Source organism: Entelurus aequoreus, linkage group LG17 (genome assembly GCF_033978785.1).
Source record: "Entelurus aequoreus isolate RoL-2023_Sb linkage group LG17, RoL_Eaeq_v1.1, whole genome shotgun sequence".
In the NCBI taxonomy this organism is placed as follows: domain Eukaryota; kingdom Metazoa; phylum Chordata; class Actinopteri; order Syngnathiformes; family Syngnathidae; genus Entelurus; species Entelurus aequoreus.
This window is the reverse complement of record NC_084747.1, coordinates 33,662,025-33,734,113: the sequence shown is the minus strand read 5'-3', so window position 1 is coordinate 33,734,113 and position 72,089 is coordinate 33,662,025. Positions and strand designations below refer to the sequence as shown.

The following is a 72,089-nucleotide window of genomic DNA, read 5'->3' as shown; positions in this document are numbered from 1 at the left end:
ATGTTTTATATCATGTCTTACACTGCAACAAAACCTTATCACCAAATGACGATAAGACCTTCTAGAACGGTGGTTTGTCATTTTATTGTTACATAACAATGTAGTTAGTACAAGCCATGCCTTCTTTTTTTCACCTTTTATCTGTAGCTGAAGGTAAATTACGTTTTAAAGGCCTACTGAAATGATTTTTTTAAACTTAAACGGGAATAGCAGATCCATTCTATGTGTCATACTTGATCATTTCGCGATATTGCCATATTTTTGCTGAAAGTATTTAGTAGAGAAAATCGACGATAAAGTTTGCAACTTTTGCTCGCTGATAAAAAAAGCCTTGCCTGTACCGGAAGTAGCGTGACGTCACAGGAGCTAGTATTCCTCACAATTCCCCGTTGTTTACAATGGAGCGAGAGAGATTCGGAGCGACAAAGCGACGATTACCCCATTAATTTGAGCGAGGATGAAAGATTCGTGGATGAGGAACATTAGAGTGAATGACTAGAGAGGCAGTGAAGGACGTATCTTTTTTCGCTCTGACCGTAACTTAGGTACAAGCTGGCTCATTGGATTCCACACTCTCTCCTTTTTCTATTGTGGACCACGGATTTGTATTTTAAACCACCTCGGATACTATATCCTCTTGAAAATGAGAGTCGAGAACGCAAAATGGACATTCACAGTGACTTTTATCTTCACGACAATACATCGGTGAAACACTTAGCTACGGAGCTAACGTGATAGCATCGTTCTCAAATGCAGATAGAAACAAAATACATAAATCCCTGACTGGAAGGATAGACAGAAGATCAACAATACTATTAAACCATGGACATGTAACTACACGGTTAATAATTCTCAGCCTGGCAAAGCTTAACAATGCTGTTGCTAACGACGCTGAAGCTAACTTAGCAACTTAGCAACCGGACTTCACAGAGCTATGATAAAAACATTAGCGCTCCACCTACGCCAGCCAGCCCTCATCTGCTCATCAACACCCGTGCTCACCTGCGTTCCAGCGATCGACGGCGCGACGAAGGACTTCACCCGATCATCCGTGCGGTTGGCGGCTAGCATCGGCTAGGCGTCTGCTATCCAAGTAAGTAGTCCTTGTTGTGTTGCTACAGCCAGCCGCTAATACACCGATCCCACCTACAACGTTCTTCTTTGCAGCCTCCATTGTTCATTAAACAAATTGCAAAAGATTCACCAACACAGATGTCCAGAATACAGTGGAATTATGAGATGAAAACAGAGCTGTTTTGTATTGGATTCAACGGGCTCTGAATACTTCCGTTGCCGTCGTGACGTCACACGCATACGTCATATCCAAAGGAGTTTTTCAACCGGAAATTTAGCGGGAAATTTAAAATTGCACTTTATAAGTTAACCCGGCCGTATTGGCATGTGTTGCAATGTTAAGATTTCATCATTGATGTATAAACTATCAGACTGCGTGGTCGGTAGTAGTGGGTTTCAGTAGGCCTTTAATAATCAATTTAAAATTGACTATTAAATATACAAACATGTGGAAACTGTACAACTTAAGGATATGATTAGATGCCTGATAGTAAATGAGAAACCGCAACGCCATAAATGAGACCATTGTGTCATACTTTTTAGTATTGCACATTTGATTGCATGGAAATGCATCGTTGTGATTAGTTTACACTCAAATATTCAGTGTAGAACACATTCTGTTTCACATTTGATTATGACATTCCTCAGGGATCAATCTTGGATCTATTGAAAATTATATGTTGACATAGCAGACTCAACCATCCTTGCCAACCCTCCCGATTTTTCCGGGAGACTCCCGAATTTCAGTGCCCCTCCTGAAAATCTCCCGGGGCAACCATTCTCCCGAATTTCTCCCGATTTTCACCCGGACAACAATATTAAGGGCGTGCCGTGATGGCACTGCCTTTAGCGTCCTCTACAACCTGTCGACGCGTCCGCTTTTTCACCATACAAACAGCGTGCCGGCCCAGTCACATGTTGTATGCGGCTTCTGCATACACACGAAAGTGACTGCAAGACCTACTTGATCAACGGCCATACAGGTCACACTGAGTGTTGCCGTATAAACAACTTTAACAGTGTTACAAATATGCGCCACACTGTGAACCCACACCAAACAAGAATGACAAACACATTTCGGGAGAACATCCGCACCGTAACACAACATAAACACAACAGAACAAATACCCAGAATCCCTTGCATCCCTAACTCTTCCGGGCTACAATATACACCCCCGCAACCACCAAACCCCCCCCCCCCCCCCCCCCCCCCCCCCAATCTCCCGAATTCGAAGGTCTCAAGGTTGGCAAGTATGGACTCAACACTAAGGGCCAGATTTACTAAGGTCCAAATACAACGCGGTTGACAAAAATAGCGTGTACGGTTAGTGGACATGTTGCGTGCGATCTACTAAGACTGCGTGTGCAATTGAAAAGGGGTGCAGAAAGCATTATTTAAATAACAATTTTTTTGGGGTTCCCAACCTTTTTTGCACCACGGGCCGGTTTAATAAAGGCATTAGTTTCATGGACCAGCTTTCCACTTGTGCCAGATAAATGCAGCAAAAATAAGTGAGTGAAAAATACAACTCACAGTAACGCTGAATTAGTGGGAGCCCTGTGGACTTGTTTCTTTGCAATGAGATGCAGAAGGAAAATCAGCCTTTGGCTACAATCTGTGACATTTATATTTTCTGTGTTCATTAATGTGCACAAAGTTATAACAAATGGCAACTTAAAGGAGGAGGAGTTGTATTGTACATCTATAAACAAGATTATTGGTGTGTCTAGTGGGACAGGCGAAAGTTAAGTCGAAGAAAATGCAGTCGTTTATAAATTATGGGGAACATATTCACCATTAATTAGTTGCTTATTAACATGCAAATTAGTAACATATTGGCTCTTAATTAGTCATTATTAAGTACTTAATAATGCCTTATTCTGCATGGCCTTATTATACAACCAGTAACCCTAACCCTAACCCTCTAACCCTAACCCTAACCAAATAACTCTAAATGAAGTCTTTGTTACTTAAAATATGTTCCCATAGTGTCCAAATAACTCTTAGATAAGTCTTTGTTACAAAGAATATGTTCCCCATACTAAAGTGTTACCAAATTATTTTATGTTTCTCTGCGGCCCTGTAGCAAAAGCGTCACGAACCGGTACCGGTCCCCGGACCGGTGGTTGGAGACCACTGTTATACAGGGCATCATCACATAGACAATCCTTTACTGCACATTCATGTTATCATGCTCCTATTTCTGGCATTTTATAATATAATATGCTATTTTTTATGGGCATTTTAAAAGCAGTCGTGCAGTGCATCTACATCAGTGGTGTCAAACTCATTTTAGCTCGGGGGCCACATGGAGAAACTTCCACCAATAAAGACAACTTCAGATTGTTTTTCTTTGTTTAAAACTAGAACAAGCACATTCTGGAAATGTACAAATCATAATGTTGTTTTTATTTTTACAATTACGTGTTGCGGTTAATAGTCTTCTATCTTCATTTCTCGTTATTTGTACTTTCTGAATAAATTATGTGATAATGTTCATCAGTCAAATAGGTGGAATTGAGTCGGGCAGAGTTTTAAAATGCTCTAATTGGTGTTGATTTCTAAATAATATCCAAATCCAATTAAGGATGTTTTTTTTAATGTAGTTTACTCCTTTTACTTAACTGATGTACTAACATCATGTGGTTTATTCTGTACATATTTAGCATCATCTACAAAGATACAAAGAATTGCTATTGCGACATCCAGTGGACACATCTAGAACAGCAGTTTCTTTCATTCAAGAATTTCAGCTCATTTTTATACTTGGCAAACATCCCACAGGTCGGATAAAACCTGGATCTGGCCCACGGGACACCCCTAATCTACATTTACTACGTTTCTATGCACTAAATTAGTCTGATTTCTCAATTAGTTTTTTTTTTTTTGCATTTCCACACCTATGTGTGAAGTCCAGGTGTCCATGCACACTCTCAAATGCGACTATTGGTCATACTCCATGTGCCTCCCGTATACTGAGGGGCACCTATTTAATTTTAGAATGCATACTGAATTTTATCCCCTCAACTCCCCCCAAAATGGATTAACTCGCTGGAATAAAAAAGACAATATAACATACATCCATAAACGTGCACGCATGTGGAAAAGTGCAATATATTTATCTGTACAGTAATCTATTTATTTATGTATATATATTTATATATATTTATTTAGTTTATATATATATTTATATATTATTTATATATATTTATTTATTTATTTATATATGCACCTTATTGCTTTTTTATCCTGCACTACCATGAGTTTATTTAACGAAATTTTGTTCTTATCTGTGCTGTAAAGTTCAAATTCGAATGACAATAAAAAGGAAGTCTGAGTCTAATTACTTTTCCTGTTGACCTATGACGTCACATTAGGATTTGTGGATCCTTACAACTTGTTTCAGTGATTTCCGCTGTTGTATTGGCACAAAGTACAAATATTACGCCTCTAATGGCTATGTCAATGTTAAATAGCAAACATCATCGAAAAATTATCTTGGACTGTGCTAAGAACATGACACTGCTACCAAGAATGTATCGGGGGCGGATGCAATGAAAAGCGGCGGAAGAGGTTATTTTAAGGAATTTTCGGACGAAAATCACGGAAACAAATCGTTCGAACGTCTCAAAGTTCATTCAAAAGGCTCTGTGGATTGATGGAAGTACCGGATTATAAGGTACATTAAAACTTCTTAAGGCCCAAGCTGTTTGTTTACATGCTTTTTTTTTATTTCTCTTTGCTATTTGGGCTTATAGGACCCTAATTACAAACGTTTGTACATCATGTTGTTTCATTCGCAGCCATATTGTACTGAGCAGCCCAGACAGAGATGCTTTCATGTTCAGTTCAGTTTATTTCGAACATGCATACGATACAATGTAATGCATCACATATTTCCAGTTGTTTCATTACAGAACAACCGAAAAGGAGTATGAAGAAGCACAGCTTATTTAATCCTACCCCTTTTCATGTCAATTTTATCCCATTTCCTTGCTCTCTGTTTATAACAGAACAGTGAATAAATAAATAATATACCATAGTAAGTAAACACATTTTTATACAAAAATAATAATCTTAAAAAAAAAAAAGGTTCAAGATGTTCATCATAATTGTTCTTCTTTGTCCTTTGTGAACACTTGTAGTTTAAACAGTCTCTTAGACTGAATCATATTGGTGCTTTGTTTGATTTATTTGCTTAATCCATTCCATAATTTAATTCCACATACTGATATGCTAAAGGTTTAAGTGTTGTACGCGCATAGAAATGTTTTAAATTAGATTTTCCTCTAAGGTTATATTTCTCCTCTTTAGTTGAGAAGAATTGTTGTACATTCTTGGGTAGCAGGTTATAGTTTGCTTTGTACATCATTTTAACTGTTTGCAAACGCACCAAATCGTTGAATTTCAATAATTGTGATTCAATAAATAAAGGGTTTGTATGTTCTCGATATCCAACATTATGTATAATTCTAATTGATCGTTTTTGTAACATCGTTAGTGAATGAAGCACATATTTGTAGTTGTTTCCCCATATTTCTACACAATAACTCAGACATGGTAACACTAGTGAGCAGTAGAGAATATGAAGTGATTTGTGGTCTAGAACATGTTTTGCTTTATTCATTATTGATGTGTTTCTTGCTATTTTATGTTGTATATTTTTTACACAAGGTTTCCAGTTTGTTTTATCATCTATTATTACACCCAAATATGTGTTTTATTTTACCCTTTCAATATCTACTCCGTCTACTTGTGTTTGACTTTCTCTTCTACTGTTACCAAATAACATTATTTTAGTTTTACTAAGATTGAAAGATAGTCTGTTTTTGTCAAACTATCTTTTTAATTTGTTCATTTCTTGTTATTATTTGTATTACCTTGTGTGTGTTCTCTCCTGAACAAAACACAGTTGTATCATCTGCAAATAATACTAACTTTAAGTCCTTTGTAACTTTACAAATGTCACTTATATAACGATTAAACAATGTTGGTCCAAGTATTGATCCCTGAGGTATGCCACAAAATATTTTCAGCTCTGTGGAAGTGTGTTCGCCTATCTTCACGTATTGCTTCCTGTTGGTTAAGTAGTTTCTTACCCATTTTAAAACCAACCCTCTGAATCCATACCTTTCTAATTAGTTTATTAAGATATTATGATTAATTGTGTCAAATGCTTTTGTTAAATCCATAAACACTGCAGCAGCACATCTTTTGCTATCTATTTTAGCATTTGTGATCCCTTCCGTTATTTCAATTAATGCCTTTAATGTTGAAATGTTGGCTTTGTATCCGTATTGGTTGTCTGTGAGTGTTACATTTTTATTTATGAAATTTGTCCAATCTGTTGTTAAACAGTTTTTCAATCATTTTAGAAAATTGTAGAAGTAGAGAAACAGGTCTGTAGTTTGTAAACTGGTGTTTGTCACCAGTCTTCAATCGGTACGACTTTTGCTATTTTAATTTTATCTGGGAATGTTCCTGTCTGAAATGATAGGTTGCTGATATATGTTAAAGGTTCTGAAATCTCTTCAATAACCTTTTTTATTATTTCCATATCAATTCCGTTACAATTAGTTGAGGTCTTGGTTTTACATTGTTTCACAATATTGATTATTTCCTTTTTTGTCACACCTTCGAGGAACATAGAGCTGGGATTTATGTCTATAGTGCATACTTGCCAACCTTGAGACCTCCGATACCGGGAGGTGGGGGGCGGGGGTTGGGGGGGCGTGGTCGGGGTTGTTGGCGGGGGCGTGGTTGGGGGCGTGGTTAAGAGGGGAATATATTTAAGCTAGAATTCACCAACTCAAGTATTTCATATACATATATATATATATATATATATATATATATATATATATATATATATATATATATATATATGTATGTATGTATGTATGTATGTGTATGAAATACTTGACTTTCAGTGAATTCTAGCTATATATATATATATATATATATATATATATATATATATATATATATATATATATATATATATATATATATATATATATATATATATATATATATATATATTTATTTTATTATACATATAAATAAAAGAAATACTTGAATTTCAGTGTTCTGGAGGCTATCCAGTAGATGGCAGTATTGTCCTGTTTAAGAGTGTCACAACATTGCTGTTTACGGCAGAAGAACTGCTTTACGGTAGACTAAACGTGACTGCTGTTGTTGTGTGTTGTTACCGCGCTGGGAGGACGTTAATGAAACTGCCTAACAATAAACCCACATAAGAAACCAAGAACTCGCCCTCGATCATTCTACAGTTATGACGTCATTGGGCAGGCAAGTTGTTTATATTGTGGGAAAGCGGACGTGAGAACAGGCTGTCCCCACTCAGGTCCGCAATGAGCTGGAGGGGGCGTGGCCTCCAGCTCCGGCTGAATACCGGGAGTTTGTCGGGAGAAAATTTCTGCCGGGAGGTTATCGGGAGAGGCGCTGAATACCGGGAGTCTCCCGCTAAAAACGGGAGGGTTGGCAAGTATGCTATAGTGTCATTCAAGTCCTCAACTGACTTAATTGGGATCTGGAATCTTTTCCTCCAGATTTGGTCCAATGTGCACAAAGTACTGATTGAAGCTTTCAACTACTTTGTTCATATTGTCATTTTTTACATTTCCATCTGAGAAGTATTTAGGATAATCCCTCTAAGCACCATTTTTAATAATGCTATTTAAGATGCCCCATATTGCTCTCATATTGTTTTTGTTCCGGTCCAATAATTGACTGTAATATTATTTCCTACGTGTTTGTAGTATGCTAGTTAGCTTGTTAACCAGCATGAAGCATGAAGAGTACGCCAAGAGAGATCGTTCACTATGGCAGAAACATGCTGAGGCTTCCGTCCAGCAGTGGACTGACAACGGCTGATGATGAGTGAGTTAGCTTGTTCTTATACATTTTGTACTTGTTTTCTGCCTCTGTGTTATAAATGTTCTATATAATGTATTCTTCTTGTTGCAAGCATTTTTCAGTCCTTTGGTCATCCATGTTTGATTGTTTTTATTTTGCTTCTTACTAAATTTCAATGGACAGTGTTTGTCATAAAGCATCTCCAAAAAAATACCATATGCATCATCTACATAATTTTCACTGTATACAAATTGTCCCAACTTTGATTTCTCAGATTATTTTGAAAGCTGTCATACTTTGTTCTGTACATATTCTTTGAAATGTCTTTTTGTCATCAATGTTCCTCTTCTTGTAGTTTCCTTCATAGATTATGAAAACTGTCAGATGATCACTGATGTCAGGTATTAGCAGGCCACTTGTGGTATTATTGTCAAAATCATTAGTAAAATATTATCAATAAGTATGGCACTGTGTCCTGAGATTCTACTTGGCCTTGTGATTGTAGGATATAATCTCAGGCTATAAATTGTGTCTATAAAGTCATCTATAGATTTTTGTTTATTAGGGTTCAAAAGGTCAATGTTGAAGTCTCCGTATAAGAAAGTTATTTTTTGACTGATTTCAGTAAAAGTTACCATAATCCAGTTCTCAAACGTATCAATGTCGGATTTAGGTGATCTATATATACAACTGATCAGTACGTTTTTGCTTTTTTCATGACATATTTCAATGGTTATACATTCTAAGATATTATCAATAGCTAATTACATATTATTTACCACTCTGTAGTTTAAGTTCTTCATCACATACACAGCTACTCCCCCTCCGTTCTTGTTGGTTCTGTTGATATAATTTAGAGCGTATCCTTGCAGTAGCGAAGTTGGTAGAATGGCTGTGCCAGCAATCGGAGTGTTGCTGGTTACTGGGGTTCAATTCCCACCTTCTACCTTCCTAGTCACGTCCGTTGTGTCCTTGGGCAAGACACTTCACCCTTTGCCTCTGATGGCTGCTGGTTAGCGCCTTGCATGGCAGCTCCCGCCATCAGTGTGTGAATGTGTGTGTGAATGGGTAAATGTGGAAATAGTGTCAAAGCGCTTTGAGTACCTTGAAGGTAGAAAAGCGCTATACAAGTATAACCCATTTATCATTTATTTATATTTTCAATGTAATGGTCAGCTGTTCTGCAATTTCCAAAATTGCCATTACATGTATGTTAATTGTAATGTAGTGTAGATTATATTTAACTACTTAAATTGGTTTAATTTCTGAAATATTGTTTTTTAAACAATACAAATTACAACTAATGTAGAGTTTGAAAACAAAATCTGTTTTTGACCCAGATATTATTATTTTAAAAAAGCATTCCAGAGCTTTCAACTTATTGTGTTTTGTGTCACTCATTTGTACAGTCTTCTCAGTCCATAATACAACAATCTATTAGTCCCAGCAGGAGAGATCATAAACCTGGTGTACGGTTTTCTTACTGAAGACTGAAAGTACACAGTAGTAAAAGTCTGGAACTGTACTCGCTCATGATAACATTCAGTCCATTTTCTGATAGTTGTACTGGTCTCTGTACATTGATAGCAACATTAGGATTAACTTCTCACCTTATTTACTACGGGTCTTTCTATCACTTTGGTAGTATTTCAATTGTTTAGTATCCTTCAGTGCAGTCCAAATTAAAACAAATACGCATGCTCGATGGGTAATTTTATGCTGGAATGTCGCAGAGAAGTTATTTTAAATCTCATATGTTGAAATAAAAACTGTTAAAAGGACCTCAACTGGAGTCTTTATTGACAACTTTGTAGTGACACTGACATGAGCACAACACCTTCAACTGTTTTGTGAATAATTAAAAAAAACAACTATGTTGACAGTTGCTTCTAAAGGGGTCATATAATATTTGTTTCTCCTTTAAAACACCTTACTTGTGGTCAGGGCAGTAACCAGGATTTGACAAATACCGAGGTCAAAAAGCGGGAGCAACACAATGGACAATCCATTTTCTGAATTACTATGCAGAAGTTTAGAGTATTAAACAATTTTAACATGTTTAAAAACTTTGAGTCATTTTAACTCCGACATGGATTTGAAACCAAGACCTTCCACTTTGTATCTAAAATCCTAGTCACGTGCGCTGCCAGTGCACATCGGAAGACAGCGGGAGAAATGTGTCTTCACATTGTAATCCGTGACAAGAGCATGACGTGGTCAGGAAAATGTTTGGGGAAAAATTTCATATGAAGTGCTTTGTCATTCAATAATCTAAATTTGACATTCACTTCATCACACAAAACGGCCCTCCCCTGCGTTTGGGGCGGGGCGGCACCTGACTGATATGACAACAGAATAATACCAACAGGTGAAACCAACATTAAGTGACGTCAGCATAAATCAATGTTAACTTGATGTTGACAGCACATATCGGATTAGATAGATTGACCATACGTCCTCTTTTCCCCGGACATGTCCTGTTTTGCGGGGCTGTTCGGGCTGTCCGGGCGGGGTTTCTTAAATGCCTCAAATGTCCGGCATTTTGAGTCAGGCTTGCGTGTATTTTCAATGTAAGTCCAGGGTTAAGAAGGGGTTAACAAACAAAATTTTGAAGGTGTGCGCACGCAGCAGCATTCGTGAGGGAGGGGCAGAGACAGAGAGGGCGAGAGAGCGAGGGAGTGGATTGATTGACATACTTGCCAACCCTCCCGATTTTCCCGATAGACTCACAAATTTCTGTGCCCCTCCCGAAAATCTCCCGGGGCAACCATTCTCCCGAATTTCTCCCGATTTCCATCCAGACAACAATATTGGGGGCGTGCCTTAAAGGCACTGCCTTTGCGTGTCGGCCCAGTCACATAATATTTGCGGCTTTAGACACACACAAGTGAATGCAAGGCATACTTGATCAACAGCCATACAGGTCACACTGAGGGTGACCTTATAAACAACTTTAACACTGTTACAAATATGCTCTACACTGTGAACCCACACCAAACAAGAATGACAAACACATTTCGGGAGAACATCCGCACCGTAACACAACATAAACACAACAGAACAAATACCCAGAACCCCTTGCAGCACTAACTCTTCCTGGACGCTACAATATACACCTCCCGCTACCCCTTTCCCCCCACCTCATATATACAGTATATATATACAATCAGAATCAGAAATACTTTATTAATCCCCGAGGGGAAATTATAATTTAGAGGTTATTTTGAGTATTTCTACCTCTGCACTTTTTTCCAAAACTGTGAATGTTACAGAATATAAGTGTGACTTATTTTGTTATACTGTCAAGCAGTGTTGGCGTTAACGCACTTTTTGTGTCTTTTTAACGCATTGAAATCAGAAAGGATGCAGATTTTTTTTTTTTTTTCCATTTGCGGCTCATAGCTAATGTTTTAAAGGCCCACGGCACATTCTAAAAATACTATTAAAATAAACAAAAACATAACAAAAGTGAAATAAAAAAGCTTAAAGGTGAAATGTAATTTAGAAACAGTTGCAATGTTGACTAATAAAACAAAGCTGTTTTTTTTCCTTTCCTACTGTCTTTGCTCAAAACATAATATTGAATCAAAATCAATGTTATTATAAATTATTGACCTATCAAAGGTTCCGATTATGTCACATCAAATATTCCACTTTGAAAAATATTTTTGGTGGAAGATTTTGCATATTTTGTGTTTTTGCCATTAAAAAAACAGTTTTGTTTGACAAAAAAGGGCAGAAAGCAAACAAACAAAAAAACAACATAAAAAAAAATGTAAACATTTTGAAATGAGGAATAGATCTGAAATTGATGTAGACTCCAGAGATTTAAGCATTAAATATAAAATGTATGTATGCCCTGGCACACCATTATCATCATTTCATGACCGAAGCAAAACACTTTTTACACTTTTATACTGAAATAGATACACCTACAACTTATTAAATAAAAACATAGAAAAAAATACCAGCAGCCGTAAAGTTTAGATCCATGAAGGAAAGAAGAAAGTGAATGAATGTTTATTACGTGAATACATTTACATATGTAAACAAATTTGTCTTCTTTTTTTAATTATTTCTTTTAATGAATTATTAGTTTATGACAACCTTTTTCCAAAACACAATATAGAATGTGAGATACAACAGGATAATGCATACGCTAATCATTTGTATCCAAAACACTTACAAAAAAGTGGGACCCTAAAAATTTACTGTGGGACCCCATTTTTATGACTTGATGGGGTCCATGGGACCCCATTTTGAAAATTCCTAGCGCCAACACTGCTGTCAATAGAAGAGAAAAAATGCTTTATTTAAATAAATATATTATTTATAAAGCAAGTTCAAGTATCATTGGCAAATCTTCACCTAGTCCCGGCCTTGGCGTGCTGCCCGCCTTGGCACGCATATATGTGTCCTCTTTTTGGGATTTCAGAATATGGTCAGCCTAGATTAGATCATGTTTAAAGTAAAAGTGGACTTCATTGCGTTTCGTTGTCTGGAGTTGTAGCATTACACCAAAGATTGTGTATTGAGAGAGAATGATCCACTGTATTCTGATGTACAGCGCACACAATGTCCTGTACAAAGTATCTTTGCAGTCAGTCATATCATCTTCTGTCAATAAAAAAAAAAAATACAGAGGACATGACCCCGGTGTCCTCAATGGTAGTTACGGCCATGCTTGTGGTCTACATCAGTGTTTCCTAATTATAGTGCTGTGGCCCATTGTTGGGCCGCAAGCGTCCCCGAGACGGCCGCCAAAAAATAGCCGTTTCTTAGCCGTGGTCCGTATGGGCCGCAGCAGTGCTCAGTTGTAATACACTTTTCCACCGCTTGGGGCAGTAATGACAATCTCAAACACAGAAGAAGTCTGGAGCTAAAGTCGTAAAGAAGTTTCGTAAGCGCAAACTTATGACTGAAACGGTTATGCTGTATTTTCATTTAACTTTAATTTTATTGTCAGTTTGTGAAATAAACATAAAGTATACATTATTATTAGTTTAGTTCGAATGTACTTATTTTAGCACTGCGTAATTGTATGTACATTTATTTCTCATCAGTTTTTATGATTCCCTTATTTTGCAGTTTATTTGATTAGTATTTATTTTTGTAATCAGCCTGACCTAAGCTTTGATAATAATCTTTGTGATTATTGTGACATTCTTTCATATCATCTGACAAGGTGTATTCTGTTAAACTGTAAGTAGGTTAGGTATAATTATTCAGTATGATTAAAATCAAGTGTAAGAGTACTAAATCATTGTTAATATTTGAGTGGGTCCCAGGCCCCTGTGTAGTGGATGGAGGTTAAGAACCCCGGTCTACATAACAAGTGATTGTAGTTCTTTGGTCAAAATTTTGCATAGCTTGTTTTACAGACTGTCTTTAAATGCTTTCAGACCGTCTCTTAAGGATGCACCGAAGTGTGCCTCCACTTGGACTGTGCAGAGTTGTAGTTTTTAGCTCTTCCATAACGGCTCTACTGACAGGTTAGAACTATACTTAGACTTAGACTTCCTTTTTATTGTCATTCAAATTTGAACTTTACAGCACAGATAAAAACGAAATTTCGTTACATAAGCTCATGGTAGTGCAGGATAAAAAAGCAATAAGGTGCATATCTAAATAAATAAATATATATAAATAATACATAAATATATATATAAAATAAATAAATATATATAAATAAATAAATATATTACTGTACAGATTAATATATTGCACTTTTTCACATGCGTCCACGTTTATGGATTTATGTTATATTGTCTTTTTTATTCCAGTGAGTTAATCCATTTTGGGGGGAGTTGAGGGGATAATTTAATTATGATGCGTTCAAGAGTCTTACGGCCTGAGGGAAGAAGCTATTACAGAACCTGGAGGTTCTGCTTCGGAAGCTGCGGAACCTCTTTCTAGAGTCGTTACTTTGTTTTAAAAAATGAAAACAGCTGAGGATTAATGTGCTTGTACGAGCAAGTCTGCCTCACAACAAGAGGATAGAGAAAAAGAAGGAACTACAACAATTTCCCTTGTGGATCAATAAAGTTTGTCTAAGTCTAAGTCTAACCACAGACTACAATGGCGGACTCGTGCAAAGCTCTTCGGGTAAAACTTTACCATATATGGAGATATCCGCGGACATTACAAATGGGGACAAAACGTCACAAATTCGGAAAATACCCAACGACTCGTTTGGAGGAAGTATGAAGGAAGGCAAGATTGTTTTCTTTCCATCTCCGCCATGTCTTCATGGTTTGATTTCACTTTTTCGGGACTTATGCAGATCCCAAATACACCAATACAGGTACTAAGAAAAGTTGGTTTTGTATAAAACAAAAAGAGACGTATTATGCAAAATCCACTTTTCTTAACTGTGACGTATTTTGCCTTAGGTGCAGCAGCAGATATCTCCATATATGGTAACGTTTTACCCAATATCTCCACATATGGTAAAGTTTTACCCAAAAAGCTTTGCGTGAGTCCGCCATTTTTATTCAGTTGCAGTCCAAAGTGGTTGTCAATAAGTTCCTTTTTTTTTTCTTCTATACTGTTGTTGTGGGACAGACGGTCTCATATATGCACATGACATGACTCAAGGTTTAAAAACCATCCCTGCGACACCACCTATCTCCTACATACAACACTGTCCTTTCAACCATTCCTAAAAGACCCTGCAATTTAACCTCCAACAAATAACAGGAGTTAGAAACATTCTGGTCACAGAAGGTGACACGAATGCCATTTGTTTACAACTGAATGGAATGCTAACGTGGGGGTTTCCAACTATTTTGGATTGGTAGTAGTAGATCCACAGCGATCGTTCTGCCACACAATACCTCAGTGCTAACGAAGGGAAATTACACTTCAACGACTGTAGTTGGCTTTCACAGTAGGATTTCTCCTTGGCATCAAAACATTGTTTTTTCTCACTACAATAGTGAAAAATTATCTTTGCCCAGGCACACCCTCCTGGTTATGGAGTATAAATATTTGGGGTTTTGGTACCAGCCGCTAGTCTAGATCTGACCAATGTGGGTGTAAGACAAGATCTAACCAATCTGAGTCTACGAATAAATCTATATAAGTCTATGAGCATGAACTGACGAAGCCTACTTGGATAAGAGACGAAATGTCTTCAAAGACAATACAAACAGTCCAGTTGCGATTGGTTGAATGCCCTGAGATTACAATGACCTGGTCCTGGATGAATGACAACATTCATAGACATACTTCATTTACGTTCTGTAACCGGTATAACCAAGCTGTAGCGACATTCTTATGGTTAGAGCGAACACTGAAGAACTCTAGCGTAGTAACACATTGGCGTGCTATGGTATTAGCCATAAAAGCTAACCACGGCAAGAGATAAGCTAGCTTCTACGACACCACGAAACGCGTTTGAGTTTGTAATGCAGAACACACAACCATGACAACAATATGTACTGACTGAACAACATTAACAATCAAATTACAGTATCTGTAAAGTGTTAGTCCACATTTCATGTTGTTTGTACACAGCTAGCCAGACAGCATATGTTGTCTGTCATGATACACGCATGAGGTGCTGTGTGTATCATGATCAATATAAAGTGTGACTCACTCGATAAGACAGTTGTCTGTTTGGTCCAGCTGGCGGAGGATGTTTTCTTCTGGTTTATTTGGGTAAGCACTCCATTTATGTCGAAATACCTTGGCTTCAAATTCCACATTTGCAGCTTCGAGTCACTTTCACTTAAAGGCCTGCTGAAACCCACTACTACCGACCACGCAGTCTGATAGTTTATATATCAATGATGAAGTCTTAACATTGCAACACATGCCAATACGGACGGGTTAACTTGTAAAGTGCAATTTTTAATTTCCCGCCACACTTCCGGTTGAAAACGTCTATGTATGATGACGTATGCGCGTGACGTCACGGCGGCAACGGAAGTATTGGTACCCAATGTGTCACCATACAAAAAGCTCTGTTTTCATCGAAAAATTCTACAGTATTCTGGACATCTGTGTTGGTGAATCTTTTGCAATTTGTTTAATGAACAATGGAGACTGCAAAGAAGAAAGCTGTAGGTGTGATCGGTGTATTAGCGGCGGACTACAGCAACACAACCAGGAGGACTTTGAGTTGGATAGCAGACGGGCTACCGTGAGTACAGCTTTGGCTTCCAAACATTTGATCGCTTGCCCGTACGTGCGTGTCGCTATGTGCATGTCACGTACGTAACTTTGGGGAAATATATGTTTCTTGCCGACTCTGATGGCGGCTGGGGTGTCGTCGAAAGCTACAACCCCCGCCGCCGCTCCGTAGCTAAGTTAGCTTCAATGGCGTCGTTAGCAACAGCATTGTTAAGCTTCGCCAAGCTGGAAATTATTAACCGTGTATTTACATGTCCACGGTTTAATAGTATTGTTGATCTTCTGTCTATCCTTCCAGTCAGGGGTTTATTTATTTTGTTTCTATCTGCATTTGAGCCCGATGCTATCACGTTAGCTCCGTAGCTAAAGAGCTTCACCGATGTATTGTTGTGGAGATAAAAGTCACTGTAAATGTACATTTCACGTTCACGACTCTCATTTTCAAGAGGATATAGTATCCGAGGTGGTTTAAAATACAAATCCGTGATCCACAATAGAAAAAAGGAGAAAGTGTGGAATCCAATGAACCCTTGTACCTAAGTTACGGTCAGAGCAAAAAAAGATACGTCCTGCACTGCACTCTAGTCCTTCACTCACACGTTCCTCATCCACGAATCTTTCATCCTCGCTCAAATTAATGGGGTAATCGTCGCTTTCTCGGTCCGAATCTCTCTCGCTGCATTGTAAACAATAGGGAAATGTGAGCAGCCCTTCCTCCTGTGACGTCACGCTACTTCCGGTATAGGCAAGGCTTTTTTTTATCAGCGACCAAAAGTTGCGAACTTTATTGTCGTCGTTCTATACTAAATCCTTTCAGCAAAAATATGGCAATATCGCGAAATGATCAAGTATGACACATAGAATGGATCTGCTATCCCCGTTTAAATAAACACATTTAATTTCAGTAGGCCTTTAACTCTATCGGCTTCTGTCTGCTCCAACGTATCACTCTTCCTTCATGCTTGATTCTAGAAGCAGTAGTTCATCCTTCATATATTTAGCTTCAATAAGATAGGGTGGTTGGTAATCCTCATTTGTCCAAAAATAGTCGTCTTTGTTGTTTGTTACCGAATCTGCCATGATTAGAACACACATTCGCGTTTGTTTCCAGAAGTAGGAGCAGACAGTTGTTAGCTAGAAGTCGGAGGTGCGCTGCTATGGCAAAGCAAATCAATGTGGTGAAAAAAAGTTCCGGCAAAGATTAAAATGATCAAAATACGGGAAATATTTTACATATTACATATTGTTATGAACGTTTTTGCTACTATACTAGATTTCCAGTGTGTATATAAATTGTTAATGAAGTTGTTTTAGAGGGCTTTGAAGGCTACAATGGTGACTCCCATTTGCTGCATCTTCCAATCCTTTTTTATCATCTTGTCTCTCATAATGATTGAGAACGATAGGCAAAATTCCAAAAAAGTGCAGTTCCCCTTTAAGAAATATGGTTTGCTATATGGTTAAACGTATTGGCACACCTTTTCATAACAGGTAAAGATACCCAAAGTGGTCTTATCTAATCTTAGTAAGCATCCTTCCATTGTCTATGCTGCTTGTCCTCATTACAGTCACTGGTAAGTTGAAGCCTATCTGAGCTAACTTTGAGCGAGAGGCAGGAAACACCATGGACTGGTTGACAGCCCAAGCATAGGCAACCATTTACTCAGATTCACACTTATGGAGAATTTAGAGCATGGGTCTTCAATGTTTTCCAGGCCAATGACCCCCCAAACCGATGGAGCAGGGACCCCCTACCTATATATCCTGTAGAATTGTGATTGTGTTTTGAATTTAATTGGTCCTAAAAGGTACCTTGTTATTGTGGTAAGACTAAGCTATTCAAATTACACAGTATAACTGTCATTATCTCTTTCCTGTTGCCCTGTGTTTTGTTCCCCATGTGCTTGTTTTTGTCATTGGTTGTGACAGTACGATCGGACCAAGAAATGGACCCAGCAGGAAGCACATGACACCAGCGCCTTTGCCAGCATCCACCTAAAACGCCATCAGCATGCCCACCACCATTCCAATAATCCGCCAGTAAGGCCGCTGGAAGTTTATTTTCTTTCCTTGAGTTCTCCCTTTTCTAGTTTATTTAGTTCCTATTATGTATCAGACTCATCTTTTGTGACCTGTGTGACCACCAGATCTCATGTCTTCATGGCGACCAGGGGTCCAGTCATTGTGGATTCTAGGCAGTTGTCCAAGGTGGGAGGAACCTAAAACTCTCCTCTAAACACCCCACTACCCATCCCTGGCATGTACTTCCCCTGGTAGGGCTGAGCCAGTCATTCCGAACTCCCATCGGACATTCCTTTCCCCACCTGGGCTCAACAGCGACATGTGGAATTTGTTCTTGAAGAGGAGGGCTACTACTGGCAGCTCCGCGGCAGTCAAGAGGCGGGATGCCTCCAATTCAGACTCCGTGGCAGTCTAGAGGCAGGACGCCTCCTTTTCCCGCTCTGCAGCAGTCAAAAGCCGGGACGCTTCAAATTCAGACTCCACCCCAATCAAGAGGTGGGAAGCCTTCTGTTTTGGCTCCGCAACATTCTAAAGGCAGAACACCTCCTGTTCCTGTTCCGGCTGCGAGCCAGGCCAAAACCTCGTCAACGCCTCCTCCAGTTCCTGTTCCGGCTGTGAGGCAGCCCGAGGCCTTGTCGACATAGATTCCACCAGTTCCTTTTCCAGCTATGCACGTGGCTAGCATTAGCTGCAGCTGCCCTACTCCAGTCTCTCCTTTATCAAGTACTCTTGGCAGTTCCTACACCGCTGGCCCCGCCGTCTTGGGTGGCCCCGCAGGGTTTCTGTCATCTCCACTGATCTTGCTGGCCACCTGACTTCTCCAGAAGATTCCCTCCCGTTTGTGGGAGGCCAAGTAACTTTATGTTCACCATGTCTTGAAATTTTTGACCTTTTTCTTGTGTTTGAACTCTAGCACTTCTGGAATCCATCCTTTGGGGGAGGGTACTGTCATGATGCGTTTCCTGTTGCCCTGCATTTTGTTCCCCATGTGCTTGTTTGTGTCATTGGTTGCACCTGTGTCTTGCCCTAGCTCTGGTTTCCTCCAATTCGCTTACTCCTTCCTTGTGTGTCTAGTCCAGGTGTTTTGAGTTCTGTTTGCTGTCTCTTTGTCCGATCGTCATATGCCCATTGTTGGATAATTTGGATTAAACCTTTTGACAGCAATGCAGTGTTCCTTACACCTTGTCTACCTGCATTTTAATCCACCTCACCTTGCCACTACATCCTAGACCGTGACAGTCATAACAATATTGCTGCTAATAGCTAAATGGCAACTTGCGTGCAAATAGCTAGCTGGCAGCATGTTAATAGCTAGCTATCGAATGAATATAAATGGTTATAAAAATTAAATTATTCATGTTTTTATTTTAAAACCTATTTCAAACTACACTACAGTGTCTTGGATCAATGTTAATGTGTATTTAAAGACAATTTAAAGTTTACCTATGATGATTTTCGTCTTTTCTGACTTGTAAATGTTGCTATAATGTTGGATACTCGTATTACAATCACAAAGTTTCAAATCATAAGGTTCAGACATTTGGGCATGAGCTTGTAAGTAGTTTTGGATGCCTCTGCCTGCTTTGTTTTGCAATTTTTTGCGTTTTTAAGATTGGCTACGTTATGACATCACAAAAAAGGTTGACATTATTTAAAGCCAAAGGGACTGCTTTGTCAACATTGACAAGTACTAAATTGGATGAGCTGTTAAACTCCGACACCAAAAGACTGCGTCATTGTGACATTTTTACTTGATTTGATGGACCATAATTAGGGTAATATGAAGTAATATTTTCATCTAATTGTAGCACGTGCAAAATAACACCAACGTGTGACATACAGTGACATAAATGATCCTAAAAGCAGCTTTATTAATACAGCTCTTGTATTGAACAGTGTGCAGATGTACACTACCGTTCAAAAGTTTGGGGTCACCCAAACAATTTTGTGGAATATCCTTCATTTCTAAGAACAAGAAGAGACTGTCGCGTTTCAGATGAAAGTTCTCTTTTTCTGGCCATTTTGAGCGTTTAATTGACCCCACAAATGTGATGCTCCAGAAACTCAATCTGCTCAAAGGAAGGTCAGTTTTGTAGCTTCTGTAACGAGCTAAACTGTTTTCAGATGTGTGAACGTGATTGCACAAGGGTTTTCTAATCATCAATTAGCCTTCTGAGCCAATGAGCAAACACATTGTACCATTAGAACACTGGACTGATAGTTTCTGGAAATGGGTCTCTATACACCTATGTAGATATTGCACCAAAAACCAGACATTTGCAGCTAGAATAGTCATTTACCACATTAGCAATGTATAGAGTGTACTTCTTTAAAGTTAAGACTAGTTTAAAGTTATCTTCATTGAAAAATAAGGACATTTTAATGTGACCCCAAACTTTTGAACGGTAGTGTACCTAATGCTTTGACCGGGTGAATCTATATATTTTTATTAAGTTTATTTTCAGCAATTTCAAGAAAAAATATAGCAAGAACGTTCATCTTCAAGATATAGTTTTAACAGTGTACATTTTCATAAGATACATAAACAAACTTTTGGAGAGGGTGGAGCATGGTTCCATTCGCAATGGACAACTTGCAGACTGCATACGCATAAATGGGATCCCATAAGAAAAATTTAGACCAAAGCATATCCAACACATTATCCAGAACACATTAATACGCTTTAAATGTAGATTAAAATCTTCATAGGTCCGCTTTAAATCTGTAGAAAAATTGCAGGTGGATATAAAAAACATGTAAAAAAATGTAATTAACCAAAAATTGTACTACCTACTGGCAGTATATTTGCATACCCTGTGGGGGTTGCAGACCATGTGTTGAACACCTCTGATTTAGAGTATTCAATTAACACATGAACAAGAACATGCAAACTCTAGAAAGAGCTGTCCAAACGGAGATATGAACCCCCCCATCTCCTGGCTGTGCAGCTAAAAGTAAACGTTCCAAAAATATTTTATTTGGTCAAATTGGAGATGAAAACATTTAGCATGGACATTCTCATACGATTACTCTTCAAGATTGTCCAAACTAAATTCTCAAATGATTAAAATGAAGAAGTGCTACCAAAAGATATTTTGTGTTATAAATATTCACCATCCGAGCGCCCTTGCAGAGCTCTCTGAGACCTGATCTCCTTCAGAAGGTCCCTCCCAGCACTGGCCTTACCCTCTGACCCGGACCGCGGTATGACCACCAACCTCCGTGAGCCCGGCAAGGACGCTTTGTCACTTACAATGTCTCTCCTGAGGTCGCCTGCACCCCATCGGCCAAGGGATGCGCTGCCATGGGACACGTTACTTTGATGAGAACCGCTATGGCTGCTGTTCGGGCGACTCCCTGGAGTTTCATGGAGGGGTTTCTGGCTAGCGAAGCTGCATTCCGAAACAGAGTCGTACTTGGTTTCGGGTTTAGAAAACCGAGCTGTGTCCCGTTCTCCCATGGCAATAAACTGCACCTGCGCTCCACCAGGTAGTTGGAAAGTCCTGTCGAGAGGGCCATCTCGATGCACGGACCCTATGACTGAGGATGGAGATTTAGGCTTGGTGATGTCAGCGCCCAGGGTCTAAACAGTGGAGGGAAATGTATTTAGACAAACTATGATCTACAGTCAATCACTAACAAGAAGTTGATAGGGCTTAACAAAGTAAAAATATGTTAAAAAGGATTCAATTGTGTCAATCAACATGAAAATTAACACAGGTAGAAAATGACACATGAAATAACACAAATTAATTTAGTTTAATGTTCAACTGTGGTCATTTCCATCCCAGTAAACACCTTTGCACTATTTTTCTAAAGGCTGATTTAACTTTTATTAGATGAAAATCGAGTGGTAAATTATTCTATTAAGCAATGGCTCTAAATCACATTGAAAGACATTCTAGAACCTTTAGAACAAAGCTATTCAATTAAATTGAATTCGGAGCCACAACTCCAAAAAGCTGGGGACCGGGGGACCGGACTTCTTCCTTAACTATTATTCCTATTTTGTATATTCCGGAGAACCAGCATCCTCGACAGTAGACATTTGATTTTGGTCTTTTTATTTTGTCAGTAACAGGAGCGCTTGGCTGTTTTCAGGGACCTTATGCAAAAAAAACAACTAGTCAAAGTTCATTTCTATGACAACTAATGTTTTTAAGAATCTGCTGGCAAAATGTGAGTCTCTCACAGGTTTTTTATTTTAATCCCTTGCGGGCCACCAGTTTAACAGCTAAAATGATGAACAAGAGAGGACCTAAAATAGAATATTGTGGAAGACTACGAGTATAACTAAAGAAGTTGAACAAATGACTACTGACTGCATTTGAAGTAAATAAGTACAGCAACACCTTAGTTACATAAATTAATATAATTTAAAAAAAAATCTTAACTGCCAATAAGGAGGACTTAAAGGGGTGCCCTGAGGAAGGCCTCAGTTATGTACATCACAGGTTTGGAGCCCAGTGTTTGTTAGCAAGGTTGAAATGTCAATGCTGCCAATGTGTTTCCTCTGGAACAACAGGAGCACTCTAATGTTTTTAGGAATTTGTTGCAAAAATGTTTCTCTTACAAGTTTTGAACAGAACTTGCGAGCTGATATGGTGCCGGATTTGGCACCCGGACCGCCAATTGAATAGACTTGCTTTAGAACCACTGTATATTCTATTTTGACTGCTTGTCAAGGACTGGTCTGACTAGATACAGTATATATTACTATATATATTCATGTATATCCTAGACCAGGGGTGTCCAAAGTGCGGCCCGGGGGCCATTTGCGGCCCGCAGCTAATTGTTTACCGGCCCGCCACACGTTCTGGAAATGCTATTGCAAAAATAAAAATAAAACATTAAAAAAAAGTGGAATGAGGTGAAATCCAACTAGAAAAAGTTGCAATGTTGACACAAAGCTGCCATGCAGGCTGTTTTTATTTATTTTGTCTATCTATATTTTTCTTTTTTTGTCATTGCTCAAAAAAAAACAACCTCTATGTTATAATGAATTATTGACCTATTCAAGGCTCCAATTATTTCAAATATTTCACTTTAAAATGTTTTATGTGGAAAATATTGCACATATTGTGTGGTTGCCAGACAAAAACATCCACGTTTTCTTTGACAAAAGAGCATAAAACAAACAAAATAATAGTTCAAACGTAAAATCGACAGATATATCTGAAGTTGATCTCGTAACTTAAGTGTTGAAAGTAAAAAAAAAACTAATAAAAATGTATCACTTTATGAGTGGGGCACCTTTTGGATCCTAAATATATTTAATGGGATTTTATTTATCTTTTCACTGTGATTAAATTATATAAACAAAAGTTGTCTTTGACAGAAAAGGCATAAAATCTTTTTTGTTTTTTTAACTGTAGAGATTTACTGTAAGCGTTAAATTAAAAAAATAAAAGAATAATTTGACTTGTTTTTAACATTTTAATGACTTAGACCCTTTATGGTCCCCGGGAGCCCTAAAGGTAAAAACACTAGCAAAATCCATATATTTTGTTATGGTTTGAAATAGAAAAATATCAAAATGGCCCCCGCATGCTTTAATTTTTCCGTGTGCGGCCCTCAGTGGAAAACGTTTGGACACCCCTGTCCTAGACTAAACTAGACTAAAGCTATGTTTGAATAAAACAATGCAAAACAATGAAAATGCTTACCAAAATAGAACGATGTCCACTGGATGCTGCTCTATCTAGGTGGGTCACGTGTCCAAGCGGGGAAGAGAGCTGCGGTCTCCCCAACATCGGGAAATCTGACGTGTCGATGTCAGCCATTGATGCAAGCTGACCGAGGCTAGGAGAAAAAAATACAAGGTGGGGATATCTTATGTAAACTTTTTTAAACAGCTCCTGCAGTGAATCACCCAATAGGATAAAATTACTTGCATACAGTACACCTGTACTATTAACTAGAGATGCCCGATAATATCGGACTGCCAATATTATCAGCCGATAAATGCTTTAAAATGTAATATCGGAACTTATCGGTATCGGTTTAAAAAACTACAATTTATGACTTTTTAAAACGCCGCTGTACGGAGTGGTACACGGACATAGGGAGAAGTACAGAGCAGTTGCGTCTCCCAGTCATACTTGACAATCCTCCCGATTTTCCCGGGAGACTCCCGAATTTCAGTGCCCCCTCCCGGGGCAACCATTCTCCCGGATTTCTCCCAATTTCCACCCAGACAACAATATTGGGGGCGTGCCGGCCCAATCACATAATATCTACGGCTTTTCACACACACACAAGTGAATGCAAGCATACTTGATCAACAGCCATACAGGTCACACTGAGGGTGAACGTATTAACAACTTTAACACTGTTACAAATATGCGCCACAAAGTGAACCCACACCAAACAAGAATGACAAACACATTTCGGGAGAACATCCGCACCGTAACACAACATAAACATAACAGAACAAATACCCAGAACACCTTGCAGCACTAACTCTTCCGGGACGCTACAATATACACCCCCCGCTATCCCCTAAACCCCGCTCCCCCCAACCCTGCCCACCTCAACCTCCTCATGCTCTCTCAGGGAGAGCATGTCCCAAATTCCAAGCTGCTGTTTTGAGGCATGTTAAAAAAAATAATGCACTTTGTGACTTCAATAATAAATATGGCAGTGCCGTGTTGGCATTTTTTTCCATAACTTGAGTTGATTTATTTTGGAAAACCTTGTTACATTGTTTAATGCATCCAGCGGGGCATCACAACAAAATTAGGCATACTGTGTTAATTCCACGACTGTATATATCGTTATCGGTTGATATCGGAATCGGTAATTAAGAGTTGGACAATATCGGAATATCGGTAAAGCCATTATCGGACATCTCTACTATTAACTAAAGGTACAAGGAAATAGCATAAAGATAATTTATTCAGAATGACACGAATGCACTACTGCAGTGTTTCTTAATCTGTTTCCCAGCTGTGGTCCGTAACTTGTATTCAGTTGTTATATACCTTTCTACCACAAAAATGACAATCTCAAACAAAATAAAGTCATAGAGAAGTTTATTAAGCACAAAAAGTATGACTTAAAAGTGGTGAAACTGTATTTTCATTTGCACTTCAATTTTATTTGAAGTTTAAGAAACAGATATATTATTATTATTATTTAATTAGTTATTAATTACTTGTTGTATATTGCCGAGTCTTCATTTGTTTGGCAACAAAATGAGGCACCAATAGCTACTTCTTTTTTTCGGTCTGGTTACTATCATTAAGTTGGCACATGTGCCATTGTGTGTGTTTGTCTGCTAGTCTACGCCACATTTTTGATCTACACAGTCATTGCAAGCAGAGAGGTACATAAAAAAAGATGGTATTGGGACTAAAAAGCTTAATATTTTTGAGGAAGTATACTTGGTGTCAAAATTAGAGAATTGTTTGTGTCGTAGTTTACTGTCAAAATAAGTATACTGTTTGTGATTCAGCTATGGGAAGCTGAGCGAAGAGCAACATTGTTATTTTCTATGTAAATTAGCGGTGGGGAAAATATCAATATGACAATATACCATGATACTTTTTTGTAACGATGTATCGATTTCTAAAAAGAATACAAAATTAATGTATTCTTATATTTTCTAAGGAATAGTTTGTAACTGAAAAGATGACATATGTACCTTCATAACGCAAAATGTTGTCTCGCTGTACGGGGTTAGTGGTGAGCAAAGCAGTACAGGAAGTCAACAAGAAGCATAGAGATTTAATTTGTGTACATTACATTTGATTCACTTTCTGTACATCTGCAATAAATGGAAATAGATCATTTGAATAACTGTTTTGTTTTTGTTTTTTTACTTAATTTGTCCAAAGAATTGTTACTGTTAGGGTACATGCATACACTTGTATTGTAAGCTGCATTCTAAATGTATCAGTGAACTAAGGAGAATATCACAATACATCGCCATATCACACAATGTATCATATTGTGAAGTCCTTGCCAATACCCAGCCCTATTGATAAAAAATTTAAAAAGGTAATACAGAAACAAAATTGGCCATTATGATTCCTCATCAATTAAATAATACAGTTGATGCAATGTTTCAGAATTTCAAAAATCAAAAGCAAAAGGATGTGTGTGTGAGAGGGTATGTTTTCTAGTTCAGTGTTAAGAGTGTTAAAAATACCAGATAGGTTTGATTGGTATTTCGTTAGACTGAAACAGGTTTAAAGTGGAACTGCACTTTCTTGGGGGATGTTGCCTATCATTCACAATCCTTATGTGAGACAAGCACACCCATTTTTTCTTATGTTTAATGCATTCTTACTCGTAAATAAACACGAGCAAAAGTCAGCTAACAATGGAGCCAAAGGGTGTTGATCTATTCCAGCTATTGCTGGGTTGCATTTACGTGACCTAGAGTGAGTTCCGGGTTGTAGGCGATAGTTTAGAGTCCCATTAGGCTACTGTTTATTTACCTGCATCACTGAAGATTTGGGTGTATTTTGAAAGGTTTAGAAGGAAATAAAATAAGCGATCATGAAAACATATTTAAAATGGGATGGAGTGGATTTATAAACTCTTAGGAAACTTTTTTTTTTAAAGATTTAAACCATTCATCATCACCAAGATGTCACTGCTCGGTACGACCTCACATCCTTTGGCACTAACAAGGATTTAGATAAGAAGAGAGAGGAGGCACATCGTGCTTTTACATCTGGAGAGTTCCACAAATAAAGCATTAATCCGTGAAAGACAATGTTGGATTTATTTGTGTATCAACAACTTATTTGATTGACATAAGTGCCGTGCTGCTGTAATTGTGACGGTAATGAGAAAAAGGATATGTTTGTTTGCATTTGATTTCCTGCTACAAATATTAGTCTCATCCACAATTCATGTCTTCAGTTGTTTTTATGGTGTGAAGTTTATATTTTTAACAGATGTTCCTGTTGTTCAGCAATGTTTGCTTGCGATATCAAGATTCAGTATATGCTGTTGAGCCTACAAGGGATTTATTAATCTAGTTCATCAATACTATGAAGGAAATTTTCTTGATGCTAACAAATAGCACCAAAGATGCTATAGTGTGGTCATCCATGTGCATGTGCACAACAATTACTAAACTTTTAGTTTCTGTTAGGAAAATCGACAATGAAAAGACAGTGGATTGGACCAACAATCACAATATTTATTACAAGGACTTAATATGACATTAGTTTATTTGCACAACGAGGTAGTTATATTTAGGCATAGCAACCACAAAAGAACACAAACTAATGCCCTTTGTCCTTTCCTTACATTTAGTTCTGCTCTCAAAACCTATTACTATAAAAAAGAATAAACTCGATTGCATTACAGAAAGCTTCTCAAACAAATCAAATGTTCAAAAAAACATTTTACAAAGTGATCGCTGCAGAAACGGGCATGGTCCCATTGTATTCCACAAGATGAGGAAAGTGATACTTTTACAAGTAATTTCCTTCGACTTTATTGTCTTTATGAACGACTTATTTCAGGACTCTATAAAAGCTCCTCCTAGCTCTCAATTTGAACAACTGGAACACCCAAGAACAGAACAGCAATACGGCATTTTCTGCTAAAACTCTACACTCACTCTCACTTGTTTTATGCTATGCTCTAGCTGGATGACCATCGTGTATATTAAGCCGCAAACAAACGTACAAACAAACAGACATGACATCATATGCAACCCATCAATAAAGCACTCTGAAAAAAATACAAAAACCTCCATCAACATTTTATGTACACACTGGGCGTATAGATGTAATGTAGTAACATGCACATTCCTAATAATATGTCATATTTTTCCATTTTGAGGCATTTAATTTTCAAAGACGCATCCCAGCGATCAATTTTTCCCTTCAACAACAATACTACTACTCATGGCAGACTTTGTGAGAGCCAACAACAATTACTTCAGGACAATTGATAATCCAGAACTCTAGTTTTTTAAGCCTAAATATACAAAGGATGACCTACACGTATTTGAAACAGTGTGCTAAACAGATTCAGCTTTAGTGAAACACATATAAACATTATGTAGCAGTATTGCTAAATAACAAATAAACTAGGAACATAATAAAACAAGCGCTTACTGTACAATGTCGGCTCTCACTGGGATGCAGACTGATGGGATGATCATATTGTCCCATTTAGATCTTCCCACGTTTAAAAAAAAAAGTGACCACAAACGAGTGTTTTTTCGTGTCTCTATCACCATCTCCGTGTCTAATTTGAATGTCAGAAAGTTGACCCACTTTTCGGTTTATGACAACAACTTACTATACGAGTGAGAGGCATGATTTAAAATCTAGAAATAACTTTCACCAACTCAGAGGCAATGCAGCAGCAGTAGCTCAGTAGGTCAATACAGCAGCTGTATAAGCTAGTTAGCTCCGTGATTACGGCACGGCTAAAACTAGTTTGTCTTTAGCACTTGCGATAACAATATCGCTACTACCTGGTTAATATTTAGGTCTAGAGATGAAAATTGAGTATTGTTGGCAGTTATTCAATGTTTTTTTAGAGGGCTTAATGCCAATAATAGACTCCCATTAGCTGCATGTGTAGCCACCTTGTACTTGCCGTATTTTACGAATGAGACTGCATAAAATAAGAAAAACATATGTTGTTGTCTTACATAGGGATTGTGAATGATAGGCAAAAGTGCAGTTCCCCTTTAAACAGTGCAAATCAATTTCAAATACAAAATAAAAATTGGCAAAATAAAAACCCCACTAAAGAGTGATGCCTTGCTTTACCAGTAAGTCAATGGTGCTTAAATATGAACTATGGTATTTTAAATCGTAAATAAAACAACCAAAATAAACATTTACAAACATAAAAACTATAAGTAATTCCTAATGTGGTCAAAAAAAATAAAAGATAGTCAAAATGAAACTTAAACATTTTACAGGATGCCCAGGACAGGAAGCAAATGCAAAACATAACAGAGCATCTAATCTATATGCTTAATTCAGGAGTAAGTGATCATTAGTTTATCAGGATTTTTTGCAGGAGAAAAATTGTACTGTAATGTAATTGTTTTTAATCAGTGTCAAAACAAAATGTGAGCATCTTAAAGAAGACCTATGATGGTTTTCTTCCTGTCTGACTTGTAAGTTGTCAGTAAGGGGACTTTGGCGCGGGCAAGGCGTGAGGGTAAGGACATCTTTTAATTATTACTATAAAAAAGGAACAAAAGGCGCGCACAAGGCGGAAGTACAAAAACTTGGCTAATGAAACAAAAACTTGCACAAAGGCAGAAACTATGAACATGAAGCAAAACGTCACTAACTGTGGCATTAATAACAAAAACTTACTTGGCATGGAACTATGGAAACATGGGTAGCAGAAGTCATCAGAGGTAAACGGGGGTCACAGAGTTAATGTCGCCAGGCCGACCAACAGAAAATAAAAAAGCTTATATAAGAAGTAATAGAGATATTTCTTAAGCGCAAAAAATATGACTGAAGTGGTGAAGCTGTATTTTCATTTGTACTTTATTTATTCTAAAACAACATAATTGTAAGTAAATGTATTTTCAGTCAGTTATTTATACTTATACAGTACATTTGGTTAGTACTTATTTTTTCTAACCAGCCTGACCTAAGCTCAAGGTTTATGTGCTAAATAAACAATAACCTTTGTGATTAACGCATGCTTTCATATTAATTGAGAAGGTTTATCTTGTTAAACTTTAAGTTGGTTAGATATAATTATTGAATTTGATTAAAATCAAAAGTCAGATTACTAATTCAGTATTAATATTTGAGTGGGCCCAGGGGGCCTCTGTAGTGGAAAAACCCCTTATCTAGACCACAAGTGTGTTAAATTTAGATTGGAATCATCATAGTTCCTTTTCAAATGTATCTTCACAGAACTCTGAGCAGTAAGCACAAACTATATTTGGGATTCAAGTTCAGATAAAGTACCCTCCTCAGGTTCAGCATCAGAATGAATGTGAAACCAAAAACCCCTACTTCCACTTTCATTATGTGGTGCCCTGATAATATCAGGTAATCAACAAATAAGACGGGAAGTGAATGAATGTTCCCCCCCCAGACTTTGTGGCACAGATTCCATTTTAAGCACAGCACAGGAATGAAGTGCAGTTATTTTAAACACGTGGCCAGTGTACAATTAAAATGCGCTAGAATTTGCCACTGGTCTTTGCGTTTATAACTGTTGTCTTGAATTGAATTTGAAACTTTTAGAAAAACACCTCAAATGCCTCTACTCCCTCACACAATATGGATTCATCAATCCACACCAACCGCATATCTAAACATGTGACATCAGACACGATGAGACACAATCACCCACTGACCAACATCGGCCTGTGGGAAAAACCAAGATGACCAAAAGAATGCAGAGCAGGGTAAGTAAGAACAAGGGTTACACAAAATTCAGTATTGTCTATTTTGTCCAGTACGAGGTAATGCAAATTCTTCCCATCAAGTTAGAAATTAAAAAGGAGCCAGTAAGTTGATTAAACAGTCAGAATATTACAAAAGCTGTATCAAAAAAATCTCTATTTGCAAAAATATCAATTCTAAATTATGAGAGAAAATATGATAAATGTTAATTGTTGTGGTTGTATTAAACACTACACAACTGCATTGCGCTATACTGAGAGCTGTTTCTAATCATATGACACTCGTCACGTGACGCTTAATAAGGTAATCAAAAACGACATCAGACTCTGACCATTCCCATTACTTGTAAGTTGGTTTTACATTTCTGCATACTGTGGACATCACTGAAGAAATTTTGGATTGTTCAAACAGTTTCAAAAGTAGCGGCGGGCAAGAGCCCAACGAGGGTAAGGAAATGACAGCTTTTTTTAACTACCCACCCAGCGTCCTTGACGAGATCCAGGAAAGCGTGGAACTTGCTGAATGAGCGCTCAATGCTCTCAAGAACGTCCTCGTTTTCAAGCGTGCTGTGCTCTGAACCCGTGGCTGAGAGCGCCTCGGACAGGGTACGATTGTTGTCGCGAAGACGAGCGTTCTCCAGCTCAAACTGAATGAAAGTAAGTCATACTATTTAGTGCCTTTTTTTACACCTACAAGATAATTTATGTGAACATTAAGTGGCATATTGAATGGTAAAAATTTTATATTGATGACATGAGACAATTAAACTGCTTCAAATAATTAGTAAACAAGTATGTTGAATCAATGTACCACTATTTAGCAAAAATACACAGAAATGGCAAGTCATTTTTTTAAATAGCATTTTTGATTGCTTTCAAAAAATATGTAAAATCAAAGGAAAAAAAATTTAATTAAAAAAAACATTTATATTGTAAATTTAAATGTTCTCTATTTAATCTAAAGTCAAGGATTAACAAAGAGCAATATTATCATTACCTCCCTGAGACCTGATTCAGCTTTGAGTCTAGCCCTGCGCTCCTCTCCCAACCTCAAACGACATTCCTGTAGTGCCATCTGCAGAACAAGCATAAGAAAACACACTTCAATAATACAGATGGGGCATACGTTATACACCTGAAAAATTATTTTCTGTAGCATATTTTATAGCCTTTTTATGCTCGCCCCAAACTCTATTTACTTTCACCGTAGGGACTAAAAAGCAAATAATTTTGCCTTTAAACATTACTTAAGTTAGCTGAGCAGAATTGTTATCTTTATTTTTCTCAATCTACATGTCTGTCGTTTAAAGCGGAACTGCTCTTTTTTTATTTTATTTTGCTTATCGTTCACAATCGACAGGCGGATCGGTGCAGCGTCTTCAGTAATGCGGACGCTGTATCGATCTGTTGTGGTGAAGAAGGAGCTGAGACGAAAGGCAAATCTCTCAACTTACCGGTCGATCTACGTTCCCATCCTCACCTATGGTCATGAGCTTTGGGTTATGACCGAAAGGACAAGATCACAGGTACAAGCGGCCGAAATTAGTTTCCTCCGCCGGGTGGCGGGGCTCTCCCTTAGAGATAGGGTGAGAAGCTCTGCCGTCCGGGGGGAGCTCAAAGTAAAGCCGCTGCTCATCCACATCGAGAGGAGCCGGATGAGGTGGTTCGGGCATCTGGTCAGGATGCCACACGAACACCTCCCTAGGGAGGTGTTTAGGGCACGTCCGACCGGTAGGAGGCAACGGGGAAGATCCAGGTCACGTTGGGTAGACTATGTCTCCCGGCTGGCCTGGGAACGCCTCGGGATCCCCAAGGAGGAGCTGGACGAAGTGGCTGGGGAGAGGAAAGTCTGGGCTTCCCTGCTTAGGCTGCTGCCCTCGCGACCCGACCTCGGATAAGCGGAAGAAGATGGATGGATGGATGGATGGATGGATGTTCACAATCATTATGAGACAAAAACACTTATTTTTTGGGGGGGATTTTAAAGGTGGTAAAAGACACTTGGAAGATACGCCTAATGGGATTCATTGTAGCCTTCAAAGCCCTCTACACGAACTTTAAAACCCTTCATAAACGTTTTATATACACACTGTAAGTCTATATATAATGTAGTAACAGTCATGTTAATAACAATATGTGATATGTACAATATTTACGGTATTTTGGTCATTTTAATCATTGCCGGAACAAATTCTTTGGCGCATTTATTTTCCATAGCAGCGCACGTCAGACTTCTGGCCACAACACTTTCCGGATACAAACACGCGAGTGTGTTCTAATCATGGCAGATTTGGTAACAAACTTTTTGAATCTGAATTTATGGAGGATGAACTACTGCTTCTGCAAGCCAGTAAGAAGGAAGAGTGAAACGTTGCAACAGACGGAAGACGAGAGAGTGAGGTGAAAGTAGGGCTGGGCGATATGGCCTTTTATAAATATCTAGATATTTTTAGGCCATGTCACGATACACGATATATATCTCGATATTTTGCCTTAGCCTTGAATTAACACTTAATGCGTATAATCACAGCAGTATGATGATTCTATGTGTCTACATTAAAACATTCTTGTTCATACTGCATTAATATATGCTCATTTTAAACTTTCATGCAGAGAGGGAAATCACAACTACCGTATTTTTCGGAGTATAAGTCGCTCTGGAGTATAAGTCGCACTGGCCGAAAATGCATAATAAAGAAGGAAAAAAACATAAGTCGCACTGGAGTATAAGTCGCATTTTTGGGGGAAATTTATTTGATAAAACCAAACACCAAGAATAGACATTTGAAAGGCAATTTAAAATAAATAAAGAATAATGAACAACAGGCTGAATAAGTGTACGTTATATGACGCATAAATAACCAACTGAGAACGTGCCTGGTATGTTAACGTAACACATTATGGTAAGAGTCATTCAAATAACTATGACATATAGAACATGCTATACGTTTACCAAACAATCTGTCACTCCTAATCGCTAAATCCCATGAAATCTATTCTCTTACGTGAATGAGCTAAATAATATTATTTTATATTTTACGGTAATGTGTTAATAATTTCACACATAAGTCGCTCCTGAGTATAAGTCGCACCCCCGGCCAAACTATGAAAAAAACTGTGACTTATAGTCCGAAAAATATGGTAAGTCATTTTTTACCAAAACTGTATTTATTGAACAGTTATTAAGCAGTGGCACAAACATTCATGTCATTTCCAAAACAGAAAGTGCAAGATTGTCAGAGACATTTTAACACAAGCTATTAGTGCACTTCTGTGCATGATGTCACTAAGATGACATATCAAAACAACACTAAATTAAAGTGCACTTTTAGTACAGAACACCACTACAATAGTTAAAAACATACAAAGTGCACTTTTGTGCATGATGTCACACAAGATAACTGTCAAATAAAAATGAGCTGCATAAAAGGAAATCCAATAGTGTATGTCCTTCGCTATGTGGTAGGCTCCTGCGGACGTTATGTCCTTCTGTTGTTGACTTTTTTTTCATACGGTGTTGATGTGGAAATGGTTGCTTCGGCATTTTGTGGGTGTGGCACCGGCCGAGATGTTGACATGCGGAGTTTCAAGCACTCTTCATTCTCTAGCGGGTGACTTTTCAAATGGTGCTACACATTAGCAGTGCTGCTACTTTTTGTAGCAACGCTTTTGCCGCATAATTGTTCAACATCTTTCCGCTTGAAGCCAAACCACCGCCAGACGATGGACTCCCTGCTGTTTTTTTTGGGAATTCATTTGTTACCACACCGCTAGCATCACAGCTAACTTTACCATGTCGCTACCTGTCTGCTCCGCGAGGGCGTATGACATTGCGACAGTATGTGACGTATGTAAGAAGGTGCGCTTGTTTTATGTCTCTGTGAGAAGCAGATACAAGAAAGAGTGAGAAAAGCCTGAAGTGTAATACCCGCAGCTAAAAGCAACTGCGTGAGGACGTATACTCGAATATCACGATATAGTCATTTTCTATATCGCACAGAGACAAACCCGCGATATATCGAGTATATTCGATATATCGCTCAGCTCTAGGTGAAAGGGACTTCAAGCTGCAAAATGTGGAACTTGAAGCCAAGCTATTTCGACATAAATGGAGTGCTTACCCATAATTAACCGGAAAAAACATCCCTGGCCAGCTGGACCAAAGAGACAACTGTCCATCGAGTCAGTCACACTTTATATTTATCATGATACATGCAGTACGTCATGGGTGTATCATGACAGCGAGTGAGTACACAGCGAGCCAGACAGCATTTGCTGTCTGGCTCGCTGTGTACAAACAAAACATGAAATGTGGGCTAATACTTTACAGATACTGAAATATGATTATTCATGTTGTTCAATCAGTACAGATTGGTGTCTTATCGCATTGTGTTATGAATTACAAACTTGAATGTGCTTCGTGCTGACGTAAAAGCTAGCTTATCTCTTTCCGTAGCTTCTACGGATAATACCGTAGCACGCCTCAGTGTTCACTCTTACAATAACAATGTCGCTACAGTTTGGTTTTTATAGTTTACGGAAGGTAAATAACGGACTGTTGACGGTTTTTGAATGCATTTTTAAAATGATTTAGTGGCAGAATTGATTGCTCCCACTAGCTGCATTGCTAGCCACCAACAATGACTCAATTTTGATATGTTAGAAAGTGGAAAAAAACAACAACTGTCTTCTTGTCTCTTATAAGGATTGTGAACGTTAGGCAAAATTTTAAAAAAAGTGCAGTTCCCCTTTACGCCTTGCACTTTGAAAAGGAACGTTAGGGCTCACCTGCATTCGCTCCATCCGCCGTGCAAGGATGCTGTCCTGGAGGTTATGATGAGATGGCCTCTGGTCCCCATGCACAAATGCTTCACCCTCTTCTTCATTGCCGTCATCCTCCTCTTCTTCTGAATCAGACTCAAACGTAACTTTCACGTTGGACCCGGCCTTATGGGAGCCAAAGAAATACAGAGGTTGCAGGCTTTTACTATTACTGACAAAATTAATTCATAAAAATATACAATTAACTCCTTACTTGGCCTTGATGATGTTGCTCACTCTCGGTGACAGGAACTACAGGAGGAAAACCTCTGCAACATTAAAAAAAACAACTAGTGAGCTTTGGTGGATTAAGTAAAGCGTTCCACATTCCTCACCTCTGGCGCCCAGCCCGTGCTGCAGAATGACGAGGTACATTTCTGCTGCTTGAGGTGGACATTTCATATTGTGCAGCAATTGAGCCCTTGTCCCCAAGAGAGGCCATTTTCTCAGGAGCTGCTGCACAAAACGCAGCAGATACTTTTAAAGGTCATTCTTAAGAAGCAATGGTGCATTGTTACTGGTAAACAACTACACAAAATGTAGACAAATGTACTGCGTTGACCCTAAATATGAAACCATAACAATATTTTCCTGGTGAAAACTATGAATAAGAGTACTACAAGTGTCAAACTCAAGGCCAGGGGCCCAGACTGTTTTATGTGGCTTGCGAAAGCCTGAAAATAATGTGCCTCAATAAAGCACTTGATCTTTCAATTGTGGTAGGAAAATGCATGTACTGCGTGCAATTGCTTGTCTTTCAACTTTAATATTATCTGATCATGCAACAAACATATACTGTATTCCAAAGGTTTTTTTGGTACAAAAAATAAATACTTAAATATCTGCTTGTCACCCTGTTTTATTATTTCAAAGCAGGTTATCCAATTTCCAACTATTTTGTACGCAAAATATATATAAAATCAAATGCTTTGGCATATTTGTAATACCACCATGGAGCGATTATACATTAATATTCATATATATTCACTGTTTTAAGTGGCCCTCTGAGGGCAGCCATTAGCGCAATGTGGCTCACAATGTAAAGGACTTTGACACTCCTGGTACTATATTCAGGCTGTAGAGATTAAAACATGAAAAACTAACAGGTAGCGCCACACGACCAAAGAAGTTGACAAACAGAGGAGGTGTTATGTCCGCTAATTTTAAGATAAGTCATCAATGAAGCAGAAATATCAAAAAACTGTTCGGCATCTAAGAAATAGGATTAGAGGATCAAAACAATTAAAAATTATACTTCTGTCATTCTGTGTTTGAGCGCTTCACATGCATGAGGAAATTGGCAAGTTTAACATGTTGATTGACTGCACCTGTACGCTCTGCAGCCGCTTGGGAGAGCACTCGTCTCTTGGAAGCAGAAGCTTTCAGTGGCTCTTTGGTGGCAGGTGTGATCCAACCGTACTGCACACACACACATGACCTTGAATACTTGTATATGGTATTTTATTTGTATTTAACAAGCCACAGCCACTCACCTCTCGTGACTGTGTGTCAGCTCTCATTAGCACTTTCTCTATTATAGTTTTGATTAGTGTGTTGTCTGAAAAGGTGAGACAAAAATATTGGAAGTTAACATGCTTGGATCACTTATGTGGACTCCGTAGTGTAGTGCTACGCTAAATAACTTGAAAAATCCAATTGTAGGGCACCAAAATATATAACACCAGATGTTTTCATATTTTTCCACAAGAATTCCCATACAAAAGGGGATGAAGGACACAACTAGTGTGTTTTAGTGGCTCTGAGTCTTGTAGAAGTTCCAATATGTGTAAATGGCGTGATGTATGCTAGTAGATAGTACAAATGAGGGAATAGTGTGTATGCTTCCTACCAACTAAAGGGTTGTTACGGATGTCCAGTACACAAAGAGCAGCATTTGTCTTCAAGGCTTCGAGCAGATGGCTGGCTCCTCGATTGGAGAGGCCGCATTTCTGCATGTCCACAGCTGGGCACACACCCCAAAAAAGGAAAAAAGACCTTAAGTAAAACACACAAATTCATATTTGGTTTGCCATTATTATACTTCCAAATTGCTAACCTCTGAGCCAGAGGTCTTCAGCCAGTTCACGTGCCAGCTGAACGGCACCTTGGTCCCCAATCAATGTGTTACAGTTCAAGGTGAGGCGACGGAGACCTCCCATCCCCTCAAATTTTGGCTGCTGATACCTTAAGGACTGTTCCCAAGCTGAGCCATGTCTCTGTATTCCCTGATGCTGGACACAGGAAATAAAACTGGTTTTGTTACGGTGGTCATGTTGTGCAAATGTAACCACATGTTGCCAAGCATGTCTGAAGAAAATAAACCATATCATTTTATGTAGTATGCTCACCAGGGATATGGGTTCAACATGTATATTTTTGTGGTTAATGTTTTCATACATTGGTGAACTTATTTAGCTATAAAAACTTTATTTTATACTATTACCAACCTCAGCATGTCGCAATCAATTCTACACCACTTAAAATTATATCCACAATAATAAACATATCGTTAAATTATTACATTAATTATAACTTGAGTGTTATTGTTTTTTTGCAAACGGACAATTCATTTTCATGAATTTCTTGGATCTCAGTAGTAAGTAGCCTTAAAAAAAGCAAGGAAAAGTCTATATATTACAATAATAACATTTTAGGAGGGAGAAAAAAATTATTTTTACAATAATGAAGTCGTTATACTGCTACAAAAGGTAATGTATAGAATAGAATTATGAATCTGATTTTACAAGATCTAAAGGTGTAAAATGGTTTCAAAAAAGGTATTACAAGTGAAAAAAATTACCAGAATAAAGTAGAAATTTTATGAGGAAAATATTTCATTTGTTTACAGGAATAAAGGCACAATAATATTATTGGTCCCCAAAAAATACAATTACAATACGGTCGGAATTAGATTTTTGACACAATTTTGCGGGACCCAGAGACTCCCCGCAACCGGGCCCCCACGAGAAATTATGCACTTTCACCTACAAAAAAGCACTAATGATTCAATTTTAAAAAATTCATACTACAAGTGTTCAAGAAGTACAAAGAAGAGGAATTATGATAAACATGTTTAACCAAACTTCATACTACAAGTGTTCAAGAAGTACAAAGAAGAGGAATTATGATAAACATGTTTAACCTTTTTAAAAATAAATAAGACAATATAATTAATCTCGGTGAGCCATAAATTACTTAACTATTTATATGAACTTTAATTATCGTGTACATTTTTATATGTCTAATATTGTTTAATATTTGTTTACTTACTTATTGTATATTAATTTATTACTCATTCATTCACTCTTCTCTTACAAACCGAGAACAAATAAATGGGATAAAACTGCTATGATATGAAAAGGGGTAGGATTAAATAAGCTTTGCTTCTGTAATGAAACAACTAGAAATATGTGATGCATTACATTGTAAATGTATTGTATGCATGTCCGAAATAAACTGAAACTAACTAACTCACACTTTATCAACGTTATGGTATGAGCAACACGATGCTGCGGGGCATAAAAAAGCTGTGTGTGTACAGTACGTGTGTGTGTCTTCATTGGTTATTTATCCACAAAAACAGGCTGTATCGCAGGTTCACCATATTTTTACATGTTTATCATGTTTGGCAAACTTCCCTCATCAATTTGGTATTAGATCAATATGCAAACTTAAATCATTGTAATCCCGTGTTAGTGACCGGAACAATCAACTGCTGTGTAAGATATCAGCATACGCACTTTCATAGCATGAGAGAACACATTGAGTTGGAATATATATAATTGTACTTGCAAGTTAGTGTAACTTTCTTCATACAAATCTGAAGTAAATGTCCAAATGTAGCTATACAATTTATTTAGAGACTTTGGTGTACCCAATGAAGTGGCTAGTGTGTGTGTGTGTGTGTGTGTGTGTGTGTGTGTGTGTGTGTGTGTGCGCGCGCGTGCATGCGTGCATGTGTAAGCCAATAGATGGAAACAAAGTTTTACTCTTGAAAAAGGGATTGTGAAATGTCACCTGAATGATGTTGGCCAAATGCTCAGCTCCTCTCCATGTGATATTGCATGCAGTAAAGTCAATATCTTTGATGTGTTTAGAGTATTTCACACTTTGGCAAATTACTGACAGACATAAAGAAATATTGAATGTTACTATCAAAACATATAACATACAGTACAGTACATTAGAGATAACTTACCTTCCAAGCCCCCATCAGCGATTGGACAGTTTGCGAGAGAAATGGCTTCTAAGGAAGAACTTTTTGCCAAACCCTGAAGTAGAACATCACACTTTGTGTAAAACAAACCTTGAATAAATATACATCACAATAAACAGAAAATAATTCAAGCTGCATTGATTTACCTTTGTTAAGTTTACAAGGTCTCTTTCCCTCAGTGGAAGTCCATTAAGTTTTAAAGTCTTCAGGCAAGGAGAGACAGACAGACACTCCTTCAAAGCCTTACACAACCTGAAAGTCATGTCCCTCGAGCGAACAGATGGGATCTTCTTTCTGAACACCGGCTTGTAGTACCTTCTGTCTGTGGGACATGATATCACTCATGTTTAGATGCAAAGCTATGCCAAGGAGATACAGTAAGTCACGGATTGCTTCATTTAACCTTACCTGCATCACCACAACCATAACTTGTCTGGTACGTGCTACTTATTGCAATGTGGCAAAGGTGCTTATTGATGGAGATTGATTCAAGAATGGGTGGCCAATCTACTAGTTTAACCCTGTCTCCGTTAAAGTCCAGTATGCCTTTATCCAAATGCATTTTGACTGCAGTGAGGGGGACGGATTTCTGTTGGGTGCAGGCAAAAGTGTAGTATTCCTTGAAGTCATAGGCACCCTGCCTCCTGATCTGGACACTCTCTTGGACCATTGCTAAATGAAGCACAACAAAACAGTTGTTTAAATGTAAAAACATTTGACAAGCATTATACAAACACAGGCACATGTAGCTTCGTCAATTGTTTTAAATATAGGAACAGAAATGGCATTCCGCAGTGTAAATAACAGTGTTGGCGTTAACACACTTTTTGTGTCTTTTTACGCATTGAAATCAGAAAGGACGCGAAATACCGGAAGTCCACGCGTCCCCAGGACGCACAGTTTTTTATGTAATCGTTTTTACTGATCATCGCTTTCCGTCGACCTTTTGTTTAACCTTGTTTTCCGGATTATTAAATTGAGCTTACCCACCTCAATGCTTTTGAAGTGTCGATAGGGGTGAAAATGGCCTTAAATTGAAGATGACAGGAAATGCTGTTATTTTGTATGCTCATATCCAATTTTTTTTAACATTTTGATTTAGGATATCCCATGTACAAATCAATAAAGGCCATTCTTAGTCAACAGCCATACATGTCACACTAAGCGTGGCCGTATAAGTAACGGCAACACTGTCATAAACCTGTGCCATATTGTGAAACCATACTAAACAACAATGACAAACACATTTCGGGAGAATATTTGCACCGCAACACAACATAAACACAACAGAACAAATACCCAGAATTCCCTGCAGTGCCAACTCTTCCGGGACGCTACACTATTTTATTTGGTACAGGGTGTAATTATAAGTGTGACCAGTAGATGGTAGTCAAACATAAGAGACAAGTCTCAAGTATTAACAACACCAACATTTTAAATGTCCAATTGAAAATATAGAACATTACACAAGGCGCTCAAAAATATATCAACATGTTTTAGTAGTAAATATTGTAGTGCCATTTCTAATATAAAGTAGTGTAAAGTTCTTACTTATATCTGTCAATAAACTCGCCATGAAAGCGCTAAAACATACCGGTGTAGTGACTTTACATTATTCACGTTTATGACAACCTTTTTCCAAAACACAATATAGAACAGTGGTTCTTAACCTGGGTTCGATCGAACCCTAGGGGTTCGGCGGAGCGTCCGCCACGGAGGTAAGGACACTTCTGACTTATCGTGTAAATAAAAACTTCTCCCTATCAGCGTATTATGGATACCCCCAAGCAATGTTCCCTCTAATTTTCCATCTGATTTGCAGGTTTTTTGATTGATTGATTGAAACTTTTACTAGCAGATTGCAAAGGAAGAGAATACACAGTACAGTTTACACAGTACAGTACATATTCCGTACAATTGACCACTAAAGGGTAACACCCGAATAAGTTTTTCAACTTGTTTAAGTCGGGGTCCACGTTAATCAATTCATGGTAATGTGTGTAAGGTGTGTAATTTGTTGTGAGTTCATGCACTATGTTGGTTTTGTTCTTTGAACAAAGTGATGTCCATGCACGGTTAATTTTGTGCACCAGTAAAAAAACATACGACTTTTTCTTGAATTCACTAAAGAAGGGTTCGGTGAATGCGCATATGAAATTGGTGGAGTTCGGTCCCTCCAACAAGGTTAAGAACCACTGATATAGAATGTGAGATATAACAGAACCAGGCATACATTTATCATTTCTTTTCAAAACACTTACAATAAAGTGGGACCCCAAAAATTTACTGTGGGACCCCATTTTTATGACTTGATGGGGTCCCAAGGCCCCATTTTGAAGATTCCTAGCGCCAACACTGAATAAGATACTTAAAAATAGGATAGTTTGACACATGTACAGTTCAATAATTAAAACATTTAAATCTGACACTGTAAACAATGCAATTGTGCTGCCATCAACCTATTTAATGACCTAATGATGATAATAATAATACTATTTGGAAGCTGACACCTGTCACTGTGGTATCTACGGACGAATGTGTTCATTTATGTTCAATGACCTGTGGAGTCTAGACGGTGAGAGATGGCTTCCATTGCTATTGTGTGTATATTTTCGTAAAAAGGGTTTAAGACTTACCAATGCTAAACTACTAGTCATATAAGCAAAAAAAACTGTAAAAGTGTCAGTTCAGCATGTTAGCCGAGTGTGAGCAATCGTCTTTATAAAAGCACTAACTCGTTAGCAACGTGTTGCCAACAACGAATGTCTTAACCCGTTAGATGCAACACATTGATGATGTGATATTTGAAGAGACTAAAATCTTTTTAGACATACCCGACCCTGTTGTGGCGATTCAATCGCCGTGGAAAAGCGCTGTGGGTATTCGTAAATCAGTTTCAAATGGGTTTGTTTTTGTTCACTTAAAAGAGTGATGCATGTAGCAACAAGATATTGACACGATCGGTCCACGCATGCGCAAAGGTTCTTCTTCTTCTTTACAGTACCATGGCAGCTGGGATCCATATGTGTTGCATTACTGCCATCTTCAGTTTTATTTTATAATGACATTAGTTTATCATTGAGTCCAGTATATTCCATAAAACATGTTATGCTGTTTCTAATACTGTACATTGTTCACACATTCATGTAGGGCAGGGGTGTCCAAAGTGCAGCCCACAGCTAATTGTTTACCGGCCCGCCACACATTCTGGAAATACTATTGTAAAAATAAAAAAGAACATTAAAAAAAGTGGAATGAGGTGAAATCTAACGAGAAAAAGTTGAAATGTTGACACATAAGCTGCCATGCATGCTGTTTTTTTTTCTTTTGTCTTTCTTTATTTTTCTTTTTTTGCCATTGCTCAAAAAATAATAATAATGACAAAAAATCCATGTTATAATGAATTATTTTCAGGGCTCCAATTACTTCAAATATTTCACTTTAAACTGTTTTATGTGGTAAATATTGCATATATTGTGTAGTAGCCATATAAAAACATCATAGTTTTCTTTGACAAAAGCGCATAAAACAAACAAAATAATTGTTCCAGCATAAAATCGACCATTGGCGTTGTTAGGCCAATGGGCTTAAGAATATTTTAGGGGGGCTTGAGCCCCCTAAAATGTTCTTAAGCCCCCCTAAATAATTTGGTGTAAAAAAAAAAAATATATATATATATATATATATATATATATATATATATATATATATATATATATATATATATATATATATATATATATATATATATATATATATATATATATATATATATATATATACATATATATATATATATATATATATATATATTTTTTTTTTCTTTTTTTTTTTTTTTTTTTCTTTTTTACAATTACATGCCGACATATTCATTTTAAAGTGGCCCGAATATGAATTTAAATAAATAATCATATAACCTGTCATTATTCACTCAGTTTCCCCTCACTTCATAGCGTAAGGTAGAGAGCCCCTTTAGTGTGTCGGTATCCAATCCATTCCACTTGTTCATATAGAAAATGCCCACATCACTCAAAATCCAGTCCGCATTTTCTCTGCGACCTTGCTTGCGGTCCTGCAGGTGTACGAAGCACATTAGCACACAGTACTGCAGAACAAGAACCTTGTGTCTGCAATTGTAAACAATTTAGTTTTTAAGTTTTTTGTTTCTTGTAGAATCTATATAAAGTAATATACATTAGCCTATTGTTAAAATAATGAAAAAAAACATCATTAAATGTATTTGTTTTATTGTATTGTTACATTAATAGCTGTTGTATTATTATAGGATGGCTTGTTAAACATTTCATAGGATTTTCAGAGGGTGGAAAAACCAAGACATTTAATATAAAATGTAAAATGAATAAATACATAAAAAGAAAAAGAAAAAAATGGTTAAAAGCCATCGTCCCGGGGAGCATTTAATTTTGTCCCGTGCATTTTTTTTTAACATCCCCGGGACGACGGGACTACATTAATCTCAAGCCCTGGAAGTTACATTTTATTGATTGTATTATTTGTTTCAGCATTGCACTTTGAAGATGGTCCCTCAGCTCTTTGACAGCTTTGGCTCTTTTTCAGATCAGCAGACGGACTCTAAGTCTTTCTTTTTTACAGTATATATAAAAGTTTCTCATTTCTATTCAGACTTCCATATATATTTAATTTCCTTAATGGCTTGCCAAAATATATATATATATATATATATATATATATATATATATATATATATATATATATATATATATATATATATATATATATATATATATATATATATATATATATATATATATATATATATATATATATATATATCCATCCATCCATTTTCTACCGCTTATTCCCTTCGGGGTCGCGGGGGGCGCTGGAGCCTATCTCAGCTACAATCGGGCGGAAGGCGGGGTACACCCTGGACAAGTCGCCACCTCATCGCAGGGCCAACACAGATAGACAGACAACATTCACACTCACATTCACACACTAGGGCCAATTTAGTGTTGCCAATCATATATATATATATATTATATACAAGCCAAATTATCCCGATCCAGATATTACTTTAATTCAAGTAATTAAGTAATATTTTCAGGGCTTGAATTTACAACCATTTTAGTCACATATGTGCCCAAAATGTAATCTGTGCAACTTCAAAATATTTGGGAACAAACAATTATTGTATTATGAGCGAAAGTCGTGGCATTAGCCTCTATGTTGTGAATGAATAATATAGAGGCTAATGCCATGACCTTTATTGTGTTTCAGTGTATCTTGAAGGATCATGCAAGTCATTGTTTCTTGTTGATGCTGTAAACAAAATGTCACTGTGCAAACCCATGTTTGTTGTTGTACTTAACACAGATTGAAAATAAACCGACTGAAATAATAATAATAACAATGATTAATTTCTAAGTCTTTGTTAGCCGTTTGTGAAGTTTTGTGCACGTGCGCTACGTTCGCTCGCATCCTGTGCATCTCCTGGGGGCTAAGCCCCCCCTGTCCTTAAAAGCTAGTGACGCCCCTGAAATCGACAGATATATCTGAAGTTGATCTCGTAACTTAATTGTTAAAAGTAAAAGAAAAACCTAATAAAAATGTATCACTTTATGAGTGGGGCACCTTTTGGATCCCAAATATATTTAGTGATTTTTTATTTATCTTTTCACTGTGATTACTCAAAAATATGAAAGAATTAAAATCAATGGTGTCCTGCATTATTGATATTTTAGGGCTCTAATTACCAAATACTGCATATTTCATAAGTTGTTTTTGACAGAAAAGCCATAAAACATTTTTTTAAATTTGTATTACTTTATATCAACTTGAAGTTGATATAGAGATTTACTGTAAGCGTTAAATAATTTAAAAAAAATAATAATCTGACTTATTTTTAACATTTTAATGACTGAGACCCTTTATGGTCCCCGGGACCCCTAAAGGTAAAATAAATAAAAAATCCATATATTTTGTTATGGTTTGAAAATGAAAAATATCAAAATGGCCCCCACATGCTTTAATTTTTCCGTGTGCGTCCCTCAGTGGAAAAAATTTGGACACCCCTGATGTAGGGTGTTTCCCAATTTAAAAAAAAAAATCATTTAAATAGCTATGCCCAATCCTAATCCTGCTCATTATTACTTGGTGTTTCCTTACAGTTCCTCTCCATCTTGGAACCCGGACCTGGTCCCGAACAGAAAATAACTGCCTTCCTTCTTCATCATTTTCTTAAATTATTTGCCACTGCAGACTAGCCCTCTGTCAAATTATATGTTTGCCTTTCCTCTTAGATAACTTAATGTTTACATGATCAATCTCATCTTTCTTGGTTGCTGTTTTTGCCAGCCTATCTGCTTTTTGGAGGGCGGTATAGCAACTTGAGGGTTGCAGGTTCGATCCCCGCTTCCGCCATTGTAGTCATTTCCGTTGTGTCCTTGGGCAAGACACTTTACCCACCTGCTCCCAGTGCCACCCACACTGGTTTAAATGTAACTTAGATATTGGGTTTCACTATGTAAAATAGACTGACCATACGTCCTCTTTTCCCCGGACATGTCCTCTTTTGCGGGGCTGTCCGGGCGGAGTTTCTTAAATGCCTCAAATGTTCGGCATTTTGAGTTAGGGTTGCATGTATTTTCAATGTACATTCAGGGTTAAGAAGGGGTTAAAAACAAAACAAACTGTGAAGGTGTGCGCACGCAGCAGCATTCGTGAGGGTGGGGCAGAGACAGAGAGAGCGAGGCGGTGGGTGTAGACCACGAGGAGGTGTTTTAAATGTAGGGGGAAAAAAACAAATAAACCCTTTAATAAAAATTGATTTGTTGAAATTCAGTTGAGGTTCCTTTTTTTTAATCTTCAACTTTTTCATTTTCATGTTATGGTTCTCTTTTCTCTTATATACTAAAAATGAGAGATGTCCGATGATATCGGCCTGCCGATATTAACGGCCGATAAATGCTTTAAAATGTAATATCGGAAATTATCGGTATCGGTTTAAAAAAAGTAAAATTAATGACTTTTTAAAACGCCGCTGTACGGAGTGGTGCACGGACGTAGGGAGATGTACAGAGCAGTTGCGTCTCCCAGTCAGCAGCACCTCAACCTCTCCCCACTCCCCTCGCCCTCCTCCCACACACAACACAGGAGTTGCAAGAGTGTGTTGTTGCCGGTGCTGTAGCCGTGGCCAACAAGCGAGCTCACTCGGTGACTGACTAACGACACCATGTCTATGGTTTGGGATTTTAAAGTGTCTCTGACAGATAAAAAACTGGCAATTTGCAATGACTGCAAAAAGTTGGTTATGCGAGGAGGAACCAAGACGTCTTCCTTTAATACGAGCAATTTGATCTCCCACCTCTTCAATAATCATAAGAATACAAGCGGAAGATGGATTTAAAGCAAACACCGAAAAAAAGTAGTACCACACAGTAGTCGCTTAAAGACTCCGCCGAGAAAAAACAAAAATGCAACAAAAACCACCCCAGGTCCATCCAGACCTCCTGCCCGAGGTCTGGATGGACCTCAGGCAGGAGACTACGGTCCATCCAGACCCACACCTCCCGCCACCTGAACAGTTTTTTCCCCTCGGCCATCAGGCACATGAACAATAACAAGATCTGATAGCTCAGTTACAGCTCATGTTATTCTATTCTGTGTTATGTGTTTTATGTTGCACGATTGCACCAAGTAAAATTCCTAGTTTGTGAACCCGTTCTCAAACAATGGCAATAAAAACTATTCTGATTCTGATTCTGATTCATACATACATACCTTCCACAACTTTCACGCTTCTGCTGCAGGTCAGTTTTAATCTGGTTTTAACTCTCGCCTCCATTTTTTGTTCTCCTCTCCAGAGGTTGAGAGCTTTTCTTCTTTAGACTGAACATTCCCAGTGTGTCCTGGCCATTCCCTCGTCGATCGCTGGAAGCTTCATTGTGGACTAAATTTTCTCCTTTTATTTGGACAATATTTTTTATGGTGTGCATTTTTGCCCCATCACCTTTTGTTTAGATTATTAGATGGTAGATAAGATAATAGATGGATGTTTTTAAAAAGATAGTCGCTGCAATCGGTACGATATGTACAACTTTAGAAGAGTAGGTGACACTGATTATCCCTAACATAAATACTGTATGAACAACAGTGTGTTCATACAATACCCTGCTCGAAGCCAGATTATCCATCCATCCATTTTCTACTGCTTGTCCCGTTCGGGGTCGCGGAGGTGCTGGAGCCTATCTCAGCTACATTCGGGCGGAAGGCGGGGTACACCCTGGACAAGTCGCCACCTCACCGCAGAAGCCAGATTAGAGTTTCATGTAAAAATGAAGTAATATTTGGTCTGCAAAATTTTACATTTCATCATGGCAGCATATCACAAAGGATATGACAGACTTTGACTTTTGTTTGATTACTCGATTTATATATAACTCAGGAAATGACTTTCTGTCGCAGCTGTACGTGAGAGTCAGCCCCAGCCCTCCATCGTTCCCCGGTCTCGGAGGTGCCATGGGCTGTTACTGCCTGCCCAACATGGCCAAGCTGGTGGTGGAGTCTCAGGAACATTGTAACCGCAATAGGGGGCAAAATGATCGCCTAGATAAATTAATAGAAGTCTTCACAAATATTAATAGGTATATGAATCGATAAATGCATTGGTGAGATTTACATTGTTGAAATCAAATTTTGGCAAAGCCCGAAAGACCGCCTTTTGTGTGTCGCCTGATATCCACAGCCTTTAGAAATGTGCATATGTGAAGCATGAAATTGGCGTGAGGCAGCAGCACACATTTCCACGACAAGTTCAGTCTTGATAGGTATCAACCTTTTTGTGAGAAGGTGCATACGGCAGGTTTTTGTATGTAAGCAAGGTTGATACATAAAACCCCTGGTGTTACTAACAGTAGCTTATGGCTAGAGCTCAACATAACTGTTTTTCCAACCATAAAAGGTGCGTGGGAAGTGGAAGATATTAATTGAATTAAAGAGACTTCAAAGACACGTGTGTCGCCAACTTGGCAAAGAAATTCCAACGTATCACTCAGTGACCTTGTGGTTAGAGTGTCCGCCCTGAGACTGGAAGGTCGCGAGTTCAAACCCCGGCCGAGTCATAACAACGACTATAAAAATGGGACCCATTACCTCTCTGCTAGGCACTCAGCATCAAGGGTTGGAATTTGGGGGTTAAATCACCAAATGATTCTCGAGCGCGGCCACCGCTGCTGCTCACTGCTCCCCTCACCTCCCAGGGGGTGAACATGGGGATGGGTCAAATGCAGAGGGTAATTTCACCACACCTAGTGTGTGTGTGACTATCATTTGGACTTTAACCATAATGAAGTAGAATGAGTCCAACGCCAACCAGAAGCAGCTGTACGAAACCATAGTCCACTCTCAAAGTAAATGCTGTACATTAATATAATAAATCTGTTGTTTTTGTTTCTAGCCCATATTATATCTTTATACAATATTTTATGATCTAAAAGTTTGTATTGCTGTTTATAAGGCATGTTACGTGTCTTGTTTTTGGATGGCCAAGCACCATTAAAATTTATTTCACATAATTTTAAAAACAGCAGCCCGGTCGTTTTTTTGATTGATTGAGACTTTTATTAGTAGCTTGCACAGTGAAGTACATATTCCGTACAATTGACCACTAAATGGTAACACCCGAATAAGTTTTTCAACTTGTTTAAGACGGGGTCCACTTAAATTGATTCATGATACAGATATATACTATCATATATACTATCATCATAATACAGTCATCACACAAGATAATCACATTGAATTATTTACATTATTTTCTGCATTTGATTGTTTACATTTGATTATTAGCAATCCGGGGAGGGTGTTAGTTTAGGGTTGTAGCTGCCTGGAAGTGAACTTTTATTGCGGTTTTGAAGGAGGATAGAGATGCCCTTTCTTTCATACCTGTTGGGAGCGCATTCCACATTGATGTGGCATAGAAAGAGAATGAGTTAAGACCTTTGTTAGTTCGGAATCTGGGTTTAACGTGGTTAGTGGAGCTCCTCCTGGTGTTGTGGTTATGGCGGTCATTTACGTTAAGGAAGTAGTTTGACATGTACTTCGGTATCAGGGAGGTGTAGCGGATTTTATAGACTAGGCTCAGTGCAAGTTGTTTAACTCTGTCCTCCACCCTTAGCCAGCCCACTTTAGAGAAGTGGGTAGGAGTGAGGTGGGATCTGGGGTGGAGGTCTAGCAGTAACCTGACTACCTTGTTCTGAGATGTTTGGAGTTTAGATTTGAGGGTTTTGGAGGTGCTGGGGTACCAGGAGGTGCATGCGTAATCGAAAAAGGGTTGAACGAGAGTTCCCGCCAGAATCCTCAAGGTGCTTTTGTTGACCAGAGAGGAAATTCTGTACAGAAATCTCGTTCGTTGGTTAACCTTTTTGATTACCTTGTTTGCCATTTTATCACAGAAAAGGTTAGCCTCTAGAATGGAACCTAGGTAGGTGACCTCATCTTTCCTGGTGATAACAATGTCACCTACTTTTATGGTGAAGTCATTGACTTTCTTAAGGTTGATGTGGGACCCAAACAGGATGGATTCTGTTTTACCCAAGTGTATTGATAGCTTGTTGTCAGCGAGCCAGGTGCAAGTTCTACAGAGCTCAGCACTGAGGATTTTCTCCACCTGTGACTTGTCCTTGCCGGATACCAGCAAGGCCGAGTCATCCGCAAACAAAAACAATTCACAGTCGCATGCTGATGACATGTCGTTTATGTATATTAGGAACAGTAAAGGCCCCAATATACTGCCTTGGGGGACTCCACAGCTCACCGAGAGGGGGGGGGACACGGTGCCGTTCACCTCTACCACCTGCTCCCTCCCCTCCAAGTAAGATTGCATCCAGCTCCATGAGGTTTTGTTAAATCCGATTGCTCTGAGCTTATCCAACAGTATAGCGTGGTTAACGGTGTCAAAGGCCTTCTGAAGGTCCAGCATGACCATGCCGCAGTATTTGCCCGCTTCCACCTCATGTTTGATGTGGTCTGTCAGATAGAGAAGGCATGTGTCAGTGGAGTGGTTAGTTCTGAAGCCGGATTGGAATTTGTACATGAGTTTATTAGTGGCAAGGTAACTATCGACCTGTTCATAAACTATTTTCTCCATTACTTTCGAAATGGAACTGAGAATAGAAACAGGTCGGTAGTTGCCAAGTTCCAATTTGCTTCCTTTTTTAAAGAGGGGAGTTACTCTTGCTATCTTAAAATCTTTTGGTACTTGGCCTTGTGTAATTGATAGGTTTATTATGTGTGTGATGATCGGGGCAATGATGGAGGCAGAGTCCCTGAGGAATCTGGAGGGAATAATATCAAGGCCGGTGGCCTTGTTAGGGTGGAGCGCGCTCAATTTTTTAAACACCTCATCAGCTGTGACCATTTCTAATTTGAAATCATCGTTGGATACTCTTAGCTTTCTGTAGAAGGCTTTAATGTGTTCTACACCAAAGCGACCAGAGTGGTGGGACAGCTTGTTGACAAGAGTTGCGGCTATGCTGGTGAAAAAGATGTTAAGTCTGTTAGCTACCTCCATTTTGTCTGTAATGAGGGAGTCACCTTCCTTGATGCTGATGCTGGTGAGTCTTGTTTTAAGTTTCTGGCTGCAACCAGGAAGCTGGTTGTTGAGAATTTTCCAGAGCTCACGTGGCTTATTTGTGTTTTCCTCTATTTTGTCGTTAATGTAATTTTTTTTTAAGGATTTAGTCAGGTTGGTTGACTTATTTCTTAATTTATTGCATTGCTTTTTGAGAGTTGAAAGGAGTAATTTGAGGTTGATATTATTAGGTTGTTTATCTACTTCTGTGTTACATTTTTGGTATTCAGAGTATTTCCTGTCTCTGTCTTTTATGGCAGCTAATAGGTCCGGATTCATCCATGGTTCCGAGCAGGCTTTGATCCTGACTGTTTTCACGGGAGCCATGTCATTTAGTATCTTTAGGAACGCCGTTTTGAAGCGATGCCAAGCAACATATATAGGGGCGGCGTGGCGAAGTTGGTAGAGTGGCCGTGCCAGCAATCGGAGGGTTGCTGGTTACCGGGGTTCAATCCCCACCTTCTACCATCCTAGTCACGTCCGTTGTGTCCTTGGGCAAGACACTTCACCCTTGCTCCTGATGGGTGCTGGTTAGCGCCTTGCATGGCAGCTCCCGCCATCAGTGTGTGAATGTGTGTGTGAATGGGTGAATGTGGAAATACTGTCAAAGCGCTTTGAGTACCTTGAAGGTAGAAAAGCGCTATACAAGTATAACCCATTTATCGTTTAATTTATTTATAACATCGACCATGTTGCTCGCGAGCACAGGGGACCAGTCCCACTCATCTAATTTTAAATTGAAAGTGTCATTGGAGTATTTTTTGAGGGATCTGGATTGGGCTGTTATGTGGCCATTGGCTTCAGGTTTAGCTGTTTTACGGGTGCAGAAGGTTAGATAGTGGTCGCTAAGACCACAGATCATGACCCCACTATTTTTTATTTTATTTTTTATTTTAGGCCTGTCTGAAGTGAGAATGAGATCTATGGTTGATTGGGTGGAATCACACACCTTTGTAGGTAGCGCTATTAGCTGGGAAAGACCGTGCAGATTACAAAACTTGCTGAAGGATCTGAAGACAGGCGCATCTTCAGAGTGTCCGCCCTGAGATCGGTAGGTTGGAGTTCAAATCCCAGCCGAGTCATACCAAAGACTATAAAAATGGGACCCATAACCTCCCTGCTTGGCACTCAGCAACAAGGGTTGGAGTTGGGGGTTAAATCACCAAAATGATTCCCGGGCGCGGCGCCGCTGCTGCCCACTGCTCCCCAAGGGGATGGGTCAAATGCAGAGGACACATTTCACCACATCTAGTGTGTGTGTGACAATCATTGGTACTTTAATCTTTAATCTTAATCTTTGCGTTGAATATCTGTGTTCAGATCCCCAGTTATAATTTTCTCCACGTTTTCTGTCCCTGCCAAGCATTCTTCCAAAGCCCCATAGAAATCACTCTGATTAGGAGGTCTATAAACAGTCCCTATTAGTACCGGCTTAGCGTTTTTAAATTTGATTTCCGCCCACACAGATTCCAGGTCATTGTGGTTAAGATCAGTGCGAGTTATGTATTTAATATCCTGGTGAATATACATACAAACGCCCCCGCCGTGTTTATTCCTATCCTTTCTGATAACCGAAAAGTTTTCTATTTCTATCTCTGAGTCAGAAATACTTTGATCAAATTTGGTTTCAGAGAAACACAAGATTTTTACCTTCGTGTTGAGGAACATTTCTCTGATTTGGTCAAGTTTGGCTCCAGAGAGGCTGTTCACATTAAGGTAGATGATGTGTAGTCCACTGGAACCAAAAAGAGCATCAGAGTCCGCTGTGTTGTGGTACTGACCAGAAAAAGTGTTGGTTATTATTGCCGTTGAAGTTGGAGAGCAAGGAGAGAGAGGGGAGAGAGAGAGAGAGGCATATTGATCGTCCTCCAGGTGAAGGGGGAGGGAGGGGGAGGGAGAGAGGGGGAGAGAGGGATAGGGGGAGAGGGGGAGGCCAGGTAGGGTTGCTGGGGGTGGGGGTGGATTTCCTTTTGGCGGGCTTTTTTGAAGACAAAGAGAAAGAGAACAACGAAAATGTTTGTGTAAAGGCGCCTCTAAATCCTGTGTATGCCGCGTCCTCGACCGTCTGGGACCGGGGAGAGGCCGCGTGGACCCCCGCCATCTCGTGCAGTTTCCCGCAATCACCGATGTCTGGGTTGCCGTCCACCGCAGCCGCCGCGTCGTTCACCGCCGCTGAGTCGCTGCCTTCTCCGATGACTGGGTCGTCCTCCACCGCAGCCGCCGCGTCGTTCACCGCCGCTGAGTCGTTGCCTTCTCCGATGACTGGGTCGTCCTCCACCGCCGCCGCCGAGCCTCCGACCGTGTCGATGAATGGGGCGAAGTCCTTCGCCGAGCCGCCGATCGCTGGAGCACAGGTGAGCTTGAGCTGAGATGAGCCAGTAGCCGAGTTAGCTTCGATGGCGACGCTAGCAGTAGCATTGCTAGTCTTCGCCAGTCGGGACAACATTAACCGTGTTGTTGCAGGTCCAGGGTTGAGTTCAGTGTCTCCTGATAGCAGAAGTAATAGTAGTATTATTGACTTTCTGTCTATCCTTCCAGTACAGGGGTTAGTACGTGTGCCTCACAATATGAAGGTCTTGGGTTCGATTCCCAGGCTCGGGGTATTTCTGTGTGGAGTTTGCATGTTCTCCCCGGTTCCCTCTGAGTACTCCGGCTTCCTCCCACCTACAAAGACATGCACCTGGGGATAGGTTGATTGGCAACACTAAATTGGCCCAAGTGCGTGAATGTGAGTGTGAATGTTGTCTATCTGTGTTGGCCCTGCGTTAAGGTGGCGACTTGTCCAGGTGTAACCCGCCTTCCGCCCAAGTGCAGCTGGGATAGGCTCCAGCACCCCCGAGAGGGACAAGTGGAAAATTGAATTGATGGATAATTTCAATGTTTAATGTTGATTTGAAATGCAAGTGTCTGAGTTTAGAGGTCATCACAGAATTAATTAAACTCGTAAGTTGAGGTACTACTGCAATTTAGATTAAACCGTTCTTAAAGGTATGTCTTATCTAAAATAGTTAGATAATACAGTATAGTGCCACTATAGTTGTTGTTAACCTCGAGAGCTAATTGATTGCAATCTTAAATGCTAACATGAATATATTAATTGTCAATTGCACTGTTTTTTGTTGCAGTTTATTTCAAAGCAATACTAACATTAAAATAAACTGCAACAAAAAAAATATGCACTTAACAGTGCAATAAACAACAAAAACAGTGCAATACATTTTAAAGGTGCAATATACACATCGCATCTTTCATATAATCGACACTATTACCGTTTTTCTTCATTTTTTTTCTTTTCACAACATGGTCACTACTGCCTAGTTTCTCTTGTTATATTCTTATTTTTACTTTTATATTTTTGTTCTTATTGTTACTTTTAATATTTATTCTTATTGTTATTTATTCTATTTCAATTATGTACACTGCTGGTGGAATTTTTATTTTCCTGAGGGAACTCTCCTGAAGGAATCAATAAAGTACAAACGTACTATCTATCTATCTATCTATCTATCTATCTATCTATCTATCTATCTATCTATCTATCTATCTATCTATCTATCTATCTATCTATCTATCTATCTATCTATCTATCTATCTATCTATCTATCTATCTATCTATCTATCTATCTATCTATCTATCTATCTATCTATCTATCTATCTATCTATCTATCTATCTATCTATCTATCTATCTATCTATCTATCTATCTATCTATCTATCTATCTATCTATCTATCTATCTATCTATCTATCTATCTATCTATCTATCTATCTATCTATCTATCTATCTATCTATCCATCTATCTATCTTTCTATCTATCTATCTATCCATCCATCCATATTTTTGTTCTTATTGTTACTTTTTGTTTTTATTCTTATTGTTATTTTTTCTATTTAAATTATGTACAATGCTGGTGGAATTTTAATTTTCCTGAGGGAACTCTCCTGAAGGAATCAATAAAGTACTATCCATCTATCTATCTATCTATCTATCTATCTATCTATCTATCTATCTATCTATCTATCTATCTATCTATCTATCTATCTATCTATCTATCTATCTATCTATCTATCTATCTATCTATCTATCCATCTATCTATCTATCTATCTATCTATCTATCTATCTATCTATCTATCTATCTATCTATCTATCTATCTATCTATCTATCTATCTATCTATCTATCTATCTATCTATCTATCTATCTATCTATCTATCTATCTATCTATCTATCTATCTATCTATCTATCTATCTATCTATCTATCTATCTATCTATCTATCTATCTATCTATCTATCTATCTATCTATCTATCTATCTATCTATCCATCTATCTATCTATCTTTCTATCTATCTATCTATCTATCTATCCATCCATCCATATTTTTGTTCTTATTGTTACTTTTTGTTTTTATTCTTATTGTTATTTTTTCTATTTAAATTATGTACAATGCTGGTGGAATTTTAATTTTCCTGAGGGAACTCTCCTGAAGGAATCAATAAAATACTATCCATCTATCTATCTATCTATCTATCTATCTATCTATCTATCTATCTATCTATCTATCTATCTATCTATCTATCTATCTATCTATCTATCTATCTATCTATCTATCTATCTATCTATCTATCTATCTATCTATCGATCGATCGATCGATCGATCGATCGATCTATCGATCGATCTATCTATCTGTCTATTTGTCTATCATTTTTTCATGTTTTTAATTTTAAACCTGCAAGATACAGGGAGTATGGTGATCATAACGACTTTTCTCGACTAAACTAGAGTATGTTGAATCAATGTTCATGTGTATTTACATTTGTAGAAAATTTGCATAGGGAAATATAAAAAAAACAACTTTTTATAAATTTGAATCAAACAATGATGTCAAGAACCCCCTGCAGTACGTACCTCGAAGGATCCCTTGGGGGTCGTGGACGCCCTGTTGAAGACCTCTGCTCTATGCGGTTGTTTAGGGCCACAACCACAAGTGGGGGGTACATGATAAAGGTCTGGGCTTTCGTTAAGATTAGATTTTTTTTCCATTTACATCTGTGGGTTATAAGAAATACAATTATTACAATTAAAATATTTCATAATTGTATAAATACATATAAAATGTAATCAATAATTCATGCTCAGTGGCCTTGTGGTTAGAGTGGCAGGTCGTGAGTTCAAACCCCGACGTAGTCATACCAAAGACTATAAAAATGGGACCCATTACCTCATTGCTTGGCACTCAGCATCAAGGTTTGGAATTGGGGGTTAAATCACCAAAATTATTCCTGAGCGCGGCCACCGCTGCTGCTCACTGCTCCCCTCAACTCCCAGGGGATGGAACAAGGGGATGGGTCAAATGCTGAGGGTAATTTCACCACACTCATTGGTACATTACGTTTAACTTTTAACTTAAAAAATGGGACCCATTACCTCCCTGCTTGGCACTCAGCATCAAGGTTTGGAATTGGGGGTTAAATCACCAAAATGATTCCCGAGCGCGGCCACCGCTGCTGCTCACTGCTCCCCTCACCTCCCCGGGGGTGGAACAAGGGGATGGGTCAAATGCAGAGGGTAATTTCACCACACCTAGTGTGTGTGTGACAACCATTGGTACTTTAACTTTAAACTTAAAAAATGGGACCCATTACCTCCGTGCTTGGCACTCATCATCAAGGGTTTTAATTAGGGCTGTGTCACGCCAAATGTCTTCCCCCTACAACCCCCCCCCCCCATTTACTTCCGGGGCTGCGTCCAATTAAATCACAAAGTTGCCGGGGATCCTTAACCGGCACGTGACTGTCCTGTTTCGCGCCTGTACAAAAAAAAACAATAATCGATTTCTTCAGATTCCAGCAGCTGTCAAAGACGAAGTATCCTTCCAGCGACGGGCAGTCAAAGCCGAAGTGCTATCAATCGCTGTCAATGACATAAGAGGAAACATGACCACGGAAGTAAATGGGGGGGTTGTAGGGGGAAGAAATTTGGCGTTACAGCTGCAACTAACAACTAATTTGATAATCGATTAATCTGTCGATTATTACTTTGATTAATCGATTAATAATCGGATAAAAGAGACACACTACATTTCTATCCTTTCCAGTATTTTATTGAAAAAAAAACAGCATACTGGCACCACACTGGCACCATACTTTTTTTGATTATTGTTTCTCAGCTGTTTGTAAATGTTGCAGTTTATAAATAAAGGTTAATAAAATAAAAATACCAAAAAAAAAAAAAGTAACCTCTTTGCATGCGCATAGCATAGATCCAACAAATCGATGACTAAATTAATCTCCAACTATTTTTATAATCGTTGTTGCAGCCCTAGTTGGAATTGGGGGTTAAATCACCAAAATGATTCCCGAGCGCGGCCACTGCTGCTGCTCACTGCTCCCCTCACCTCCCAGGGGGTGGAACAAGGGGATGGGTCAAATGCAGAGGTTAAATTCACCACACCTAGCGTGTGTGTGACTAACAGTGGTACTTTAACTTTAACTTAATTTTAGTGATTGTAAACATGCTGAGTGTGTGTATGTATATGTGGGACGGTTACTTTAGGGTGGGACGGGCCCCCTCAAAAGTCTAATAATAACATATAAGCATTATTAAAGACCAAAACAGGGCCATAAATAACATCTGGTGTAGTGCCAGTGGTTAGATACGTCCGTCATAGTAGATATTATTTGGCAAAAGACAAGTACATACGTCGAAATTAGCTTTTTACCTTGGTATTTGAACGCACCAAGACAACACCCTATCTTGCGGTCTCCGCGCGGGCTATGTCGAACCCAATTGGCTCTCGAAAGTGTCAATCAAAAAAAAAACTTGCTTCCAGTAATCCCAACCCACGCTAGTATCCATAGGGAATGGGTTTGCGCTCTTCAGACAGCACGACTCTGTATAACCCATCACGTCATTAGAAATCACCTCTACAGACGTCTTTACTCTCTGGATTACGCGATTCACCATCAAAACGCGACATCTTAAAGGATTTGAGTCCACTGAAGGTAATTTAAATGCCAATGTTGTCCTTTAAAATGATGGTAAACGAGCATTTTGGGTGTGAGTTTATGTTGGCTCGCTCTGTTCCCCCCCCCCCTCATCATGCGTTTGCTCTATGCTGCTGACTCAAGCTCTTAAAGATGATATTGGTTTAGGTGTTAATCGTAACACATTTCGATATCGTGCATCCACAAATGATACGGGCCGAATGTGGGACGGATCGACTGCTTGCCACTTGCTAATGCTAATGCTAATGCTAACGAATAAATGCGTTGTTGCCGTCGGGATGCAATATGCGGACTCACTTGTTATAAAGGTCAAACATTTATTTTGACAGCTATATTTACAGATGATCTGACAGATTATTAAAAAAACACATGTCTTTAAGCTATCATTATTTTCCCCCCAGTTTTGATAATGTATTTAATAGTTACTTAATCTGATTAATTATAGAGTTGACTATATACGCACTTAAAGTATCATTCAACATGACTTAAAATCAAGGTAATGAAAAATAGTATTTTTTTCTATCCAAACTTGTATCCACATTAATGTGGACCTGTTACTCCTTTTGTGTTATTAATGTGCTATTTTAAGATGAAAGTGCAATAGTGAAAATAAAACTCCTTTCTGCAGGGTGTGCGTACATTTCTTATTATTTTTTTAAATAAAATATTGTCTAATACAGTGTTTTTCAACCACTGTGCCGCTCAACTGATCCACAGCTCTATTTAAAAAAAACTGTAACCAAAAAATACTGCAAATAAAATTGCTGCAAGATCAAAAACAAATGCAAAAGAAAAATGCTGCAAATGCCGTGAGTTACAGTCTGGCGTTCCGTGGGAGATAATGCTGTTTCACCTATTTGGGTTAAAAATATTTTTTTAAGATGGAAGTGCTATAGTGAAAATAAAACTCCTTTCTGCAGAGTGTGCATACATTTTTTATTTAATTTTTTTAAAGAAATATTGTCTAATGCAGTGTTTTTCAACCACTGTGCCGCTCAACTGATCCAAAACTCTATTTAAAAAAAATTGTAACCAAGAAATACTGCAAATAAAATTGCTGCAAGATCAATAACGAATGCAAAAGAAAAATGCTGCAAATGCCGTGAGGTACAGTCTGGCGTGCCGTGGGAGATAATGCATATGATAATGCATATATATGGGTTAAAAATATTTTTTGCAAACCAGTAATTATGATCTGCAAATAATGTGCCGTTATTGAGTGTAGGTGCTGTCTCGAGCTTGACAGAGTAACCATGTTATACCATACCATATCAGTAGGTGGAAGCTGGTAGCTAATTGCTTTGTAGATATCGGGAAAACGTCTTGTGAGATGACGATGGTTTGTCGTGATCACAATACGCAGACGACAGCAGGTAAAAAGGTATCTAATGCTTAAACCAAAAATAAACAAAAGGTGAGTGCCCCTAAGAAAAGGCATTAAAGCTTAGGGATGGCTATGTGGAACGAAACTAAAACTGAACTGGCTACAAAGTAAACAAAAACAGAATCCTGGACGACAGCAAAAACTTACAGCGTGTGGAGCAGAGACGGCGTCCACAAAGTACGTCCGTACATGACATGACAACAATGTCCACACAAAAAAAGATACCAACAACTTAAATATTCTTGATTGCTAAAACAAAGCAGGTGCGGGGAATAGCGCTCAAAAAGGAAGACATGAAACTGCAACAGGAAAATACTAAAAAACAGGAAAAGCCACCCAAATAGGAGCGCAAGACAAGAACTAAAACACTATGCACGGGAGCCCAACCAAAAAACTTAAATAAGTCAGGGCGTGATGTGACAGGTCGTGACAGTTCACCTACTTTGAGACAATAGCTATAGTGATCCATAGTTGGTTATGGTTTAAATTCATATCCAACAATTGCGACAACAACTTTTTATTGTCTACTGAGTTTAATTTCTTAATGATTTCTGCTGGTGGTGTGCCTCCGGATTTTTTCAATGAAAAAAAATGCGCCTTGGCTCAAAAAAGGTTGAAAAACACTGCTCTAATGGTTGCACAACCTGAGCTAATACTATAGTGGCCTAAGGGGGAAAAGGCGCATCAACGTTCAAACACAGAATTGATCCAAAACTCTATTTAAAAAAACTGTAACCAACAAATACTGCAAATAAAATTGCTGCAAGATCAAAAACGAATGCAAAAGAAAAATGCTGCAAATGCCTAAAACACACCTTAAAGGGAAACTGCACTTTGTTGGAATCTTGTCTATTGTTCACAATCATTACGAAAGACATGACGACGGATATTTTTTATTTTGCATTCTAAATAATTAAGTAATTAAAGTTCGCTTTCAATGGAGCCCATGGAAGCTGCGCAATTCCACTTTTAAAGCCCTTAAAAAACATCGTAACACCTCCTCTGAGGTTTTGTATACATGATGTAATTATATATGTAATGCAGTGTTTCCCATAAACTGCCAAGATACCTGTGGCGGTGGGGGCGTGGCTATGGGCGTGGTCACCATGACATCATCGAGTAATTTGCATAATTTACTACAATGATTTGATTTTCTCTAAAAAGGCTCAAAAAATGTATACTTACTAATTAATAATAACAGCTTTGTTTTAAACGTCCATCCATCCATTTTACAATATAATTACAACACTTTATGTACATATTTATATACAGATTTGAACAATAAGTTATTCACTGAAATATATTTATTAATTGTGGTTCTTACAAAAAAAATATATCTTATAAAATATAAAAGCTAAAATGTCTCAAAGCTCTGCCCCTTTAATTAGTGCATACTAAATAATTTAACTTTAGCCTACTACTACAACCATATTATTTACCAGCAACATAAAGTGAAACAGAGGCAGAGGTGTCCTGCCACAGTCAGTAACAAATAAACAGAAAACAGTAGTGGTGGTAGATAGACACAGAGCTTCATCAAACATCTGATCCACTGAACAAAAAGCTCCAAAAATCTTGAACTTTAGACTGCCATCAGTTTTACTCCCTACACTTAACCATGTGTTTCCTACTGCCTGCAGACTTTGCACCCTTTGTTATATACACATGTTGTGTTTCTAATATAAATACATTTAATAAAGTCAAATACAAATAAGGCAACAAGAGAAGTATCCTACACTTCTCTTTTGTAAAGTAAATCTAAACAGCCGATATGGGCATCTACATCAACTATATGATTTGCCTGAGAAGCTGGAGAGGACCAAAAAAAAAATAATAATTTTTTTTATTTTTTTTAATTTTTAAAAAAAATTTGTGGCGGACGTAATTCTTTCGTGGCGGGCCGCCACAAATAAATCAATGTGTGGGAAACCCTGTAATGTAGTAATGGGCACATTTATAATAACATTTAATATTTATGTATTTTGATATTTTTAAGCATACGCGGCGCATTAATAAAAAAACAAAACATCATAATGTTTGCTTTTTTTTCCTTCATCCCTAAATATTCCTCACTGCAGACTTCATGGGAGCCAACAAACGTATTAAAACATCACTTACTGTAGAATGTCTGCTGTCATTAGGATGCAGACTGCTCGGATGTTTATAAATTCCCATTTAGAGGAAGAATGACTCCTTATCCTCACGAAGAAAAGGGGGGTGGAACAGCAATTGTATTTTCCTGTCTTTCTTGCCATTCCTGGGTCTATTCTGGCTGTCTAAAAGTGTACCAACTTGTCGGAATACCTCGTCTGACTTCTTATGTCCAGGTGAGGTGCATGATTTATGATCTACAATAAACTTCCAGGGAGAAAGGAAGCGAGAAAGCAGTAGACCACTCGATGAAGTAAACATAGGGACACACGGTAGTGATCACAGCGCCGCTATAAATTGTTTGTCTGCGTTATCGCTTATAATAACAATATCACTAATACTTCAATGGAGTATTGTTGGCGGTTTTTGAATTGTTGGTTATTGAATTTTATGGGCGAAATAGTGTACATCTAATTGGTTAAATGTAAATACAAGTAGTGTAAATACAAGTCCCCTTACATTGAAGTCGATGGGAGGTCCTCTATTCTGCCAATAAAGCCCTTTTAAAGGCAGAATGAAAGTTGGCTGACTTGAAGAGGCGAAACTTTAAATAAGCGGACATAGTTTCCACACAGCCATTGCAAACGAGAGAACATGAGAGCGTTGGTGTGTGGGTGCTGAGATCTGTTTGGTGGCGAACAGCGGAATTTTTAAATTTGTATTAATGCACACATGTTAAAGGTGCATTTTCAATGTTGACTGTGCATTTAGTAAAATAAATAATGAAGGTTATGGCAAGCAGGAAAAATCGTTGTTTATTTATACTATTTTCCCTAAATACGCATTGAGGCCAAAAAGTGTGTTTTTGCCGATTTAATCTAACAAAATAATTGATAGTTCATGCTATTACAAAAATAAATGATAGCTGCCACCCTAACTGTTAGCGTTAGAGTGCAACCAACTGTTTAACAAAGACGTAAAGAAACATTTTAAAGTCAACCAACTTTCTTCTGGGCATCTCGCTCATGTCTTTAAAGATATTGCAGAAGAACCTGAAGTATTTCTCCCATGCAGTTATTTTTTGGGGTGGTTGTGAGTGTTTTGGCATTTTTGTTTTTGTTTTTTAGCATTTATGATATTTTGCAATCGTTTTAATTTGCAGCATTTTTCCAGTGCATTTGTATTGTGGTATTTGTGCATTTTTATTTGTTTTATCATTTCTGTGTTAGAAGCTTTTGAACATTGCTGGGTGTTTGCCCTTACTAGCCATTGTGTAATTCGCTCACCAGCAAAAACTTTGAATACACATGCAAAATCTAATGAAAAAAGTATATTGGCACTCAGCATCAAGGGTTGGAATTGGGGGTTGAATCATGGCCACCGGTGCTGCCCACTGCTCCCCTCACCTCACAGGGGGGTGAATAAGGGTGATGAGTCAAATGCAGAGAATAATTTCGCCACACCCAGTGTGTGTGTGACAATCATTGGTCCATCCATCCATCTTCAACCGCTTATCCGGAATCGGGTCGCGGGGACAGCAGCTCCAGCAAAGACCCCCAGACTTCCCTCTCCAGAGCAACATTTGCGACTTCCTCCTGGGGAATCCCGAAGCGTTCCCAGGCCAGAGAGGAGATGTAATCCCCCCATCTGGTCCTTGGCCTGCCGGGGGGCCTCCTCCCAGTGGGACGTGCAACGAGGACCTCCCTAGGGAGACGCTCGTGAGGCATCCGCACGAGATGCCCGAACCACCTAAGCTGGTTCCTTTCCAAGCGAAGGAGCAGCGGCTCTACTCCGAGTCTCTCTCGAGTGACTGCACTTCTCACCCTATCTCTAAGGGAGATGCCAGCCACCCTTCTGAGGAAACTCATTTCGGCCGCTTGTATCCGCGATCTTATTCTTTCGGTCATTACCCACACTTCATGACCATAGGTGAGAGTAGGAATGTAGATAGCTCGGTAGACCGAGAGCTTTGCCTTCTGGCTCAGCTCCCGTTTCGTCACAACAGTGCGGCAGAGAGACTGCAATACTGCCCCAGCTGCTCCGATTCTCCGGCTGATTTCCTTCTCCATCTTTCCCTCACTCGTGAACAAGACCCCGAGATACTTAAACTCCTCCACCTGGGACAGAGTCCTGTCCCCTACCCGGACTGTACAAACCATCGGTTTCCTGCTGAGAACCATGGCCTCAGATTTGGAGATGCTGATCCTCATTCCAGCCGCTGAACACTCGGCTGCGAACCGATCCAGTGAGAGCTGAAGGTCACGAACCGAAGGTGCCATCAGGACCACATCATCTGCAAACAGCAGTGACGCAACCTTTAGCCCCCCGAGACGTATACCCTCTCCGCCATGGCCACGACTCCGCCTAGAAATCCTGTCCATGAAAATCACAAACAGGATAGGTGACAGAGCGCAGCCCTGGCGGAGACCAACCCCCACTGGAAACGGATCCGACTTACATCCAAGCACCCGGACACAACTCTCGCTTTGGTTGTACAGAGATTGGATGGCCCTCAACAGGGTTCCCCTCACTCCGTACTCCCTCAGCACCTCCCACAAGATCTCCCGAGGGACGCGGTCATACGCCTTCTCCAAATCCACAAAACACATGTAGACTGGATAGGCATACTCCCAGGCCCTCTCCAGGATTCCCGCAAGCGTAAAGAGTTGGTCAGTTGTTCCACGACCAGGACGGAATCCACATTGCTCCTCTTGAATCTGAGGTTTGACTATCGGCCGGACCCTCCTTTCCAGTACCTTGGCGTAAACTTTCCCAGGGAGGCTGAGTAGTGTGATACCCCTGTAATTAGCACACACCCTCTGGTCCCCCTTTTTGACCACCACCCCAGTCTGCCACTCCCTCGGCACTGTCCCAGACTTCCACGCAATGTTGAAAAGGCGTATCAACCAAGACAGCCCATCAACACCCAGAGCCTTCAGCATTTCTGGACGGATCTCGTCAAACCCCGGAGCTTTGCCACTGTGGAGTTGTCTAACTACCTCAGTGACTTCACCCCGAGAGATCGACGTCGATCCCCCATCATCCTCAGGCCCTGCTCCTATCAGGGAGGGTGTGTCTGATGTATTTGGGTTCAGGAGTTCCTCAAAGTGCTCTTTCCAACGCCCTACGACTTCCTCACTTGAAGTCAGCAAAGTCCCATCCTTGCCGTACACAGCTTGGATGGTTCCCTGCTTCCCCCTCCTGAGGTGCCGTATGGTCTTCCAGAACAGCTTTGGTGCCGCCCGATAGTCCTTCTCCATGGATTCCCCGAACTGCTCCCACACCCTCTGCTTAGCCTCGTCCACAGCCACGGCCGCTGCCCTTCGGGCCCGTCGGTACCTTGCAACTGCCTCCGGAGTCCCCTGGGATAACATACCCCGGTAGGACTCCTTCTTCAGTCGGACGGCTTCCCTGACCACCACTGTCCACCAGGGTGTTCGAGGGTTACCGCCCCTTGAGGCACCTAAGACCTTCTGGCCACAGCTCGCAGCTGCAGCTTTAGCAATAGAGGCTTTGAACATTGCCCATTCCTGTTCAATGTCCCCAACCTCCACAGGGATGGCAGAGAAGTCCCGCCGGAGGTGGGAGTTGAAGTCCTTCCGGACAGAGGACTCCTCCAAACGTTCCCAGTTCACCCGCACTACACGCTTGGGTTTGCCTGGTCTGTCCAGAGGTTTCCCCCGCCATCTAACCCAACTCACCACCAGATGGTGATCAGTTGACAGTTCAGCCCCTCTCTTCACCCGAGTGTCCAAAACATACGGCCTCAGATCAGCTGATACGATTACAAAATCGATCATTGATCTTTGGCCTAGGGTGCTCTGGTACCAGGTACACCTATGAGCATCCTTATGCTTGAACATGGTGTTTGTTATCGCAAGTCCGTGACTAGCACAGAAGTCCAATAACAATCCACCACTCAGGTTCAGATCAGGGAGACCGTTCCTCCCAATCACGCCAGTCCAAGTATCACTGTCATTGCCCACGTGCGCGTTGAAGTCCCCCAGCAAGACTATGGAATCCCCTGCCGGTGCCCCATACAGGACCCCATGCAAGGTATCCAAGAAGGCTGAATACTCTGAACTCCTGTTTGGTGCGTATGCACAAACAACAGTCAGAGTTTCCCCCCTCCAACCCTAAGGCGAAGGGAGGCGACCCTCTTGTCCACTGGGGTGAACTCCAACGTACAGGCACTCAGCCGGGGACTCGTGAGTATCCCCACACCCGCCTGTGCCCTCACGCCCTGAGCAACTCCAGAAGTGAACAAGGTCCATCCCTTGTCCAGGAGTGTGGTTTCAGAGCCCTTGCTATGCGTAGAGGTAAGCCCCACCAGATCCAACCGGTAGCGCTCCACCTCTCGCACCAGCTCAGGCTCCTTCCCCACCAGCGTAGAGACGTTCCACGTCCCGAAAGTCAGCCTCTGCTGCCCCGAATTGGTCCGTCTGGAGCCTCCACTTTCACTGCCATCCACTTGGCAGCGCACCCGACCCCACTGGTTCCGACCGCGGGTGGTGGGCCCACGTGGCAGAGAAGATGGTGTGTCCACGTAGCTTCTTCGGGCTGTGCCCGGCCGGGCTCCGTGGCAAGCCCGGCCACCAGGCGCTCGCTGACTAGCCCTACCTCCGGGCCTAGCTCCGGAGGAGGGCCCCGGGCTTCCTCCGGGCCGGGTAACGCATCCTCTTTTAGTGTAGTTCATGGGGGGTATCGTAACCCTGATGGGGGGGGCATTCGGGTACTACACCTTGCCCAAGGGTGACCCGGAACTATGTAAGGCAGGGGCGTTCAACTCCCTGAGGCTTAATACAAGCCCACATACCTGTATATCTACAATCATTGGTACTTTTTTTTAAACATTGATTGCAACTGTGAGTTTGCTGAGATTTTTAAAGGGACAGTTTGCAACCTTTATGCGGATACCTAGAGGGCGCTAACTTTCCAATGTGTTTTAAGCTTTATATTTCGCCCTCTTACTACTTTCAGAACGTAATGACATAGCTATATACGTACGTAACCTGTGCACGTGCATTAGCTTTGTGCGTTGTTAGTTAATGATAGCGATTTGGATAGCTAACGTTGGCTATCATTGAATCTATATTCTAGCATAACAACAACACACCTGCAAATTGTTAGTTACTTCTCTGAGACTGCTTTTGTTTGTGTGCACGCTCTCCCTGTGTGTACAAGACAGCAATGAGTGACAAGCCTGAAAGCCAAAATAATTCCTCGGGCCTGCGAGAATTTTTTTTTGTAATTGTATATACTAATTGTGAAAAATATAGACACTTTCTTGTTACATTTTTTTTACTATAATTTTGAGCAAGTTCCAAATAGCCCGTTTAATGTGTTATTATCAATTTTTCAGCCAGTAGTTCATGTCATCAAACTTTACACCAAGTACAGTAGTACTAGTGTTGTCCCAATACCAATATTTTGGTACCGGTACCAAAATTATGTCAATACTTTTTGGTACTTCTCTAAATAAAGGGGACTACAAAAAATTGCATTATTGGCTTTATTTTAACAAAAAATCTCACGGTACATTAAACATACTGTATGTTTTATTATTGCAAGTTTGTCCTTAAATCAAATAGTGAACATACAAGACAACTTGTCTTTTAGTAGAAAGTAAACAAACAAAGGCTCTTAATTTAGCTGCTGACGTATGCAGTAACATATTGTGTCATTTTCCATTCTATTATTTTGTCAAAATTATTAAGGAAAGTGGTAGAAAATGAATTATTAATCTACTTGTTCATTTACTGTTAATATCTACTTATTTTCTCTTTTAACATGTTCTATCTACACTTCTGTTAAAATGTAATAATCACTTATTCTTCTGTTGTTTGATACTTTACATTAGTTTTTTATGTTACCACAAATTTAGGTATCAATCCGATACCAAGTAGTTACAGGATCATGCATTGGTCATATTCAAAGTCCTCATGTTTCCAGGGACGTATTTCCTGAGTTTATAAACATAATATAATTTTTTTTTAAACGAAAGAAGATGTTGTGATGCCAAAAAATATCTATGTAATCATAGTAGTATCGACTAGATACGCTACTGTACTTGGTATCATTACAGTGGATGTTAGGTGTAGATCCACCAATGGGGTGGCGGACCGGTACTTTTCAGAGGCGGTATAGTACCGAATATGATTCATTAGTATCGCGGTACTATACTAATACCGGTATACCGTACAACCCTAAGTGGTACCAAAGTTCAAACAAAGTTCCATGACCAAGCTCGTAACTCAAAGTACTTTGTATCTCAAATCAGCCCTGCCCATTGAAATGAATAAATATCAATTTAATACATTTTTGTCCCTCCAAAAACACCACCAATTTAACAACGCCCATACATGCTTTTTAAAAAGAAAAACAAACTTGTAGAAATATTGTTTGAAAAAAGAATACTATAGCATTTACTACAAACAACTGCAGTAGTTTTATGAAATAATGTATTACCGTATTTTTCGGACTATAAGTCACAGTTTTTTTCATAGTTTGGCCGGGGGTGCGACTTATACTCAGGAGCGACTTATGTGTGAAATTATTAACACATTACCGTAAAATATCAAATAATATTATTTAATTCATTCACGTAAGACACTAGACGTATAGATTTCATCGGATTTAGCGATTGGGAGTGACAGTGGGAGTGACAGATTGTTTGGTAAACGTATAGCATGTTCTATATGTTATAGTTATTTGAATGACTCTTACCATAATATGTTACGTTAACATACCAGGCACGTTCTCAGTTGGTTATTTATGCGTCATATAACGTACACTTATTCAGCCTGTTGTTCACTATTCTTTATTTATTTTAAATTGCCTTTCAAATGTCTATTCTTGGTGTTGGGTTTTATCAAATAAATTTCCCCCAAAAATGTGACTTATACTCCAGTGCGACTTATATATGTTTTTTTCCTTCTTTATTATGCATTTTCGGCCGGTGCGACTTATACTCCGAAAAATATGGTAGTATTGTTCAGCATTTTCCTTGGGCAGCAGACTGTTGTAGGTGTTTCCTATGAGCCGATTCTCCGTCGAGTAACAATAGGAACTGTTATTGTTGGTTATGTTGCACACGGACATCTCCTGAGTGATGGACTGGAGGTCAGAGTTGAAAGCAGGCTGTGGCTTTGTAACAAAGGTAATGCTCAATTGTCCAATTTGTAGAGTCAGAATTAGACCGAACAAACTGAAACATGTCGATCACAGCATCGGCAGCTTTTCCATATTTTCATGGATAAATATTTGTCCTTGGGACGTTTTTGGCTACATGGCACATAGGCGGTGCCATGTAGCCATGTAATGCGGACTGACGGTGCTGCGGTCGGGTTGACTCGCTGAGTTGGCTAACTGGTAGGACATGTTTTTAATGGTTTGTCTGATTTGGTCGTCCGCATCTCCTCTTTGACACTGACTTTCGGAATTTCGGTGGCTGGTGGGCAGGATTGTGTCGCTATGTGGACAGTCACTACTTCAACAGTGGTGGTGGCGAGACTTTTAATTCAAATTATGCTCGCAATTTCAAACGTGACAAAAAGCTTTGTATCTAAAAATACAATTTGTTTTTTTGTTTTTCTTTCTCCTTAAAAACCCACACTAGATAGCCTTTGTATAACCAATACTAATTTGACAAAAATTAGTATATTAGTTGATCCTTAAGAATTTTGATGATTGTGTGTAGAATTGATTGTTGATTAGTGGGACCTTAATAGTAGTAATGATCGTAATAATAAATTAGATTTATATAGCGCTTTTCTAGACAATCAAAGCGCTTTGCAGAGAACTCCCCACTCCACTTTTACACGATGTTGGTGGTAAGCTACATTTGCAGCCGCAGCTGCCCTGGGGTAGACTTATGGAAGCGTGGCTGCCAATTTGCACCTATGGCCCCTCCAACCACCGTCAAACATTCATTCACCTTAAATAACAATAAACAACAGAACATTCTTTGTGACAAGGTGACAAAAAGCCTGTTTTACTAAGATCCAAATACTATGTGCTTAAAAAGCATGTGCAATCTATTAACTAGCATGTACTATTAGCGGGTGTGTTGCGTGCAATCTACTATTATTGCACGTGCTATTCATAACTGCCTTGTTAAATTGAGGTTATTGCGTGTCCTACGTAGCTTTCCTCATAGACACACTCAATCATTTGCTGCACATTCATGTTATCATGCTCCTACCTGTGGTGTTTTGCTATCAAACAAGCAGCATACATGTACCACTTTTTATGGGCATTTTGGAAGCAGTCCAGTGTATCCACAATGAAACCCACATTTTTGTGCACTGCAGATGTGATCATGGCAAAGAGGCTTCACTTACTGTGTACAAGACACAAAAAATTCATACTTTAAAGAGTTTTTTATATATAGGAGATATGTTGATACTACATAGGGTCATTAAAAAAGAATACGCCAAAATCATCCCGCATTTATTCAGTTCTCTAGCATTGTAAAAGACTGAATCAATGGTCATTTGATACAGGAGTTATCCAAGTTTTTTTGTGTTACAAGCGCAAACAAATGCTATTGTCACGGTGCAGCTTGCTTTTAGGACAGAATTTGGCATTGTGTTCTAAAATTACTAAAACTCATCAATTAAATTATTTTTAATATGATAAATGATAAATGGGTTATACTTGTATAGCGCTTTTCTACCTTCAAATTACTCAAAGCACTTTGACAGTACCTCCACATTCACCCATTCACACACACATTCACACACTGATGGCGGGAGCTGCCATGCAAGGCGCTAACCAGCAGCCATCAGGAGCAAGGGTGAAGTGTCTTGCCCAAGGACACAACGGACGTGACTAGGATGGTAGAAGGTGGGGATTGAACCCCAGTAACCAGCAACCCTCCGATTGCTGGCACGGCCACTCTACCAACTTCGCCACGCCGTCCCTAATAATTAATTCTTATAATAATTAATCAGCCCCTTAACTCACCCAGCTTACAGCTATAAAGTTATAAAATGATGTTGCTGTATAGACGATATGTCGAACATTTTTTATTTCTGACAGACCATGCAAATATGTTGACACACGCAGTCTCTGTTCCTTGTCTGTCTTTGCAAGCACGGCGCGAGCATTATTCCTGTGTATAACTCAGTTTGCACATACTGTATGTTTCAGACGTTATACATTTAAAGGGAAATATTACCCGCAAAACGGTGATGAGTGCTGACAATTAACATTGCGCGTATATACAGTATATATATTTGCATCTTCTCCTCCCAGTACTGTGGGTGTTTTGCTAATCAGTAGGGATGTCCAATAATATCGGACTGCCGATATTATCGGCCGATAAATGCTTTAAAATGTGATATCGGAAATTATCGTTATCGTTTTCAAAATTATCGGTATCGGTTTTAAAAAGTAACATTTATGACTTCTAAAACGCAGCTGGGTACACGGACGTAGGGGGAGGTACAGAGCGCCAATCAAGCTTAAAGGCTCTGCCTTTGCGTGCCGGCCCAGTCACATAATATCTACGGCTTTTGACACACACAAGTAATTGCAAGGCATACTTGGTCAACAGCCATACAGGTCACACTGAGGGTGACCGTATAAACAACTTTAACACTGTTACAAATATGCGCCACACTGTGAACCCACACCAAACAAGAATGACAAACACATTTCGGGAGAACATCCGCACCGTGACACAACATAAACACAACAGAACAAATACCCAGAACCCCTTGCAGCACTAACTCTTTCGGGACGCTACAATATACACCCCCCACTACCCCCTACCCCTAAACCCTGCCCCCCCCCCCAACCCCGCCCACCTCAACCTCCTCATGCTCTCTCAGAGAGGGCATGTCCCAAATTCCAAGCTGCTGTTTTGAGGCATGTTAAAAAAATAATGCACTTTGTGACTTCAATAATAAATATGGCAGTGCCATGTTGGCATTTTTTTTCTATAACTTGAGTTGATTTATTTTGGAAAACCTTGTTACATTGTTTAATGCATCCAGCGGGGCATCACAACAAAATTAGGCATAATAATGTGTTAATTATACGACTGTATATCTCGGTATCGGTTGATATCGGAATCGGTAATTAAGAGTTGGACAATATGGGATATCGGCAAAAAAGCCATTATTGGACATCTCTACTAATCAGCATATATTTAGCCTATTAATGAAGACAGAGACACAAAATGGAATGCATGCCTTATTCTTCTTACTTAACAGATGCAATCCACTTTGCGCACGTTTGGTAGATAAGCTTTGTGTGTGCCATTAGGTTTGCCGTGTACTATTATTAGTTATTACAGGGGTGTCCAAGGTGCGGCCAGGAGGCCGTTGCCACATATCGCGTTTTGTTGGCCTGAAAAAAACTAAAAATTTAACAAAAAAGAGCAAAACGATGTAATATAATGAGCAATTCCTTGTTACATAAACTTTTGCATAAATAAAGGTAAAGCACTGTACACAAATAGACCCCACTT

General features: G+C 39.1%; 2 protein-coding genes across 4 annotated transcripts in view; one reads left to right on the top strand and one right to left on the bottom strand.

Moving 5' to 3' along the window:
- Positions 1 to 20,036: 20,036 nt before the first annotated feature.
- Positions 20,037 to 42,516, bottom strand: cep78 (centrosomal protein 78). 3 transcript variants are annotated; one of them, XM_062025519.1, is made up of 17 exons: positions 42,351 to 42,516; positions 39,925 to 40,188; positions 39,663 to 39,838; positions 39,499 to 39,571; positions 39,318 to 39,421; positions 37,357 to 37,531; positions 37,150 to 37,263; positions 36,794 to 36,858; positions 36,629 to 36,719; positions 35,636 to 35,756; positions 35,515 to 35,569; positions 35,268 to 35,426; positions 31,477 to 31,554; positions 30,960 to 31,126; positions 23,779 to 23,914; positions 21,588 to 21,695; positions 21,361 to 21,504 (listed from the first exon to the last, which is right to left on the bottom strand). In XM_062025519.1, exons 2-17 carry the CDS (start codon positions 40,184 to 40,186, stop codon positions 21,496 to 21,498), a joined length of 1,893 nt encoding a protein of 630 aa, XP_061881503.1. In that variant the 5' UTR covers positions 40,187 to 40,188; positions 42,351 to 42,516; the 3' UTR covers positions 21,361 to 21,495. The 3 variants fall into 3 exon arrangements, with proteins under 3 accessions (XP_061881502.1, XP_061881501.1, XP_061881503.1); XM_062025518.1 differs by having other exon boundaries at positions 20,037 to 21,695; positions 35,636 to 35,753; XM_062025517.1 differs by having other exon boundaries at positions 20,038 to 21,695.
- A 15,482-nt stretch (positions 42,517 to 57,998) lies between these two features.
- Positions 57,999 to 72,089, top strand: part of lifra (LIF receptor subunit alpha a) — a 65,930-nt gene continuing 51,839 nt past the window's right edge. Inside the window, exon 1 of the mRNA XM_062025516.1 lies at positions 57,999 to 58,134. The gene's annotated coding sequence lies outside the window, so the exon portion shown is untranslated. The remainder of the gene's footprint in view (positions 58,135 to 72,089) is intronic.

Bases quoted from the DNA above. Each gene is read 5' to 3' on its own strand.
- cep78 (XM_062025517.1), bottom strand. From the start codon at position 40,186: ATGGTCCAAGAGAGTGTCCAGATCAGGAGGCAGGGTGCCTATGACTTC. The intron at 36,859-37,149 runs GTAGGAAGCATA...TCACCTTTTCAG, and splicing joins CCGTAACAACCCTTTAGTTG to ACAACACACTAATCAAAACT. The intron at 31,127-31,476 runs GTAATGATAATA...ACTTTCATTCAG, and splicing joins CTGAATCAGGTCTCAGGGAG to TTTGAGCTGGAGAACGCTCG.